Here is a 72,089-nt window from a genome sequence, read left to right on the forward strand (position 1 = left end):
AGAGAAGTTTAGCCTGAGTTCAAGAGAAGAATAAGCAGAATGTGCAAAAAACGGTTCAAATCTGGAAAAGATCATGAGATAGAATCCAAACGTTGTTTTATGATGACGACGTGCAAAATGAAAACAATATAATATGAGAAGTACGTCTTTCTAAAAGCGACAGCTATTGAATGCCTTTGCACTTTTACTTGTTTACATTGCTATTTACCAGCTCAAAGTTGCGATAAAGATAGAATATTTGCTTTTTTTGTGAGTTTTCAAAAATAGAGGTTCCGTAACGGAAGCTCTTCAACCATTGGTTGAGACCACTCTCTCCCTACACACTAAAAGGCACAAAAATGACCTCAAAATTCCCCTAATGATTGTATGGGCAACTGGTTTTGGCGTTTGGGCACCATGAACTTTGGGTGATGCTTTTCCACCCCGGACTATGAATAAGAAAGGGTTCCGTTTTTCACCCATGTATAGGTGTGCTTGAGACAAGTTGAGTATGGGTCAGGTTTTTCATGGAATATTCTAAGTGATCGTATCTTGTCTTAAGTTTAATTAGAGATGCTAATATTGATTTCAATATTTGTTTTAATGAATCACTGTGCCGAAAATTTAAAATGAACTATTATTTTAAATGTTGAAAGAAGGTGGTAGTAAATAACGAAGAAGCATGTATGAGTGTGGGGTGGTAAGTGGGGATCAACTAAGGTTGTCGATCATGGATGGGTAGACCTGATTAGTCAGGTAACTATCCATTCCCAAAAAAATTCAGATGTATTTTCGGAGATCTTTCGGATGTATTTTTAGAGGATCTTGCAAATTTGCCTCCCCCAAGGGTTATAGATCACGAAATAGAAACCTTTCTAGGTAGTGAACACGTTTCCAAAAGGCCCTACAAAATGTCCCTGCTTGATGCCATATAACTTAAGAAACAACTTCAACAGCTTATCGAGCAGAGGTTCATCCGACCAAGTATTTCTCCATGGGGAGTACTTGTTTTGTTCTAACAAAAAAGGATGGATCCTTATGACTCTGCATAGATTACCGAGGCGTTAATCAGGTATTTGTGAAGAACAAATACCCTATCCCTCACATCAATGAACTATTGGATAGATTACATGGAGCTGAAGTGTTTACAGAAATTTATCTCAGATTAGGATACCATCAAATACGGATCAAGGAAGCAAACATTTACAAAACTATATTCAACACTCCGATACGGGCACCATGAGTTCATAGTCATGCCCTGGAAATTGTTAATTGGCTCATGCACGATATATATTTGGAAATAATTGGATGATTTTGTAATGGTATTCTTTTATGATATATTGGTCTATTCTAAAGATGCAAAGGAGCATGAGGCACATGTATGCAAAGTATTGAGTCTCCTTCGACAACATCAGCTATATGCAAAGATGAACGAATGTGTTTATTGCACCCTCAAAGTCAGTTATCTTGGATTTATCATATCTTCTAAAGGGATCTCAATGGATCGTGCAAAGATTAAAGACATAATAAAATGGCCACAACCCAAAACTATCAGCGAAAATTAAGGCTTTGTAGGTATTACAGGATGTTACAAAATATTCATAACTTGGAACTTTTGACTATTATTCATGCTCTCAAACTATGGAGACATTATCTTTTTGGACGTCAATTTTAGCTAATCACCGATCATCAAAGTCTAAAATGGATCTTTTCCCAAGGTAAAAGTATGTATTGGTGGTACCACTTTTTGACTTTTGGGTGGTATCCTTTAAAAAAAGTGGGGACTGGTATATTTTATTTAAAAGAATTCAAAATTTTTTGGACTTTATAGTTTTAGATTCTTCATGAAAAAATCTATCCATTGATATATAACATGCTAGTTAATATTACTTGTAACACATCAAGATGAGGTGTGTAAAGTGCTACCAAAGGACTGTCCAAGACACCCCTTTTTGGTACCACCAATACATGATTTGACCCCCAATCAAACACTCAACATGAGGCAAAGACATTGGATAGAGCTTTTGTAGGAGTACAACTTTCAAATAAAGTACAAACTAGGTAAGGGAAATGTGGTTGCTACTGCCCTCATCAGGGCCATCTCCATGGCCGACAATCCTATATTAGATAAGGTGAGGGAATGTTCACAAGAAGATAAAGCTTATCTTCAAATTTTACAAATCCTCGGCCAAGAGGACGCAACAAAAAAGGAAAGAGCACTAGTTAAGGACCATTCCATAGAGGTTGGACTTCTATAATGTAAGCATCGACTTTACATTCCTAAGGATGCCACACCGAAGAAATTAATTCTTCATGAAGGACATGAAACCCCAGTAGGAGGACACCCTGAATATGCAAAAACTCTTCGATCCTTAAGAAAAAGCTACTTCTAGACTGGATTGAAAGGTGATGTACTTCATTACATTAGACAATGTCTTTCTTGTCAAAGAAACAAGGTTGAACGAGTAATGATGCCAGGAAAGCTACAACCTTTAGACATACCTCAAATGAAGTGGGAATCAAGAATTTTAAGGACAATATGGAATTGATCCCAAAACAAATTGAAGGGTGTCATATCCAATGTCGTTTTGTATGCTACTCTATATGCCCATACAGTCGAGTGTAATTTCTGGTCCAAATCAACTCTTGATTTGTTTATAATTTTTGTGAGCACAATGCATATAAATTTTTTAGTGCTCTCAGCTTGCCCATTTTCTTGAGGTTGATATGATGCTGACTTTGAATGAACCACCATAAATTCTTGCAATAGATAGTCGACCATATCATCTATGAAAAGAGTCCCTTGATCACTCACTATCTCTATTGAAAGCCCATATCGAGTGAAAATATTATTAAATAAGAATTGCTTTGTCATTTTGGCATCAATATTTTGCGTTGCTTTGGCCTCTACCCATTTGGTCAAATAATCTACGACTACTATGATGTATTGAGCATACGTTTGATAGGTTGGTGGCGAGATAGGTCCAACAAAGTCTATTTCCTATTTGGCAAAAGCCCTTACACCCATCATTGGTCTTAATGGCATTTCATTGCATCACATAGGTACTTTTGTATATTGGAAATCATCACATCATTTTGGCCACCAGATCCCTACAAGAAGTATTGCTTTTGTTGTTCTGTCTACCAAAAAGTGACCTCCTACTACCCTAGCATGTGCTTGCTCAAGTATTGGAATGTATTCATTTTTTGTGGCACAGATTCACAAGTTGTCATTGATCCCCCTCTAATAAAGGTGATTTTAAATGATAACGCATTTTTCCGCTTCTCTCTGGATTGAATGAAGTTTGGACCTGCTCATATCTACTGGCAAGACTCCTTTTTCTAGGTAATCAACAATGTACTTACCTCACTTGGGGTGCTTCTATTACTCCAAACACTATAGCATTTTTTAATTATTGGCTTCTGAATTATACAAGTAGCACATGAACTAACATAGTCATGGATACTTCGCTACATATGAGACCAATACACCCTAAGTCACATCAATATATGTAATTTCTATGCTTTTGCAATATGAATTTCCTTTGTTTGTATGTGTGCTTTTCCTAAGTACAAATCCTTCTCTGAAAGCTCTATACATAGCCTAATTAAGTAATCCATCCTTTCCTTGCTTATATAGCTGATCTTCTATTAGCATAAGCGAGCGTGTTTGCTTACTGACTAGTGGTGGCTGTGTTTCAATTTGTAGAGAACCAATGATGAGAAATGGTATTACATGTTTCATCCACCTTCGTACCGTTTATAAATTGAGATGATATGAGTCTACCAGGTCATCCTCAACTTCGAGAGGCAGGCCCGAAAATTGAAGGGTGCCCCTATCCTTCCTAGGGAAGGGAAATTTTCTTAGCTTCCCTTCTTCAAGGAAGGGGTATTATAGGATTTTTTATTCATCATGCAATGCAAGAAAGTATGAACCCTTCACTCACAACAAAGTTTTGACACAATATTGCATATGGGGGATGTAGATGGTAACGTTTGGGACAATAGTGGATTTATTGACATATTATACACAAAATGACAAAGCAATTAAGGTTTGTTATATCTCCATCCACAAACTTGCCAGTATTTTAACGTAGATTGAAGCTTATAATGAAGATTAGAATGGCATGATTACAAAACAAGACAAAATTATTGCTTAAAAAAGGTAAATTGGGCTCTCCAATATAATTCATAATGCTTGTGACTTTGGAAAAAGGACAAATTGCTTACTTAAATATAAGAGTGAGTGAATTTCAAATCTAAATCTCATTACTCCAAGCTTCAAAATTGATATCTTGTTTGGGTGCTCATGATTTATTGGCAGATTTGTTTGTGTGCTTGGGTTTTACTAGGTATATTTATGCGCAAAAGACCTTGCTACTATTCTAGATGCACCATTTACATGCTGCTTATTAGAATTGATCAGCCTAACCCTGATGCACATGATAAAAATGTTAAGTATGGAGCCTGACTTACCTCTTGTAATTTTTTGTATAAAAAACGCACGTTTGTAAGGCCCCCGTTATGAGGACAATCCATTGTGCGTGATGAAAAAATCACTCGTTAGAATATTCCTTTTCACTGGAATATCATGGCCGGATGGCATCCAGAAAAGTGGTCAAAAAACGTCAATTGGTTGGCCGGTGGCCGGTGGACGAAAGTCAATGGCCGGTGAGCGGTGGCCGAATTCAATGGGCGGTGGCCAATTTCAAGATGGACTTGTCTTCTTAAGGGCGGCCACACATGGGCGCATTGGAAAGTCCAAGTCAGACTTGTCAACACAAGGGTGGCTACACACGACTGCCTCTCATGAGAGAGGGCAACCCTTTTGGCCTATAAAAGGAGGCCTCTTCTACACGCAAAAATGGATTGTGAAGCATTGTGGTGCATTGTGAAGTTGATGTGAGGTGGTACGAGTGAAGCAAGTACGAAGCTCCAAAAGGGTATAATCCCTTTGTAATCTACTTCTTGTTTTGAAGTACTAAAGCCATTGAGTGGCTGCTCTCCCGTGGACGTAGCCCACATTGGGTGAACCACGTATATCATGTGCTCTCTCTCTCTCTCTCTACTCTGTAATCTCTCATGTGTGAAAATTATCTCTCTCCATCAAGTAAATTATCTACTTAGTTATGTCCTATTTTGTAACAAAAAAAGAATGCCCCCATTTGTGAAGCACTCAAAAAGCAAGGACCAGGGTACAAGAGCTCGTGTGCAAACCGCACTGACTAGAAGGACCTCACACAACTTGTCATTATTTTTTTATTCAAGTTAAAGTTTTAGATTACATTCTTCATAGAAATATAAGGAAAGACATTTTTAACGCACATGGACTTTTAATTTTTAATGCTTTTTCTTTTGAAACTTTTTATACCAAAGTAGACACGATTATGGAGTACACATAATAGTCTACATAATGTTGCATACATATTTATCTTAGTAGGGCAATATCAAGATTTTCCCTTCATAGTGAAGTCCTATTTTTATTGTACCTATCCAATGGGAAGGGACCTTTGTAGGGCTAGACCCCTAAGGAAGGGCGGGAAGGGTTGCAATTTCTAGCACTATCGAGAGGTGCTTCCCAAAGGAAGGATCAATCAAGATAAATGGTCCGGCCTCTAATGAGTAGTCCCTTTTTTGACTATTACTATGAAATCAAACTATAGAAATATAATGAACCATCGAACTATATGGCAAGTATTGCATGGTTTTTTCACTAAGTACAATAGTGCTTTGTGATTCACAAATAATTGATGGCATAGATCATTCCCAATTCCTCTCTTTCTATGGTCATGTAATTTTGTGTAATTTTTTCCGCACAGTTGAGTTGTCTACTGGAGTAACAAATTGAAAAATCCATATTGTTCTCTCCAAGTTGTGGTAAGATGCATTCGATTGCACAAGCTGACGTATCTACGTGACAATGACATGCAGGCCACTGCCAACCTTCATGCAGAGGCATTCAGAAGATTTCTTGACTACATGGCGCAACACATGGAGGAATATGCCATAATCTTTGAGGAATCCAACACGGCGTGGTTGCCAATGGATTTCTTGAAGCATCTCTATGCGGCTGACAAAAACTTTTGGTTTCGCTTGTTGAGGTTTATTAAAGGCCTCACAGAATGGGACTTCAAGACAGAGGATGAGGATGATCTCATGGATTTGGGCATGGGGTGCATAGGCACCTAATTTATTTCATGGGACATGGTTCTAGCATTACTTGTGCTTGAGGGCATGGACAAGGGAAAATCAAAGGAAAAGGTCAATCAAAGACCTCTTGTGACCATTGTGGAGGAATCAAATGAAGTTATCGAAGAGATAGATGAGCAGGCCGAAGCATCTATGGCACTCGTACTCATGCAAGATCCCAGCACCACTGAGGAGGAAGATCAAATGATAGAGGGAGATGAGGTGTTGGAAGAGATCCCGGACCTCCAAATTCTCACTTTGCATCTAGTGGTAGTGGATGATCGTCAGTTTCTGTTCGTTGACGACATTGCCAAAACGTCAGGACTCAGAGAAGATGAGTCACTTGCAGTGCTTGCTATCTATGCGGGCATGAAGGATCCCAGTGGGAAGGAAGAGAAAGTCAATTTTCAAATTGATTTCAAAGACCAAGATCTCTCAGCAAGCCTCTCCTTCCTCTCTAGTGAAAATGAACAACAGTTGGTGCAAGCAGTAGCAAGTACACTAGTAGAAATAAAATCATGTGCCTCTTTCTATGAAAGCGTACAAGAGAGCGCATTTCATCCACACAAACCACTGATTGCAGTTGGTAGAGATGATCGATCTAGCATCGATCTTACAAAGAAAAATCTTGAAGAGAGGGATGAAGAAACTGAGGCAAATAAATCTAAGCCTGGTAGAATTTCTAGTATTCCTTACTACAGGTGTTAATATCAATTAAAATGCTTTGCAGATGGCTTATCATGTTGATAAGTTTGCATTAATGCGTACTGAAGGCTCGCACAATGTCTCCACGGGTAGAGATAGTTCTCTTTGGCACTACCTGAGCCATCTGGGGCCATCGATTCTTAGAGTTGCTCACATAGAGTTCTCCAAAAATGGTTCTGTAGAGCTGCTAAAGTGTAAAGCATTAAGTGGCATACTCGCTGAAGATTCTCTCACTTTAAATGATCATAAATGTATATTGGTGGATTGAGAGGCAGCATTGTATGCCTTAACAGGAAAACACCCAGGCTCGGTCCTCTCCCACTGCGCCTTGAGCATAGGTCAAGGGTTGACAAACCCGGAGGAAATTGTAAAATCCCTTGGTGTCAAGTCAGCCATTCGCCCATTACCCAAAGATGTAATTCGTAGAAACACCAATCGACCATGATGTAATATTCGAATCAATAAAGAATAAATGTTTTTGTCAATGATTTTTGTTACCATTCAGTACTTGTTTTTTTATTCATATTGTCCAATAATTTCCATTTTCGCCCGCCGAGGCACACACGTGCACAGATACTCGAACATGCAGGCATCGGGCGGCCGGGAGGAGCGTCTCAGAGATAATTTTGCGAAACGGGGTGACGGGGGGGGGGGGGGGGGGTACGGGCTCAAGAAGGGCATGTGATGCATCGGTGGCACCGAGCGGGGTCGGAGGGTGCAAAAAAGCCCCTGTGTGCCACGGCGTGTAGGGAGAAATTCTGCCAGTGCTGGAATTGCACCCTGCACGTCGTGGCGCACAGGGGCTTTTTTTGCACCCTTCGACCCCGCCCGCCGCCGTCGATGCGTCACATGCCCTTATTGAGCCCGTACGCCCCCCCCGTCGCCCCATTTCACAAAATTATCTCCGAGACGCTTCTCCCGGTCGCCCGATGCCTGCATGTTCGAGGTTCTGTGCACGTGTGTGCCTCGAGGGACGAAAATGGAGCCATGGTTGTGTTGAGATGTCGAGCTCTACACCTTGAGCTGGCATCCACTACGGGTCTTGGCCGCTTACGGCATTTACTCACTGGCGCATTAGGTGACTGACACGGAGGATCTCTGCCAGTGATTCTACAGCTCGACTACACTTATAGTGCCAGCCTAGTACGCTTCTAACGAGTTCACACTTAGTGACCGCATGTACATATGTGCTACTTTTCAGGTTTATCATTTAGTCATTTTGTACTCTCTTTTCTGTGAAGAAGAAGAAGAAGCTTTCCATCTCTGTGTGCTTTGTGCTTGTCTTGTGTAGCTCTCTTGCATCCTCATTCTTTACATGGTATCAGAGCCTGGTGCAGGCAAGAGAGGCTAAGAGAGAAAGAGCATCACAATCCCTTTGTTCGCAATCCACGACCAGATGCGAACAAGTTTCTGAACAGGTTTCCAAAGTGCAGTACACAGAGATTTACTGTACAAGTACAGTGGTTGTATGTACGCTTGATTGTGGACACTCGTTGAGTGTAGGAAGCGTTACAGGTACCACGATAGCAGGTTCAACAGATTTGCAGGTTTTTACAGATTGCAGCTATTTTGTCTTAGTGCTTCAAGATGTCTGACGGTTTCAGTCAGATTGTCACTGAGAAGCTTGAGAAAAATAACTACCCTGCATGGAAGTTCAGAATAACAAATTTCCTAAAAGGAAAAGGTTATTGGGACTATGTAGAAGGAGACAATGAAAAGGAACCAGAGATTCCCGAGGCAAATGCTACAGCAGAACAAAGGAAAGCTTTGAGGGACTGGCAACAAGGCCAGAGCAAAGTGATGTATTGGCTGTCTATGAGAATCACATATGGCATGATGGGCTATCTACAGGATGCTGAAACCCCTGCCATTGCATGGAAAAACTTAGGCAGAGTGTTCGAGGTGAACACCAAGGCCAGGAAGCTTCAACTAAAGTCGGAGCTAAATCAGGTTAAGAGGAACAACCTCTCCATCAATGATTATGCTTTGAAGATCAAGAGTATCATTGAGGCTCTTGGATCTATTAAAGTCTCAGTGGAAGATGATGACATTGTCCGTGCATGCTTGGATGGTCTAGGAGATGAGTATGTACATTTCAGGTCTTCCATGAATACAAGAGACGACATCCCCGTGTTCCAAGATTTGATTTCTATGCTTATTCTTGAGGAGAAGAACCTTGACACATCTTCTTCTCATGGCAGAAATAATTCTGAACACGCCTTCTATTCTAACTCCAACAGAGGTAGAGGTAGAGGTCGTGGTCGAGGCCCAAGAGGTTGCAGGAGCCAATTTCAAGAAGTTCAATCAAATCAAAACAATACAGGTGGCAGGGGAAACCAGTCTCAAGGCAGGGGGAGTCAAAGAGGTCGTGGTGCAGGATCAAGCAGGCAACAACATACTACAGATAGCAGAGAATGTTGGACTTGTGGTGAAAGAGGTCACATGTCACGTGACTGTCCAAAGGGAAAAGCAAGTGGAAAGAGAGAACATGGAAACTATGCGTCTACTAGCAGAGATGCAGATGACAACAGAAACGAGCACATGTTTGATATGCAGCATGTAATGAATACAATGACTGCAGAGAATTCCACCCAAGATGATGTTTGGTATGTGGATTCAGGTGCCTCTAATCACATGACGTCTCGTGGAGAGTGGTTTAGAGATATGCGTAAACCAGATGTGTCAGGCTATGTGCAAACAGGAGATGACACAACTCACCCAATTGCTCATGTAGGGGACATACCTCTAAATACGAAGAGTGGGAAATCAAAGTACTTAGCAGATGTACTTCATGTCCCAAACATTATGAAGAATCTTGTTTCTATTGGACAAATGGTTGAGCAGGGTTTGCAGGTTCGTTTCAATCCAATGGCTGTTATGTAGAAGATTTCCAGAATGGCTGTAAGCTGATCATAGAGGGCAAATGTGTGGGCAAAATGTTTACGCTGAATGTAGACATGCCTGAGGTAAAAGCTGCATTATTTGCACAGGGTATAGGTGTTGTGGCTGATGTTGACATTTGGCACAAATGCATTGGCCATGTCAATGAGTAGAGATTGCGCAGCATGCAATCAAAACAGATTGTAAAAGGTTTGCCCAAATTCAAAGTGGATGGTATGCATAAAGTGTGTGCAGCATGCCAGTTTGGAAAACAGTCAAAGGGCTCATTTCCACATGAGCGCAATGTATGTAAAAAGCCACTTGAGGTGGTGCACACAGATGTTTGGGGTCCAACCGATACTGCAAGTATACATGGTTGTAGGTATTATGTCTCTTTCATTGATGACCATACAAGGAAAGTATGGGTCTACTTCATGCGTAACAAAAGTGAAGTGTTTGGTCACTTTCAAGACTTCAAAGTCATGATTGAGAAGGAAATAGATATGGAAATCAAGACATTGAGGTCAGATGGAGGGGGAGAGTACTTCTCCAATGATTTTTCAGATTTTCTGCGAATGCATGGTATACGCAGGCAGTTTACATGCAGATATACTCCACAATAGAATGGGGTCGCAGAAAGGAAAAACAGGCACATTGCAGAGGTTGCACGTGCATCGATGAATGATAAGAACATGCCTCATCATTTCTGGGCTGAAGCTGTAAATACAGCTGTGTACATTATGAACAGGACACCTACAGCTGCGGTGCATGATGTAACACCTGAGGAAAAGTTTACAGGTACAAAGCTTGATTTGGCATACTTGAAAGTGTTTGGCTGCATAGCTTACGTGCACGTACCAGATGAGTTGCGTAGGAAATTGGATCCTAAAGCAGAGAAATGTATTCTTGTGGGATATTCCCTTGAACAAAAGGGGTACATGTGCTACAATCCTACTACACGAGAATTACGAGTGAGCAGAGATGTAGTCTTTGATGAGATGAGCAGATGGTACAGTAATGCACATGGCACTATTGGGGCTGATGTAAAAGATGATGTGGTTGTACAAAATGTGAGGCCACAGTCACAGGTTTTGAGTGGACCACAAGAGTCCTCTTCTCGTGGCTCTATTGAGAAGCCATGGAATGGTAGACTACGTACGCAGGTTACTCCACCAGTAGGTACAGGGAATGTATCACGAAAAGGAAAGGAAAAGGTTGATGAACCTCCCTTTATGGCTGATGCATCATCAGGTTTTTCACATGTAGACATGGATTCAGATGGTTCAGAACAAAGTCTTGATGAGGAATTTGGAATTCCGGCTGTCAGGACACCTGGTGTAAGGAAAGTACAAGAAGATGTTAGAGGAAAAAGGAGTGACCCAGGACCGCACAGATCTAATAGAGTCAGAAATCCAGTTCAGAAATTGACTTATGATGGGTATCTAGCTCATCACCAAGCCTACATGGCTAAGGTGATACAGGATGTGGAGCCCACATGTTTTGAGGATGCAGTTGGAAATGTGCATTGGGATGATGCAATGAATGAAGAGATGGCTGCATTGGAAGCAAACGACACATGGGAGTTGGTGCCATTGCCAAGCGGCAAGAAAGCTATTGGCTGTAAATGGGTGTATAAAACCAAGCATAAGGCTGATGGTAACATTGAGCGTCACAAGGCAAGGCTGGTCGCAAAGGGTTATGCACAGACGTATGGCATAGACTATGAGGAGACCTTTGCTCCAGTGGCAAAGATGACAACTGTGAGAGCTGTCATAGCAGTGGCTGCATCTAGAGGATGGATTATGCATCAAATGGATGTAAAGAATGCCTTCTTGAATGGTGAGTTGCAAGAGGAAGTGTATATGGATCATCCACCTGGTTATGTCGATCCAGGTTACCCAGATTATGTATGCAGACTTCTCAAAGCTTTGTATGGTTTGAAGCAGGGCTCTAGAGCATGGTATGACAGGATTGCCAAGTATCTTGTCAGTATTGGTTTTAGGAGAGCTCATGCTGATCATTCACTCTATGTACGTAAGAGTGATGTGAGGATTGTGGTCATTACCATATATGTAGATGACCTTATTATTGTGGGTGACAATGCTATGGAGATTGACCATGTGAAGGGTCTTCTCAAACAGGAGTTTGAAATGAAAGATTTGGGTGAGTTACGCTACTTTCTTGGCATTGAGGTGATCAGGACTCCAGAGGGTGTATGGCTGTCATAGAGACAATATGCTTTGGACATGTTGTCAAAGTATGGTATGGCTGATTGTAAGCCAATTTCTATTCCCTTGGATGTGAATGCAAAGCTGAGTGCAGAGAAGGGTGATGTTGTTGAGGATGTCAAGATGTACAGGAAGATTGTGGGTAGTCTAATCTACTTGACTATCACGAGGCCAGACTTGAGCTACACAGTAGGCTTGGAGAGTCAGTTTATGCAGCTTCCAAGGAAGCCACATTTGGATGGAGTATGATGCACACTTCGGTATGTGCAACGAACTCTTGACTACGCTTTGTTCTATGCAGCAGATGCTCCATTAGCATTGTATGGGTATACAGATGCAGATTGGGCATGTAGCATTGTTGATAGGAGATCTACGAGTGGCTTCATGTTCTCTTTTGGGAGTGCTGCTGTTACTTGGAGCAGCAAAAAGCAGCCTACAGTTGCTTTATCGAGCACAGAGGCCGAGTACAGAGGTGCAGCAGTTGCGGCGTGCGAGGAAGCTTGGCTACGCATATTACTTGAGGACTTGGGAGTGCAGGTGGACCAGCAGATTGTCATCCATTGTGACAATCTCAGCAGCATGCAGTTGGCTAGGAACCCAGTGTTCCATGCCAGGACCAAACACATAGAGGTCCATTACCACTACGTTCGAGAGCGAGTGTTGGCGGGCGACATCGACTTGGTCTACGTTAGCACAGAGGAGCAGATAGCGGATATCTTTACCAAGGCCCTCGGAGCTGAGAAGCTTCGACGTTTCCGGACTATGCTTGGACTCTGCGACATGCAGAGCTCGAGGGGGAGTGTTGAGATGTCGAGCTCTACACCTTGAGCTGGCATCCACTACAGGTCTTGGCTGCTTACGGCATTTACTCACTTGCGCGTTAGGTGACTGACACGGAGGATCTCTGCCAGTGATTCTACAACTGGACTACACTTAAAGTGCCAGCCTAGTACGCTTCTAGCGAGTTCACACTTAGTGACCGCATGTACATATGTGCTACTTTTCAGGTTTAGCATTTAGTCATTTTGTACTCTCTTTTCTGTGAAGAAGAAGAAGAAGCTTTCCATCTCTGTGTGCTTTGTGCTTGTCTTGTGTAGCTCTCTTGCATCCTCATTCTTTACAGGTTGTTAACTTTAATTAAACATATCCAACAATTCAAATACATATAAAAAACAATGTACAAATTAAAATTGAACAATTGCTCGGAATGGTAGAAATTCGCCAGTTGATATTATAGAGAAAGATTACAAATCTCATGAAGAGAGAATATATGGGATAAACTAAATCTTATGAAGGCATCCTTCATTTCTTAAATTTAGTGCTAAGGCTAAATCCATATTTTTTAAAGTTACACGCTTTGCATGCGCCATATAGGAGACGCCATCTTGAAAAAGATGCACCAAAATGTCTTCAGCGGCATCGTCTAAGGCCAGTAAAGCTGCACGTTGTATTCTTGTAACGGAATCACTGTATTCATCTATCATCTCTCTCACCACCTGAGAGAAGGCCGCTTTGGGTATGATTGGCTCAGTGCTCTTTTGGTATTTCCTGATCTCATGTAGAGCCACTGTGCTTGGCCTACATCTCCGCTTTTTCTGTGTTGTTGGTGGTGGTGGAGGAGCCGCCTGCCTAGCCCATTGAGGAGGATCATCTTTGTATTTTCTCCTCTCCTCTTGGGTTTGCCGCTCTTCTGGTGTCACCTTGTCCCTTTTTCTTTTTGCACATTGCTTGGCTCTCTGAGGGATTTTTGAAGGCTTTGAGCTCCCAGCCTTTGCTTGTTGGGTGGCTTGAGCTCTATCTTCTGACGTCTTCTTATCTGCCTCTGCTCGTGCTTGTAAGTTGGCCAAATGAGCTCTCTCGGCCTCAGCTCTCTGCCTTTCCTCTTGCCCTCTCTGTCTTCTCTGTTCTTCTTGTGCTGCCAGGGCTTTCTTTTCAGCTGCCTCTTTCTTTTCCCTCTCCCTTTGTCTTTTCCTCCTCTTGGCCTCTTTTTCTTTCGATACCGGATCGCCTGGTATTACCTTGATTACTCTCTCTTTGATTCGCGGTGGAAAATTTCACGGCGTAGTATGTGGGGAGGCCTGAGCACAAGTGGTTGTGGCAGGAGGCGATGGCGGTGGATTTTGAAGCGGACCTAGATATACCTGTTCTATTTCTTGTGTTCCTCTGCGAATAGGTGAAATCGGTGGGGGATCTGGAAGAGGTGTGCAAGTGGCATGGGTTAAATCATCAAGACCTCCAAATATGTGTCGCATGTTGCTTTGATCATCTGGATTTGATGGTTGGGGAGGCTCTTGGGTGTTTGGAGCAGGCTGGGGCACTGGGTTGTCCACTTGTGGTCGAGGATGTAGATTTGAAGCCGTGGATTTTGCATGGATTTTTGGTTGCGGATTTTTCGCAGTGTGAGTGGTTGTGGTGGTATTGTGCGTAGTGCCAGCCTGCTCGTGTGAATCGTCCATGTGGTGCAAGATGTGAGTGCGTGAGTTTGTGCTCGAGTGGATCTTCTAGAATGTGCAAACAAGAAATGAACTTCAAGTTGTGAGTTTTGACTTATATAGTACTATTTTAAAAAAAAAAAACTTTAAAACTCAATAATACCATTAAAAATCCAAAATAACTCAAAAATTGTCGAAATTTATTACATGAAACCACTGATTGGGCATCAAAAAATCACGTGGCATTACAATTAAGCTTCATATGGGAATGGTTAGTGTCAAAAATTTATTGATTTTCCACCCAACGTCTGCCATTTCGTCGCCTTATCGCCGCCCACCGTCAAAATCGATCTTTTGCACTAGAAGCATGATATGATTGCGATCTCCTCACGCTAACCACTTTCTCTATTCTGCATTTCAAGCTTCTTTGCACTCTAATCTTCTTCCTTTCTCTTCCCGCTAAAACTTTGTAGAACCAATTGAACATTTCGTGCAGGGCATTTCTCTTTTTCCTCCCACCTCCATGCCTTGTATTTTTAAAATACACTGCTTTTTCTTGATAGTGTGTGCGCTCCATTTCTTGGCTACTCCAGATGCCCAATGAGCAGAATGTGTCGAGAAAAAATGAGCTATGAGCAAAAAGAATATGCTGCAAAAATATAAACCTTTAGTTCAAACACTGATGTTTTTTTAAAATCAAAGACAAAGTGTTCAACCCACCATGTAATGTGTTATGTGTGTCTCCCCCCAGGCATCCACCATTTGCGTTGTGAAACTATTGATTACAAACTTTAAAGTGGATATCTCAGCAGAAGTTAGATTTGCATTTTCGAGCAAACGAAAAATATCATCTACAGACTGCCACACACGAGCACGCTTAATTCCTAGGGCTGCTTCGTTACCTCTGTAGGTGGTAATGTCACACACCTTTTTCCACAATTGAAACTCATTGGGACTTTGAGAGTTAGAATAGTCTGAAAGCATATGCCTAGCTTTACTACCACCCATACATATTTTATTAGGACGATCATGTGTACTTCCAGATGCCTTCCTATCCTTTGATAGCTCTACTGCACCGCCATGAAGGCCAACGCTTGATAGAATAGATTCAAGTTCTCTGATACACTCTTCCCTTCTTTCTGCAGGCTCCATATTCCAAGCATAGTTAATATGGAGCATCAACAACTAGTCAAGAATTTGTAGACGGGCATGAAGAGTGCACATTTATTAGAGGAATCGGTAGAATAGGATCCCAATTTGGATCATCCATGTCTAGATTAGGGGGTACACCCTGGTTACAACTGAGGATACCTTGAAACCATTGTTGGAGTGCTTTACCCACTATTTGTGTAGTGGTCACACCTTTCGCAGAATTGACCGCAGCTTTTCCACCCTTACCCTTACCCTTACCTTTCACAGAGTTGACTGTAGCTTTGCCACCCTTACCCTTACCCTAGCCCTCAGTTCCTAATGAGACTTTACTGTGGCAGCAATAAATGCATGGAAAGAGGGTCATTGCACCTTGCTTGCATCCTAACATACATTTGAGAGTTTTCAAGTCTCCTACCAAATGTCACTCCACTTGGAACGTACCCAGACCTGAAACCTGCAATCATTTTCCTTCTTGTTGTTTTCGAATGACATCAACAATTGGGGTGTGATTAAAATACCATTTGAGAGACTCATGTTTCTCATGTGGGAGATGAAAAGCTGCCAACCACCAAATGTTCTTCTTGGATTGAACACCTAAACAGGTGTTTCCCTTCTCGCTGGCATTTAGCTCAACATCAATGCCCGCCAAGGCTCTGTTCATAAGCATAACGCTTACCCTTTTGAGCCGTTGACCTTTGACAATCTGGCACTCATCAAGTTTCATGACAAATATAACTTTGCCATCACACTCTTCCCTGTGTCAACCCATAAAATCTGATCATTGACTCCTGGAGCTTCAACAAGTCTACATAGACATTATTGAACTCGTTGTAACAAAAATATTTGTTCTCTTCTAGTGGCAGGACATCCTCCACATATTGAAATCCACCCAACAAGCTTGCAAGATCATTATTGGCGCACCTTTTTGCGACGGTAACACTGTAAGGCGTTGGAAGCAACCTAAACAAACCTTTTTCTCTGTGACCTAGTGTGACAAGCCTATACAAAGCTCCGTAGGCCTTGAAACTTATTCCTGCGCTGTCACACACCTCCATCATCTCCTGAGGTGAAACAATGTTCTTCAACTCACTGAAATACTTGTGGTGCAAAACTTTAGCGATGCCAGCATTGGATGGCTCATCCAATAGCTCCACCAACTCCTTTGGTTTGATGATATGCTGCAGCAGAGTATGTCCGATCGTTTCAGCATTGGACTCAATTCCCATCATCGTCCGAGCCAAGTTCTTACATATTGAAATAATATTACAGCAACCTACAAAAAATGTATGAAATTAGAAGCTTGCATTTGTATTCCTACCGAGTTTGACGGATACGTTTCTTTCTGTTAAGTATGGAGCCTGATTTACCCTTGTAATTTTCTGCGGTAAAAGCGCACATTTGTAAGGCCCCCATTATGAGGAGAAGCCATCGTGCGTGAAGGAAAATCACTCACCGGAAACCAAAATTTTCACGGACAAGAATCAGGGGCAACTTTAAAGGCCTCGGGGGCGGAGGCCCCCGAGACTTTTTTTCGCCGGAATATTATGGCCGGACGGCGGTCGGAAAGTGGTCGGAAAACAACCGGTCGGTTGGCCGGTGGCCGGTAGTCAATGGCCAATGGCCGGTGGTCGGAAGTCAATGGCCGGTGGCCGGTGGTCGAAAGTCAATGGCCGGTGGCCGGTGGCCGAATTCAATGGCCGGTGGCCGAATTCAAAAGCGGACTTGTCTTCTCAAGGGCGGCCACACATGGGCGGATTGGAGGGTCCGATTTGGACTTATTCGCACAAGGGCGGCTACACATGGCTGTCTCTCATAAGAGAGGGCAGCCCTTTTGGCCTATAAAAGGAGGCCATTTCTACACACATTTCATAGTGTGAAGTTGATGCAACAAGGTGACTGTGAGGTGGTGAGAGTGAAGCAAGGCGGGAGCTCCATTAAGGGTATAATCCCTTTGTAAACTACTTCTTGTTTTGAAGTACCAAAGCCATTGAGTGGCTGCTTTCCCGTGGACGTAGCCCACATTGGGTGAACCACGTATATCGTGTGTACTCTCTCTCTCTCTCTCTCTACACTATAATCTCGTGTATATAAATTTGTCTCTCTCCATTAAGTAATCTACTCAATTATCTATTTAGCTACGTCTTATTTCCTAACAACTGGTATCAGAGCAAGGTTTGCTCGTAGCTAAATTATCTCAAGGAAAGGATTCCTTGAATTGAGTGGGAGTTATGGCGGAGGAGGGGAAGCTCAAGATTGAGAAGTTCAACGGCAAAAACTACCAACATTGGAAGATGCAGATTGAAGACTATCTCTACCAGAAGGACCTCTATTTGCCACTAGGCGGTCTTGCGAAGAAGCCCGCAACAATGGCAGATGAAGCATGGATTGTCCTTGATCGAAAGGCACTGGGAACAATCCGGTTAAGCTTGGCGTCAACGGTGGCCTTCAATGTTTCGGAGATGAAGACCACGGAGGACTTGATGAAGTCACTTGACGACTTCTACGAGAAACCATCGGCATCCAATAAGGTATTTCTTATGAAGCGCTTGTTCAATCTAAAGATGGCAGAGAATGGTTCAGTTGCAGAACACCTAAATGACTTTAACACAAACATAAGTCAACTTCGATCAGTGAAAATCAATTTCGATGACGAAGTGCGAGCTCTCCTTATACTATCATCTCTACCGGATAGTTGGGACAGCCTTGTGATGGCTGTAAGTAATTCTATCTCTGGCACAAATACTCTTAAGTTTGATGATGTTGTGGGTGTTCTTCTAAGCGAGGAAATGCGAAGGAGAAGCACAGGAAAATCATCAAGTGCTGCACTATCAGTGGAAGCAAGAGGAAGGCCTAAGGAGAGGTTCAAAAACCAAAAGGGTCGTGATCGCTCAAGACGGAGCAAATCACGAACAAAGTCAGTTCTTGAATGTTGGAACTGCGGCAAGAAGGGCCACGTCAAGAAGGATTGCTGGTCCAAGAAGAAGAAGGAGACAGAGTCTCAAGACAACAAGCCAACATCGGAGGCCAATGTGGCAGGTAAAGTAGAGCAAGATGCTCTAATTCTCTCATTAGACAATGTGTCTAATTCCTGGATAGTAGATTCCGGGGCTTCATTCCATGCGACACCACACAAGCAACATTTCCAAGACTACACCAAAGGTAATTTTGGGTATGTATACTTGGGAGATGATGAAGCTTGTGAGATTGTCGGCAAAGGTACAGTTTCTATCAAAACTGCTAACGGAAATGAATGGAAGCTTAAAGATGTTAGGCATGTTCCTTCTCTTCGCAAAAATTTGATCTCTACAGGACAATTGGACGATGAAGGTCACAACATTGCATTCGGAAACAAACGGTGGAAGATCTCAAAGGGATCTTTGGTGGTTGCCAAGGGTGAAAAAGTCAGTACACTTTACTTGTGTGTTGTTAGCACGCAACCTTCAGCTTGTGCAGCAACTACAGAAGTTGACAGTGCGGTGTGGCACTACCGACTTGGGCATATGAGTGCCAAAGGAATGCAAATCCTTCAAACAAAGAAGCTTCTACCAGGTTTGAAAGAAGTGGACTTAGAGTTCTGTGAAGATTGTGTTTATGGTAAACAAAAGAGGGTAAAATTTCAAAAATCAGGAAATGAAAGAAAAAATAAAAAACTTGAGTTGGTTCATTCTGATGTTTGGGGTCCTGCAAGTACACCATCACTTGGTGGCTCATTGTACTATGTAACATTCATAGACGATGCGACTAGAAAAACATGGGTTTATGTCATGAAGAATAAATCCGATGTATTTTCCATATTTCAAAGGTGGAAAGCCTTTGTGGAGAATGAAACAGGTACCAAGGTTAAATGCCTCAGATCCGACAATGGAGGTGAATATTGCAGCCAAGCTTTTGAAAGCTTTTGTGCTAGCAATGGAATTTGGAGGCAAAGGACAACCCCAAGGACACCTCAACAAAATGGGATTTCGGAAAGGATGAACAGGACAATTATGGAACGAGCACGAAGCATGAGGCTACATGCAGGCCTACCGCTTGAACTTTGGGCGGAAGCTGTAAGTACGTCTGTGTACTTAATCAATCGCTCACCCTCAACGGCATTGGATGGGGGAGTTCCAGAAGAGGCATGGACAGGTAAACCAATGAATTATGCATTTCTCAAAGTGTTTGGGTGTGAGGCTTTCATGCACATAGATAGAAGCCTAAGATCAAAGTTAGATGCAAAGTCCAAAAAAGTGTTTCTTCATTGGCTATGGAGAAGGAGACTTTGGGTATCGCCTATGGAATCCTGAAGATGGTAAAATCTTAAGGAGTAGGGATGTAATTTTTAATGAACAAAATATGTACAAAGATTACTTGGAAAGAAAACAAACAAAAGAAACAGGTGATGAGTACATGGAGCTTGAGGACGGTGAAGACTCAAGGACTGCAAACGGTGACAATGTGCAACAACATCAACCAAATGAGGAGCCTCAACCTATTCCCCGAAGATCTACAAGAGCAAGTAGACCTCCAGAAAGGTTTGTTCCTTCCTTCAACCATCTCTTGATCTCAGATTCTGGAGAGCCGGAATCATATGAAGAAGCTATGCAACATGAATCCAAAGAAGAATGGACGAAGAGCATGCAAGTGGAGATGGACTCACTACATCAGAACCAAACATGGGAGTTGGTTGAGTTGCCTAAAGGTAAGCGGGCACTTCAAAACAAATGGGTGTACAAGATAAAGGAAGAAGAAGGTGGGAAGAAAAGGTACAAATCTAGGCTTGTGGTAAAAGGTTTTTCTCAAAAGAAAGGTATTGACTTCAATAAAATATTTTCTCCTGTTGTAAAAATGAACTCAATTAGGCTTGTCTTAAGCCTTGTGGCTGCTCATGATCTAAATCTCGAGCAAATGGATGTAAATACGGCATTCCCTCACGGTGACTTAGAGGAGGAAATCTACATGCTTCAACCAAAGGGGTATGAAGTAAAAGGTAAGGAGAAAATGGTTTGCAGATTAAAGAAGAGCTTGTATGGTTTAAAGCAAGCATCAAGACAATGGTACTTGAAGTTTGATCGATGGATGTTGGATCATGGATTCACAAGATGCAACTCGGATCACTGCGTCTATACGAAGAATTTGGGAGATGGGAAATTCATCATCCTAATGTTGTATGTTGATGACATGTTGATTGCAAGTGCTAACATGCAGGACATCAAAGACCTAAAAGAGGAGCTGTCCAAATCTTTTTCAATGAAAGATTTAGGTGCTGCAAAGAGGATACTTGGTATGAAAATATCAAGGGACAGGACGAAGAAGACAATAAAGCTATCTCAAGAAGATTACATCAAGAAGGTACTAGAAAGGTTTGCAATGCAAAATGCAAAACCAGTTTCTACACCTTTGGCTGGTCATTTTAAACTAACGAAGGATATGTGTCCAAAGACACAAGAGGAGATAGCCTATATGTCTAAAGTTCCATATGCTGCAGCGGTAGGTTCTCTAATGTATGCTATGGTCTGGACAAGGCCAGACATTGCACATGCAGTGGGAGTTGTGAGTAGGTTCATGGACAACCCAGGTAAAGAGCATTGGCAAGCTGTGAAGTGGATACTTAGGTATCTAAAAGGGACAACAACAAATGCTTTGTATTTTGGAGGAACTGATATTTTTCTAGAAGGGTATGCTGATGCAGATATGGCAGGTGACAAAGATACTCGAAGGAGCACTACTGGCTATGTGTTCACGGTTGGAGGCACAGCAGTAAGCTGGGCTTCAAAGCTGCAGAAAGTGGTTTCACTTTCTACCACGGAAGCAGAGTATGTAGCAATGACGGAGGCAAGCAAAGAAATTCTGTGGCTTCACAGATTCTTAGAAGAGCTTGGATTCAAACAAGACAATTGTGTCTTGTACAGTGATAGCCAAAGCGCTATCCATCTTGCGAAGAACTCAGCCTTTCATTCAAGGACAAAGCACATTGAGGTGAGATATCACTTCATACGCACTCTTTTGGAAGAGGGACAACTAAAGCTAGGAAAGGTGCATACAAGGGAAAATCCTGCAGACATGTTTACAAAGGTGGTCAACAAGGAGAAGTTGAGCTTTTGCTCATCTTCAATCGGCATTCAAGGATAAAAAGCCAGAATGGAAAGCAGTCACAGGTTTGGTTTGGAGATCAGTCTCCAAGTGGGAGATTGTTAAGTATGGAGCCTGATTTACCCTTGTAATTTTCTGCGGTAAAAGCGCACATTTGTAAGGCCCCCATTATGAGGAGAAGCCATCGTGCGTGAAGGAAAATCACTCACCGGAAACCAAAATTTTCACGGACAAGAATCAGGGGCAACTTTAAAGGCCTCGGGGGCGGAGGCCCCCGAGACTTTTTTTCGCCGGAATATTATGGCCGGACGGCGGTCGGAAAGTGGTCGGAAAACAACCGGTCGGTTGGCCGGTGGCCGGTAGTCAATGGCCAATGGCCGGTGGTCGGAAGTCAATGGCCGGTGGCCGGTGGTCGGAAGTCAATGGCCGGTGGCCGGTGGCCGAATTCAATGGCCGGTGGCCGAATTCAAAAGCGGACTTGTCTTCTCAAGGGCGGCCACACATGGGCGGATTGGAGGGTCCGATTTGGACTTATTCGCACAAGGGCGGCTACACATGGCTGTCTCTCATAAGAGAGGGCAGCCCTTTTGGCCTATAAAAGGAGGCCATTTCTACACACATTTCATAGTGTGAAGTTGATGCAACAAGGTGAGTGTGAGGTGGTGAGAGTGAAGCAAGGCGGGAGCTCCATTAAGGGTATAATCCCTTTGTAAACTACTTCTTGTTTTGAAGTACCAAAGCCATTGAGTGGCTGCTTTCCCGTGGACGTAGCCCACATTGGGTGAACCACGTATATCATGTGTACTCTCTCTCTCTCTCTCTCTCACTACACTATAATCTCGTGTATATAAATTTGTCTCTCTCCATTAAGTAATCTACTCAATTATCTATTTAGCTACGTCTTATTTCCTAACACTTTCGAACTCTACCGCTTGAAGATAGCATAGATATCGCATGTCTCTTGCGCTTGGGAATGTGATAGCCCAACAGAATGTGTGTGAGATGATCGATTCGCCGGCACATATTACGTGCAGTGTGTTGTAGCTGAACATAATTGTCTAGACGACACTCTTGCTCCATTTTTTGATGCTCTTCCTTTGTAATAAGCTTTGACATCTCGCCATGTTTTTTTGCTTCTCTTTCATTGAAAAAAGCTGAATGTAATCTCCAGCAGTAGCCAAACAGTCCGTCTCTCCCATCTCCAATAAATTGCAGTAGCTGAGTGACATTACGGAAAGGCGGTGATGCATTGGTCATTGGATCACAAAGGTAAATATGGCCATCAACCCATAAGTTGATTGCCTTGCATCCATGGTTCCGTAGCTGGTCTCCAACATTGGGATTAGATGTGCCAAGTTGCACAGTTGCATACTCCTGCTCTAAATCAGAGTTTAATCGATATCGTTTTGATTTGTTAGTAATGTCTTGCAGTGGTGGGGGATTGAAGGACATTATGTTAGTTAATCAAGCAAATTAGTGAGAATGTGTAATGGTGACTGCTACGAGCAGGTGAAGGTGGCTATGGAGGAAAGAAGTGGAGAGTACTCATAGTTAAGAGAAAAAGATTATTTTGTGGAGGGAAGAAAGAGAGGGAGTGCAACTCAATCTCTTTTGAATTCGAATTGTTGATCATGACTGTAGAGAGAGAAATGCTGCAGCACATAGAGGTAATGGAGTATTCCATTGCATTCAGCTGGAGTTGGAGTGGGAGAAGCATGAGGGGGGAGAGAGAGAGAGAGAGAGAGAGAGAGAGAGAGAGAGAGAGAGAGAGAGAGAGAGAGAGAGAGAGAGAGAGAGAGAGAGACAATAAAGGAAGAGAGAGTGGGAGAGAGGACAGATCTGCAACCTTGGAGGATCTGCACTTTTTCAGAAAGAGACAGCCAAGAATGTTCCTTAATGATTGGAAGAGGAAGTGACATGAGAGAGAGAGAGAGAGAGAGAGAGAGAGAGAGAGAGAGAGAGAGAGAGAGAGGGAGAGAGAGAGAGAGAGAGAGAGAGAGAGAGAGAGAGAGAGTTGGCTCACGTTTTAGAGAGAGAATGTAATAAATTTACTTTTTCTGGCAGGGGGGCTAAAAAGTGCCTCCTTTAATGAGTTCTAAGTGAGAGAGAGTGTTTTATATGCTAAAGAGAGAAGAGGGTTGGGAAAAATACATTTGAAAATTAATTTACGCCCCTCTCTTTTGGGGTACTAAATAAACTATTTTCAAATTCAAAATATGAAAATGGCTTTTTTAAAAATCTCAGCATTAGCCTTTTTGCCCTTTCTTTTAGGCTTGGTCAAACTTGGCTTAAGATTTAAGCATTCCCTTAAACTGCCAAATAAAGAGGCCCTCCTATACCCCATTCACTTCCTAATGCACCAACAACTCTTGGCTTTGTGATGCAAATCCAACCAAGAGCCAAGCTTCAATGCATGCTCATGTCCTATACCATGCTAATTACTAAGCTAAGCTATGATAATACGAGTGATTATGTGAGGAGATGTCCATCTTTCTCGTAAGACTACTCCTTATTCCTCTCAATCTGCTCTCATACCCCGCTAGCTCTCACCATCTGTGAAGGTGTGTGAGGTCTTGGGTCTGAGACCGTGAGGGAATTGATGTTATGTTTGATAAGTGTTTTGCTTAGTGCTTGAAGTTTTCATCTTCATTGCACTAGCTAGTATTGAAGGAACACAAAGAATTGTATTGTAAAATGTCTCTCTTGATGGGAGAAACCATAATACAAAGCCTTTTGGAGGGGAGACCGGCTCCATGCAAATCCGGTCCTCAATTGTTGTCAATTGCTTAATTTATCTCTCTTTTGAAGTATTGTTCATGCTATCTAACTAGGTGTTATACTTTTTGTTGCTCTCTCCATCCAAGCACCCTTGTTATTCTCATTAGGAATCTATTCTAATGAAATGCTCACTATTTTCATGATATTTTCTGCTACACACAAGTTACTAGACCATTAAATGTTACATTGAATTGGTATCAGAGCACACTGGGTTTCTCTTTTCTGGCTCAAGAAGGGAGGTCCTCAAGCTAGCTATAAATGGTTAGTATTATTATTTACATGTGAGTAAGTGGAATAGTGATTTTTCAGGCTTGCAGTGCGTCTGCCTTTGTGCAGTTGACGGGGCATCACCGTCGAGAGCTATGGTCTTAATAGTGGAGTCCTACGGGGCTTGCCTACAGCTTAACCACTATTGAGCTATTAGAAGCTTGATAGGAGCCAGTGCTGTTTTGGTGTTGAACGACCCTCTCTTCTATTCCTTGCAATAATGGTATTCGAGCCAGGAGTACAGTAGCTTGAGTGCTTTTTCTAAAGGGGTAAAGAGGAGTAGAAACTAGGGCTTGAAGTGCCAAAGTACACCTAAAATGTTTACACCTAAAAGTTGTTAGAATGGCTGAAAATAGTAAAGAGAGTGAAATTAATGCTGATAACTTTGATTTTGCTAATGAGTAGGCTACTAATGATGCCCCTATGCTTGTTAACTATCTTGTTTCTAGGCTTCAACAAGCCATGGGCAATCCATCCCTCCAAAGTGAAGTGCAACGGCAGCTTCGTGCTCATGGGATTCTTGAAGCTCCCCACCATGACGAGAGAACACCTAGGAAGCCTCCTTGTGAGACTTCCAAAAGAGGCCTCTCTCCGATTTGGGAAGAAGAAGGGGATTTATATGAAGGGCTCAGAAATTTGCTCCTTGATGACGCATCTCCTTCTCAAAGGAGAATTCAAGAGCCTCCACCGAAGGAATGAGAAAGAAGTGAGTCTCTTGCCACCTCGATGGAGATGGCTCCACGAAGACGGCGGGCTAAACACTCTCCATAACCTCCAAAATGGAGAAGACCATCGCATGCTTCTCCACACCATAATTTAAAGAGGGACGACAAAAAGCAAGAGAAGAAAAAGGCAAGAAAGAGGACACCCTCTTCTCCATCTTCTTCACCCTCTTCCTCTTATGAAAGTGATGGTGCAGACAAAGAACATCAAGGCAAGAAAAAGGAGAGAAAGAGGTCACCCTCTTCTCCATCTTCCTCAAATTCTTCATCTTGTGAAGAAAGTGATGGTGCAACCTTTGAACCATAAAAAATAAGAGGCCATAGGAAATCCTATGCCACATGGAAGAGGTCGTCCAAGCTCAAGAAATTCAAAGAGGGAGGGAAGAGCATCTTTTTCCTTACCTATGATGGCACCTTTGGTGCTACAGACAAAATCTTGGCCTTTATCCAACAATTTGATGTGGCGTTTGGAGATGAGGGCTTCACGGAGTCTCTAAGCTACGCCATGTAGCTATGCACTTTCAAAAGTCCGCCAGACAATGGTGGTCTAGCCTATAGGCCAATGGTGAAGCTCCACGAACATGGAAAGCTTTAAGAGATTCCATTATGAAGAAGTTTTTGGCCACCAATGCCAAAGACAAAGTACTCACCGAATGGCTAAGCTTGAAGCTCTCTCCCTACGAATCCATTCACAAATATGTAGACAAGTTTTGGGACTTACAAGTCAAAGACACTGTCTTCAAGAAGATGGATTTTGGAGAGAAAAAGCAACAATTTTGTGCGGGCTTAACTGAAGAAATGGTGAAGTATGTCACCTCCCAAAGGCCATGCACCATATCGACGGTTATACACCATACTATGGTGGCTTCTTGAATCAACTTCCAAACAGGGGATAAAAGAAATTTTAAGCCCACAGAAAACAAGGGTTCCAATGAGCCTAAGGGGAAGGACAATGTCCAAAATTCTCCTAAGGGCAACTCCAACAAAGCTAAGGAGAAGGGAGTTTACAAAGGTAAAAACAAACTCTCTCTCAAAGAGCTTGAGCGTTATCGCAAGGATAACCGTTGTTTCAAGTGCGGCGAGCAAGGGCATGCGTACCGCGCTTGTCCCCAAAAGAACACCCGCCATGAACCTCCTAGAGCTACCTTGGTCGAAATCCAAGAGGAGGAAACTCACCACAAAGGATATTCTCTATGCCATGCTTGGGGAAAGGTAAGAGAACATGATGCTTTTATTCTCTTTGGCCCTGGTTCTACTCACAATTTCATATCCACAGAGTTGGCCACCAAGCTAGGCATACAAGCTTACGAGATGGGAGATGTCCTACCTGCAGACGATGCTTTCAAGGGGCAAGAATCTTCAGTCACTCCCTTAATCGGGAAATTGAGGCTCCATGTCCCAAAGAGGACTTCTTTATCTCTCCTCTCAAGCATCATGATGTAATCCTAGGGGAACCATGGTTTGATTGCATGGCTGCCAATGTTAAATTCCCTAAAAGGAGAATCTCCTTTAGGTTCAGGGAAAAAGATATGTACATAGATGCTAAGGAAATGGGTAACACCATACCCATTGTACATACGCAAGCTTTCAATAAGTCAATAAAGAGCTCTATTTCCATGTACATGATTTTTGTTAAAGACTCTCAAAATGAACCTAATGTTTTAGCAAAAGAAAATATACACAATCAAAAGGAATTAGAGTTATTCAATTTTCTCAAGGGGTTTCAAGATGTCTTTATTGACGACATCCCTCGTGAGTTACTTCCTAAATGAGGCAATGATGACCATGCAATTGAACTTCTTCCAGGAAGTTCACCGCCTAACAAACCTCCTTATAGAGTTTCTCAAGCTCAACAAGAGGAGATTATGCAGCAAGTGATGAGTTAGTTGAGAAGGGCATGGTTAGGCCTAGCTCATCTCCATTTTGTTCTCCTGTGCTTTTAGTGCAAATGAAAGACGACACATATCGTATGTGTGTCGACTATAGAGCACTAAATAGGATCACTATCAAGAATAGGTTTCCCGTTCCACGGGTAGAAGACCTATTTGATAAGCTACAAGGGTCCACCTACTTTAGTAGGATTGGGCCTAAAAAGTGGCTATCATCAAATACGGATAGTTGATCAAGACATTGTGAAGACCACAATTCGCGCTACGTTTCGTCTTTATGAATACATTGCCATGCCTTTTGGCTTGACCAATGTACTAGCCACATTCAACCTTTACTAGAGTGTTCTTTGATGATATCGTCATCTACTCTAATTCATTAGATGAACACAAGCAACACCTCCAGGTAATATTTCAAGTTTTAAGAGAGAATAAACTTTATGTTCATCGAAAGAAAAGTGAATTTTTCTTACAAGAGATTCAATATTTAGGTCACATTATCTCTCAAGATGGCATTTAAATGGATCCATCAAAGTTAGAGGTAATAAAAGGATGGCCTAACCCAAGGAATCTTCATGAGCTAAGAAGCTTTATAGGTATGTGTGCATACTATAGATGCTTCATAGAAAAGTTCTCACTAATAGCAGGACCATTACATGACCTAACAAAGAAAAACATTAGGTACACATGGTCTGCCAAGGAGAACAATGCTTTCAAAAAGCTTAAAGAAAAGCTTATCTCTCAACATGTGCTTACACTACCGGATCTCTCAAAGCCATTTGAGGTCCAATGTGATGCTTGTGGTGATTGCCTTGGAGCTGTTTTGCTCCAAGAAGGGCATGCCATAGGCTATGAAAGTCGAAGCCTCGACCCTGTTGAGCAAGCTCTAGGCATATATGAAAAGGAACTCCTCGCAGTTCTACATGCCTTAGACTCATGGAAGCACTATTTATTGGGGACTCCTTTCATTCTGCGAACGGATCACCAAAGTCTTAAGTACTTCATGACGCAGACCAAGATCTCCGACAAACAAATGAGGTGGGCAAACTTTCTTTCGTAATTTCATTTTCATATTGCTCACATTGCTGGCAAGAATAATCAAGTAGCTGATGCATTATCAAGACGGACGAGAGTGAATGCGGTTTCCATAGCAACTGATCACAATGATCTATCTTCTATGATAGATGAGTATGCTATTGATCCCGATTTTAGAGATGTGATTTCAGCCCTTGCATTAGGGAAGAAAGAGGAACCATTTACTTTACAAGATGGTTATCTTTTCTATGGCAATAGACTATGCGTTATTAGCTCACTACGTGAGAAAGTAATGTATGAATCTCATGCTCCTCCTTATGCAAGGCATAGAGGGATTTAGTCTACCCTAAAAGGGATTGAAACATATTTCTATTGGCCTACCATGAAAGAAAACATACAAGAGTATGTTTCTAAATGTGTGGTATGCCAAAAGAAAAAGTTTGATAGACGGAAGCAACTTGGATTGCTTCAACCTTTTCCAATCCATAATTTAGCATGGGAGAGCATATCCATGGATTTTATCTTTGGATTGCCTAAGTCTATCCAAGGGAAAAAGGGAATATGGACGATAGTGGACAGGTTTAGTAAACAAGTACATTTTATACCTATCAAAAAGACTATCAAAGCCCATCAAATGGCAACCCTCTTCATTTCACAAATCTTCAAGTACCATGGCTTGCCAATGTCCATAGTGTCGGATAGAGATCCTAGAATGACCAGTAATTTCTGGAAGGGTCTCTTTGAGAATTTAGGGACAAGGCTAAATTTCTCTTCGGCCTATCACCCGCAAACGGATGGCCAAAGTAAAATAGCTAACATAACAATTCTTGATCTACTAAAAGCCTATGTAACGGAAGTAGATCAAAGGTCCCTATGGGAGAAGTACTTACCCTTAGTGGACTATGTCTACAATAACACCGTACATACTTCCATGGGAAAAGCACCTTTCGAGGTAATTGAGGGAAGATCAAAAAGTCCCCTGCTACTTAAGGTACACGGGAAGATCTTCGCTTCAGATGAGTATAGCCGAGACCTACAAGAATCTTTCCAAAAGATTAAGGATGCTATATCTATCTCATAGCAAAGGCAAAAGGCTGCTGCTGATAAGCATAGAAGAGCCCAAGCCTTTAAAGAAAATGATTGGGTCTTACTTAAATTTCCCAAGGCTCGATTAAGGCACATGACGGGCAAAAATCCCACGGGACACCAAAAGTACTATGCTAAGCTAGCAAAAAGGTACTATGGTCCCTTCCAAATTCTTAGGCCAATCAATGAGATGGCCTATCAACTCAAGTTGCCCAGCCATTGGCTCATACACAATGCTTTTTATGTGAGCCTATTAAAGCCTTACAAAGGAGAGCCACGTCAAGCACCAACTATTGAAGACCCATCGGAGATTGAGGACCAAGAAGAGGTGTTGCATCCCGAGTCCATCCTCCAACATGAAGACAAGGTACTAAGAGGCGGTAAGACTATCCGACGATATCTTATTAAGTTTAAGAATTATCCTTTTGAAGATGCTAGATGGATGCAAGGCATACAATTAAAGGATAACCTAAAACTTGTCAATGCTTACAATGCTTCCCTAGAGTAAGCAAATGTACAAATGTTAAAAATGAGCAAATTTTTTGTCTTATAAGACTCTCTTTTTCTTTATTGTGCACAAAAATGAAGTAGTATGCATGCTTAGATCAAGTTTACGGAGACAACGTCTCCCAAACACCAAGTAGAGATTGTCACTATACTATGGAAGATTGATAGGACTAATGTGCAGACATGCTTGCGGCAGCTTAGGCTCTTAGGTGCCAAATGGACTAGTCATCCATTCTGGAACGATGTCGTAGGGTAACATAGGGATCCTCTACCCGCTAGGAAAAGGACTAATGAATATGCTTTATCTTCTCTACCACATAGTTGAGGACGACTATGATTTCAAGAGATAGGTAATGTCATAATAACTAATATCTAATTCTCCTAAATGGTTTTCTCATGTTAAACTGATCATTTAATATGGGGAAGTGCCAAGAAAGAAAATGCAAGAATATTGGTTAAGCTGGCAGACCGGCCACAATAGGGATTCAAAGGAGGGAAAATAGGAATTCGAAGGGGGGTCATCTGCAAAAGAGCAATGAGCAACAATGGGCTAAAAAGACCCTAAGGTTTAGCCCATTAAGACTTCCAAAATGCTAAGGTTCCAAAATTCAAAGGTTGTGTCCAATGGTCAAAAGCTTAGGAAATTGGATGCTTTGTGTGTGTCCCAAAAAGTCTTCACAAACTCTTACATAGGAGGGGGCGAGCCCAACAAGTAGGGGATGAGAGAGAAACACATACACACACTCACAAGCTTCCTTTGTACACAAAGGGAAAGAGGGACACATGTCAACTCCCTAGGCCAGATGCCCACAAGGTGTACTCAAATCCTATTGGATGGCCTTGGAGGTGGACCAATGAGAAATAGGCTAGAGTAAATCTAGTTTCATTAATTTAAAAACAATTAATAAAATAACCAACAGGAATTAAGATCTCTAGAAGACTATTGGACAGCCTCCCAAGGGTCCAATGAGCATTCAGCAGCCCAATGGCTTGCCTGATTCCTATTGGCTAGGAGGCAAAGGGGTCCAATGAGAGTTTAGTTGAATTAATTAATTACCTAAAGCTCTCACAAAAGGAGAAAGGGGGACAAATTTTAGAAGACCATCACTTATGCTACTTAACTTTCATTAGCCAAGCTGGGAGAGGTCCAATGAGGTGCTAGCAAGAGCAAACTCTCTAGAAGACTATTGGACAGCCTCCCAAGGGTCCAATGAGCATTCAACAGCCCAATGGCTTGCCTGATTCCTATTGGCCAGGAGTCAAAGGGGTCCAATGAGAGTTTAGTTGAATTAATTAATTACCTAAAGCTCTCACAAAAGGAGAAAGGGGGACACATGTTAGAAGACTATCACTTATGCTACTTACCTTTCATTAGCCAAGCTGGGAGAGGTCCAATGAGGTGCTAGCAAGAGCAAATTGCAAGAGGGGTCGACCAAGAGAGAGAGAAGGGGCTGATTTTTCAAAGGCAGTTATCCCACACACTCACACAAGCTCATGTGTAGAGTAAGAAGACCCTCTCTCTCTCTCTCTCTCTCTCTCTCTCTCTCTCTCTCTCTCTCTCTCTCTCTCTCTCTCTCTCTCTCTCTCTCTCAAGCTTTAATGGAAAGCTTATCACCTACTCCAAGCTTGTGAGAAGGGAGGCCTACACCAACAACTCTTGGCTTTGTATGCAAATCCAACCAAGAGCCAAGCTTCAATGCATGCTCATCTCCTCTACCATGCTAATTACTAAGCTAAGCTATGCTAATATGAGTGATTATGTGAGGAGATGTACATCTTTCTGGTAAGACTACTCCTTCCTCTCAATTTACTCTCATACTCCATCTTCGAAGGTGTGTGAGGTCTTGGGACCGAGACCGTGAGGGAATTGATATTGTGTTTGATAAGTGTTTTTCTTAGTGCTTGAAGTTTCCATCTTCATTGCACTAGCTAGTATTGAAGGAACACAAAGAATTGTATTGTAAAATGTATCTCTTGATGGGAGAAACCATAATACAAAGCCTTTTGGAGGGGGGACCGGCTCCATGCAAATCCGGTCCTCAACTATTGTCAATTGCTTAATTTCTCTCTCTTTTGAAGTATTGTCCATGCTATCTAACTAGGTGTTATACTTTTTGTTGCTCTCTCCATTCAAGCACTCTTGTTATTATCATAAGGAATCTATTCTAATGAAATGCTCACTATGTTCATGCTATTTTCCGCTACACACAAGGTACTAGACCAATAAATGTTACAAGAAATTTTTAAGCTTCCTTGCATGCTACTCTCTCAATCACATGATGTGTGATGGGAAAGGGATAGTTATCTCTTATCATGGAAACGTTTATCTGCTTGAGAATCACAAACACTTATAATTTACAGTTCTTTTTGGGCACTACCATGATTGGCAACACCCATTTTGTGTGCTCAATCTTGTAGATAAAATCTACTTCCTTAAGCTTGTCTATCTCCTTTTTTATTTTCTTTGCAGATGTCTCATTGTAAGTATAGGGACATTATCTACATTGCTTAGCATCACTGTTAAGGGGTATTATATGTTGACATATGCTCGGGTCTACTCCCTTAAGATATTTGTATGACCAAGCAAACAGATCTCTATAATGTTTGAGAGTAGCTATCAAAAGCTGCTCTTCCTCTTCCGTGAGATGTGTGGCTATGTAATCCGGTTTAGGTTCTTCACTCGGTTTAGCTAGGTCAACTTTCTTGGCGTTTTTAGGCCCATCATACGATGTTATTGGTTCTTTAAGTTCCCTCGTTGGTTTTTGAACCACGATCCGAACCACGATCCGTCTGTCTTGGATGGTGTACTTTTTATAGTGAGAGGATGTGTCAAATTTCTTAGTGTTGTATTTCTCTTCGCTTTCCATCTCTGTTGTCCAAACTTCTTTCAATATGTATTTTAACTTTTGGTATTCATATTTTGGTTCAGTTTTGGACATTTTGGTTGATGTTTTGGCTTTGTTCTTAGGTTTTTTTTTTTTTGCTTTGCTTCTTTGGATTTTCCCAAAAAGACATTGATTTCAATGGGGTTTTGGTGATTTTGTCTCGAACATAGTCATTCGCTCCCACGAGCATGAGATACTGCGTGTTGCTCATCAATTGAGGCATGGGTTCCTCAAATCAATTTTATTGTTTTCTCGTTTGTCTCATTTGATATGTCCTTTGTCTCCTCAATATTTGGTTGGGAAACTCGTAGAAGACTGGCTCATCACATTTTGGTGCATTTTTGTTTTCTAAGCTACTTGAGAGTTCATCTTCAGTATCGTTTCCTAACTCATCACTCCGTGAATTGTGGAAATCCTTGTCATTATCATCACTCACATCATGAACACATGCAAACTTTGTCTACCATTCGTTTGCAATCAACCATTTCAAGAGTTTTTGTTGTCTCAGTTTCCTCTTTTGGTTCCACAATGGCATTTACCATATATCTAGAAGGGAATTATGTCATAACCATCTTTATCGCAAAATATTATGGGGATTCTCTTATTTATGCAAACATCTAGAGGGGCCAATATTTTCTCCCATCTAAAGGGCTCAAATAATTCCTCTGGAAATGGTTCTTTTACATAGTATTTATCCTTTACCAATCACTCTAGGATATAATCTTCATTTCTCATGCTACCACATTCAGATGCTCTGCATATCCAAACATGTGTTTCTTTCATTAACCAAGCAGGCAATTATGTTCCCAATTTTGTAGCTACATCGAAGTCTTATACTGGGGTTCAATTTACTTCTTTTTAACCATGGACCTTTGTGCCGATTCTTATTGTTACACCCTTGTGTCTCAAATAGAGATGGTTATAGCCCCAATCCTGAACCATTTTGAGCTGACACATAATTGGTCGTTCCAAAATAAGCTCAGGTCTCTCTAAAAATCTGTCTGCTAGTTACAACTTCATTCTGTTTTCTTGAGAGCTGGTTTGCCCCACTTCTCCCAAATTTTCTTTGTAGCAATGGCTATTTGTGCCACAATATCAAGTATAGCGATCGTTTTTTTACCCTTTGTTTCCTTCTTCTCCTTCACAATAATCACCCACCTTATTCACTGGTATCGACTTTGTTTTTTATTTCTTGGACTGAGTTTTATCCATGTTTTTGTCTGCAAGCATGGCAACCCCATCTTTTTCAGGTTTTTTCTCATTTGTCTCCACAAATGTGGCCTGATCTTCAAAAGTTTTGCGAGAGTAATGGTGCATCTTATAGGGGATGACATCAATTCGTGCATGCTTTTTGTGTCAGTCATTTGTGGAATTAGATTTCATTGAGAAGGCACAACCATCACCTAGGATTTTGTGTCATGTTCCCCTATAAAAGAAGGTAAATTCCTTAAAGTTTTTGGTCTACTCTTTGCAGATACTTTTGTCCTTGCATCTCCGTACAATGACTATATATCCCCAAGATAAATATCATGGTCCATGTTAATCTTCAAGATTGGTGCTAACTGCAGTGTGGCACTACCATCTTTCCTATTTCTGATTGTCTCCCAGAAGGATTGTGGCCATGGTTTGTCCAGTTCAAGAATTGGCTGCATATCATGAGACTTGGCCTCCTCCACTACCCTAATGGATTTTTATTTCCCGATATGGTTGGTTTGCATGTGTTGTTTTCTTTTAATGTGCTTGCATTATCCTTTTCTCGCACATGTACTACTTGCTCATGGATTTTCAATGTTTTTAGATGCATTAGAGCTTGAGATATCTCTATGAGCCTTCTGCACATTTCCATTTGTTTGGCTTCAATTTCAAAATGCACATAGGTCAACAATACTTGTTCTAGTGTTTGGTTATATTTTAGCCTCACCTTGTAGGCTTGCAGCATGGCATCTAAGTGCTCCTTCACTTTCTCAACCAATGTCGGTCGACTACTAAGCTTCACCATATCAATGCTAGCAAAGTGAGAACCACATACATAAAATGTCAACCCGTGGGACCTACCTGAACCAACTAGTGCACGGAGGCTAAAAGAGATAGCTAATCTCTCAAAAAACCCACGTCTAGTGTGCTCTCACCTAGATTGGTCTCAGGTGTGTGTCAAACAGCAAAAGCTAACCTTCTTATCGCAAGCTTAATACGATGATTTTGTGCATCTACAGTGCTCCAAATGCGATGAAAGTTGCTACCTAGAATGTGGAGAGTATCCTCACCATCCTCATGTGCCCAAAGGTCATTTCTAACACTAGGGAAAAATCACTCCAAAGATAAACAACATGTTTTGGGTAGGTTGGTTTTGGCCTCCAACATTAGGAGAAATATGAACCTTGCATGGGCCTTGTAAGGAATCCTAATTTTTAGGGATTAAGGCTAATGTTGTGTAGGGTTAAGGGGCAAGGGCATTCAAGAAGCTAGTTTTGAGTAGACTTTTCTAGCCTTTTTTTAGACACATGTAGGATGTGGACCTAAGAGGTCACTTTCTCTCTCTAGCTTTTGAAAAGTGAAGGGAGTAAAGGGGTGTGGCCACATCAGCAAAAACGTGGGTCACTAAGAGCCAAAATTTGACTTTTTTTCAAAAAAATTATTTTTTCTTATTTTTGACTTAAAATTCCCTCCCAACATATATACACATCAAAAATCATTTTTTGACATTTTTTTAAACCTACAAACACTAAAAGTCCACTTTTTCAAAAAGAAAAATCCCCCCCCCAAAAAAAAACTTTGTTCTCTCCTCCTCCTTCCTCCTCTCTCCCTCTCCTCTCCCTCCCTACCCCCTTCTCTCCTCCTCCTCCCCTCTCTCTCCCTCTCCCCCCTCTGCCCCCTTCTCTCCTCCCATGTTCCTCTCCTCTCCCTCCCTACCCCCTTCTCTCCTCCTCCTCCTCCCCTCTCTCTCCCTCTCCCCCTCTGCCCCCTTCTCTCCTCCCATGTTCCTCCCTCTCCCTCCCCCCTCTTTCTTTTCATTCTTTTCTTCCTCACGCAATTGGACATCACAAATTGTATCCCTCCACCACCATGTACTCCGCACAACAAAAGTGTACATATTTCTTGTCTGCGGTGTTTGCACCGAAGGCCGCACGTGAGGGTGAGCAGAGGTCATCCCAAGATCGTCATACTGTCGGTGAGACGAATGTGTATGGTTTTTCAATATCTTGGGAGGGGAGAAGTAGGCTTGTTAGGCTATTGCAATTGGTTGTGTATGGGTGCATGTGCTTCTTTGCATTTGTGGATGCACGAATGTCAAGCTCTTCAGCTCAAAACAGTGGTATTACAAGAAACAGTGGATGCAGGTTAGAGAGGTCAAGTGTCACCACTTTTCCTCTAAAACAGCCTTCTTTGTTACATCTTGCAGGTAGGTGCTTCAAATCCATCCTTATTAGAGGTGGGTAATCTCATCCTAATGCAAGAATGGCTCAAGGAACTAGCATAACATGAAGCTTTTACGGTGGCACAAAGCTCTCCTCAAGCAATGTGGCTCCCACTACACCAAAAATCACTATGCTAACATGGAGAGATCCCTAGTAGGACAATACAACAACTTTTCATCAACAGCACACCCTTTCCTAACATGAGGGCACCCCCACCAGAGATATTTTTATATGATAGGTCACCCCATGAGCATACCATGTCATGGAATGGATGTAATAACTATGACAACACTACCCCTTGGAAGTTGTTCACGAATGTATGTTTATCAAAGTTAATGAGAAGAAGTTTGGACTTTTTTGTTTGTTGATGTGTAAGAGCACTCTTGGTCTACCATATTTTAGATTGTTTGATAAGTTAAATAAGATTTGTAGTCATTTAAAGTATCATTTTTTTTCTGTAAGATTGTACATGAGAAGACATGATAAAGTACAAGAGATCTTGACGGAATAAACCTCGATGAGATTCCCACCATGCACTTGTGACACCATACCTCTCCTTGAACCCTTTGACTTCTATCGTTGTGGGGAGTCCAATGGGGGGCTATTTTCAAATTTTTAGCATAACTTTTTTTTGAAGGAAATTTTGGTTATTCTAAAGTTTATACACAGTCTAGGAGTTCATTCTGATTGTTTTTCTTCAGTTTCAAATTTTGACCGAGTATACTCCTTGGAAGCCACTTTTGAAGGTGTTAGGGCGAGATTTTGGGAAAGTTTTGTATGTAGGAAATACAGTCCTTAACACAATAAAAAACAATGGTTCTTTGAGTATTTTCAGATTCCATGGTTTTAATGCTCGTTGGAGCCCGTAGATTAAGAAAAAAGTAAAAAATGTATGTTTTACATCATTTTTAAATAAATTGTCAACTTGCACATTGATTTTTGGAGAATGCGAGCAAGATATGATTTTTTCTCATCACATGATGGTCGAAGAACGCGATGAGATGAACAAATTCATGTGAGACAAGCCCAGACAGATTCGGAGCCGATTGAAATCTAGAAGCTGTTGAAAACAACCGAAAAGTTCAACACTTAAAAAAAAAAAAAAAAAAACCTAACACTTGAATCATGGCCATGCATCAAAAATATGCTCACACGGTGAAGGAGGTGCTTCAAAGCTATGGAAATCAGTATAAAATGCAAGCAATAGCGTTGGAGGCTATTCAAGAAGTTGTAGAGACTCACATCATTTCAGATGACTTTGCAATGACAAAATGATTAAGAGTTGTGTCTACTGTCTCCATAGTGATTTGGCTTTTCGGTTTATCCATGTGTTTTAAGTTAAGTGGTTTTGGCCATGAAGAGTTAAATTTAAATCAAATATTAACATTTTTGCCATCCTAAGGGGCAAACAAAGCTAGAAAATGCAAAAAAAGGGTGGCCACAAGGACGCGCAGATGGCCCATCCAGCAGTTTTGGATGGCTCATCTGCGCGCCCTTGTGGCCACCCTTTTTTTTGCATTTTCTAGCTTTGTTTGCCCCTTAGGATAGAAAAAATGTTAATAGCTGATGAAACCAGATGTTTATGTAGCATGAGACTAGATTTTTATATTGTCCAATGTGATTTGGCCTTTTGGTGCAGGGAACTAGTAAGTTGAGTTGAAGGAAGGCATAATGTGCTTGAAAAGTTAAATTTTACATTCATCTCACCTTTTCCAAGGTCCTGGAGTGCAACAATAGCCTAATTATGCAAAAAAAAGGGTGGCCACAAGGGCGCGCAGATGGCCCATCCAACAGTTTTGGATGGCTCACTTGCGCGCCCTTGTGGCCACCCTTTTTTTGCATTATATGGCCTTGTCTGCCCCTTATAATAGCAAGAATGTTAATATTTGATGAAACCAGATGTTTATGCAGCATGAGACTAGATTTTTATACTGTCCAATGTGATTTTCCCTTTTGGTGCAGGGAACTAGTAAGTTGAGTTGAAGGAAGGCATAATGTGCTTGAAAAGTTCAATTTTAGGTTCATCTCATCTTTTCCAGGGTTCTGGAGTGCAGCAATAGCCTAATTATGCAAAAAAAGGGTGGCCACAAGGGCCCACATATGGCCCATCCAGCAGTTTTGGATGGCTCACTACGCGCGCTTGTGGCCACCCCTTTTTTTGCATTATATAGCCTTGTCTGCACCCCAGGATACCAATTTTTTTTTAGATTAAGTGAAAGCAAATCTTTATGCAACATGACAGTACAAATTCCACTTCTTTTCACTCAGATGTAATTAGAGCTCCCCCCCCTCCCCCCCCTTTCTTTGTGTTCAAAGGTCCGGAGCATTCACTATGTAAAATTTTCCTATATCACGTGCGTTCACTAGAATGGATTAAAAGTACCCCTTATAGGCCTTATCTACACATGTTTCTGCAACTTTACAAGAATATAAAATCCCTTCTGTTGAACACATGTGCTATGTTACATATACTTTAGTGAACTCCCCATGTCAACAGCCTCACAAATCCTGTGCACTAAACATTAAACACTAGAAATCGACCAAACAAGGAGTCAATTTTTACTTCCTTGTGTCCACCTAGTGTTCTTGTGAAACATTGCTAATGATATATATTCAACATCCCCAAATGAGGACATCTTGACAAAGTTTATGATCCACTTTAATAAGAATAACCATTAATGATTAAACTGAAATCAAAATATTGCTTGAATTTCTTCAAGGTGGAGTGATTAAGACTTGCGACTTGAATCATCGTACAGGCAAATCAAAATATCCATAAAAGTAAACAATATTTCTCAGATCTGTATGAAACTTCAGTAATCTAAATTAAATACTCTCACTCAATGCGACACCATTTAACAAAAAAACATATTTATATTGCATTTATAGAGGAATCCAGCCTCATGAAAAATAATTTCAAATGGAGACAATGTTGTTGTTGTTAGGCTTATCTTACAAGTATTTGTCTTCCTTATCTAGAGATTCATATACACTTGAGTATTTGTGTGTCTATGACACTAGGGAAGATAGTAGTACTATATGGATGGCTTCTATTGAGCTCCTAGAGAGTCCCTATTGGTTCAAGATTCTAAAAAACACCTACTATTCTTATCAAAATCTTTTAACATGGTAGTGAAAGGTTCCTCAAGGAACAAAAATAGAGTGATTTCCATCTTTGCACATGGTTGCTTGCTCATGTCCTCTTAAAACAAGTTGAATCTGTAAGTAAACAAAAGATTATGTGAGCACAAAGTTATAAAGTACAAAATGATATCATTCCAATTATCTAATGACAATTATACGAAGAATAAATTACAAGAAAAATCTTTGACGACTCTCCATAGATAACACAACTTACTTACATTGTGAGACTCAAATCACATGCTACACAACTATAGATGGCGCACCAAAGTCATCAACAAAATAGCACCACCCAGTGTTATGAGGTGTGAAGCCTAAACACTGAAATCCATAAAGAGGTTAATTCTCTCCAACATGATAAACTTAAAGATGGAGATGATGTTAAGCTCTGAATGTAAGCTACAAGGGTAGTTTTCTTACCATTCTATCTTTATGTTGGAGATGAACCCTTGCAATGCCCACGCGATATTCACACCTCCTATAGCTATTGTTGTGGTATGCAACTCATGTGAGCTCATACTTTTGCCACCTTCGGGAGTAGAGGTTTCCATGTAGTGTGAGTGAATGAAAGTAGAAGGAGTAGAATCTTGTTTCATGTTGTAATGGAGATGAGAGAAGGGAGAGGAGCTAACTTGGTGTGAAACTATGTGGTGGGTAAGGGGAAGAGATGGAGGAGGAGCTTGCTTGGTGCTACAATGGAGGTGGGAGAAAGCTAGCAGAGAGATAATGATGGACTATAGGGGGTGCATGTGGTTGTTGCAGCAATGGAGAGCTTGGAAAAAGGTTTGTAGAGAGAGAAAAACACTTTTTAGCTATAGAATAGGTTTGGAAAGACTTTGGAGAGTGAAAATGATGTTTTGATTTGTTTTTTTTTTTTAAATCAATTTTTTGGATTTTTAGTGCACGTTTTTAACTTTTGAAGGTCAAAAATACTTTTTTGACCATGAAATAGGTTTGGGGACCTTTTAAGGAGGGAAAACTTGAAATTTGAAATTTTTTGAAAATTTGAAATTTTTAGTGTATTTTTAAATCCGGGCCAAAAAGTGGGGGAAAAGAGGTCAAAGTGGTTCCCCCCCTCTTTCCCCTAGCCACCTCCCTTACCTTCTCACTACTAGGTAAGAGACAATTAAGAGGTGTAAGGCTACCTTGTCCCCCTACTTTTTTGAGGGTATAGAGTGTGTCCACCACCCTCTTCCTATTGGCTGACCTCTAATTAACCTTAATCCCAAAGGGCCCCTAGAGGGTTCATATTTTTCCTAATGAAGCACTCTATAGATTCCTTAGGACTTGCTCTATCTATTGCTATGATTGAAAACCAATTTTAATGTATGTATGGTGCATAAGGAAAAAAACTCGTAGACAGACACAACAAATTCAGTGCGAGAAAATTACATAGAATGGAAGAGCTTTCACCTATGAGCGCGTTGGTATGCTCGGAATCACAATGCAACACCACACAAGGGACACATGAAGAGATGAAATAGTAGAGATCTCACATAATAGTACAATTCAACGTACGCTCACTTTCATTATCCAAACTTAGGTCAAAAGTTTAAAAATTGGCTTCTATACCTTGATCAAGGTTTAAGAAATGAAACCCTAACTAAAATGTCTCAGTGATAAGGCTAGGAACTACAAATAATTACAAATTTGGAATCCCCTGGCCCCTCAACACTCTTTGGCAATCAATTGTGATACAACAAGTTTGGACTTCTACATGATTTCAAATTAATGAATGAAGTTTTGATACAATAAATGCGGATAAAAAACGATAATGATGTTCATGTTAGATAAGCAACTAACATTCCCCCCCTCCTTGCCTCTGATGTCCACACTACTTAGGATGCCAAGTACTGGTTTGGATTGTGGGCTGCAGTCCTCTCAAATGGTGCTCTAATCCCTGTTGATCCTTGAGCCTAAGTTATTTATCTTCTTTAAACATAAATTGCATGGTAGTCTTGTTTTTGTGCTCAATAGCTGAGTATCCCACAAATTGAGCTCTTAAGTTGGTGATGATTGGGCCGAATATCTTACTTTTGTAAGTGAAGAATATTTTATAGAATGCCTCTTTGAATGTCTACATGTAATATGAGGGTAAGAACATTACCCTAACATAAAAGCCGTAAAGAACCTCCTTTGATGGTTGCTCTGAAAAGTCATAGCACATGCCTTGATTTCACTCAAGGAATGACATCCATACGCCATCTGTCTGCTTAGCATGATGGAATATGTGTAAATAGGTAAAAAGAATCTTGGAAATCTTGACCAACATAATGCAAGCCAAGTCTGGTATCCTGCGGAAAAGCTGTATCGTGGAAGAGAGATTCTCCACCATATAATCTTCGGTTGGCTTGACATTTGGTGGTGGTTTGAATCATGGGTAATTGAGCCAGGTGGGCTGCTTATGCTTTATGATGGAGTTCTACTGCTAATTGTGGACCCTCAAGATAGGGCATGCATCAAAATTTTCTTGATTTCTATTGGTGCATTGGTGTAGAGAATGGGATATCTTGGGTGCCGGTTCAACCAGATTTTATGCCACTTAGGATATACCATATTTGGGTTGGCGGCATGCTCCTTGAGTAGTCTTTCTTTAATTTGCAGCACTTCAAACTTGAGTAGCGGGTAGGGGATATCCTATTGATGCCACTCTTCATTGATATTTTCCGGTGTTAGAAGGTTGACATTGATCGAATCAAGAATCCTCTCCTCCCACTATATGGCCTCCTTCCAGACTATGCAAAGTTTGAGAAAGTAGTGCCCATGCCTCGACAGAAGATGTCGTCCATGTTTTGCTTCTCATCTCTGACGATGTTTGCTTTACATGTTGAGGCACATGCATAACTCTGGGATGGGGCTTCCTCTTTGTATTTTCATGTTTATCCATCTACATAGCTATTGTTTCATGTTTCTATGTCTTTTTTCTTTCATTTTTCAAAAAATTCAAATAAGGTTCTCTAATTTTTTTGCATAAACAAATTAGAGGGAAATACAAACATTTGAATGTTCAAGCGCTAAAGTGGGGTCGATAATTAGCGTGGCAAATGTGTGCATGGTAATATCTGCAACAATACTTGAAATGAAAAAAAATGTACTCCAGTCTCCCTCTCTCTTCTTTGGCCAGCCCATTTTGGACTCTCTTTCTACAAAACACGGTAAAAGGTTGTGGTAAACGTGTTGAATGTGCTCTTGTCTCCCTCTCTCTTCTTTGGCCAGCCTATTTTGGACTCTCTCTCTATGAAACACGGTAAAAGGTTGCGGTAAACGTGTTGAAATTTTCATATATATATAAAATTCTTGCATAGATCTCTGAGGAGGGGGATCTCTCACGAGTCACCTAGTATCAAAGGCAAAGATTTATTGGAATAACCTAAAATTGATATTTGTTGGGTTAATTATGCATCATACACACATTCATGAATGTTGTTTGGAAAAAAATAATGTATTCATGAAAGATGGTGATTGACATTAATTGGTGATGATACTTGTTTGAGTATGAATAATAATTACATCGACTACTCTGTGTAAAATTATGAATGAAATTGGTTACAATAACTTTGCTTGGGTTATTAGACAAAGTGTATTAAGGAAGTTTGATTGTTTGTTTGTAGTAGCAATGACCCTAAGGTGGCTGTTGATTCCTTCGACAAGATGGTATAAGGGTTTGATGATAGTGTACTAACTAACTTCTAATGTCTCATAAATAGATCATGTGTTCTAAGCATAGTGCAACATATTGTTGACTATTTACTTTTGTATATAGTTAATTGTATAGGGTTTTGAACTTGACATGATGCAGTAATCAATCATGTCTCCTAGAGAAAATGGAGTGGCTACTAATGTGAATGTACCAATCACATCTCAATCGACTATCATTGATCATGATATCGATGCTATGAATCTCAACCTGGTCATTTAAGTGGTGATAGCAAAGATATGAGCAAAGTTCTTGAGGATTGGATTGAGGGTATGGTTGATTACATTGATCTGGCTCATTTTTCCACTAAGAACAAGGCAATAATTGCTAAGTTCAAACTTGAAAATATGGCCAAGCGTTGGTGGAACGATTATCGAGATGAGAACAATATCAATCCAAAGACAGTAACTTGGGCTTTTCTTAAAGCTTAGTTAAAGAAGAATTATCAAAATAAGTTATATCATTCCGAACATGAACAAATTTCTTGATTGTACTTAGAGAACTACAGACTTAGAGTTATATTATCAGCATTTCTTGATCCTTGTCAAGTACCCAACAGAAATGACTTAGGAAGTGAAAGTGGGATATTTTGTGTCAGGTTTACACAATCCTTTAGAGACAAGACTCCAAAGCCTACAAATTATAAATTTTGTGTTTTGGATGTTGATAAGTCCATTGGCTTAAAATCTTGAATGGTAGTATAAGCAAGTCAGATACTACCCCAAATCGTGAATGTAATATCTACTTTTTGAGCGCTTTTTTGTGCTTTTTAGTTTTTTTCGATAAAAAGATTCATTAATTTCCAGATTAGGTAGTCTAGATGAAGTTGAGGTTCAATTGTAGAAAAAAACCCTTTTTTAAAAAAGCTTTTTTCTTTTCATGCTTTGTGATGATTTTGAAAAGCAATGTGCTTTTTAATATTGCCTAAACCTATAAAAAGTGGCATTGGAAATACGCCAGGTATGATGATGAGTGTTGTGATTATGCTAAGCATCAAGGTGCGGTCTATTTCACTTACAACCACATTAGTCGTCTAGATCCCCCTTTATTGAGTGGGTTTCAGGAGGGAAAATTGAACGGTATGACAAAGAATTAACGTCTAAAAACAAGATATGTTTTAGCAAAAGGGGAATCTTTACGAAAATCTTGGATCTATTCTTGGTAAGATCGGGGGACACCCCTTTTTTGCTTGAGGCCTACTCCAACTTGTAGAAGTAGTATATAAGGAGCAGTGGTGCTCAGTTTCGAGAGCGGAATATGGAAGCATAGAATACAGTTAAACTCTTCGTACATATTATACAAAGGTGGAGCAAACACTCCATCACTATATCCATAAGAATATCTCTCCCCATATCCATCACCATCACCATTACCATAAGAATCTCTCTCCCCATATCCATCATCATCATCACCATCTCCGGCCCATAAGAATCTCTCTCATTCGTAGAAAGAAGAAGAACCTGAAGAAGGGCTATCCCTCTCTACTCTCTTACTATATTCTCTTCTCTTTTCATCGTGAACGTGATGCACTCTACATGAACTTCATGGTAGAATCCTCTACATAGCTCTCATCACCTCTTTCTTCTGGAAAATGAAGAAACCTTTTGATCACCAAAACTCACTTCTTGCTCATGGTAAGAAGCTCTAAATCCATAGCCATCATCTATTTCTCTCTCTACTTCCGTTTCCATTACGTGAAGTTTCTGTGTACGTGATGAGGAAGATGGAGCTCGAGATGGAGCTTGAGAAGAAGATAAAACTTGATAAATGGGGAACATATAGAGCTTTTAATTATGGATATGGAATTTAAAATAGAATGACACAAAGGAGTTTTTCACATCATATCCTGAAATTATTCTTTTTCAATTTCTAAAGAATTACCATGTATATAACCACATATATTACCATGCATATATTAGTGGTGCCATGTACATGTGAAAAGACCCACCTTTCTCTCTAGTTTTTTTCACCTCTCTCTAGTAATCTTTGTTGTAAACCTCCATAACTAAAGGACTCAACCTCTCAAAATGACAATAAAGCGTGGCTTCTTTATGTCTTAAAAATAGGTTGGTAATGGGACACTATTATATCCTCTTAAATGGGAAACTTATAAGGATTATTAAGAGAGGTGAAAAGTGAGCCTATATTCACAAAGTTGGTTTATGAGTTGAAAACAACTTGGCATTTATTTGGGATATAAATTGCACCTTTAATCTTGTGCTAAAAGAGATTTTCCAACGTAGGCTGTGCCCATAAATTATTGGTAGGGAGATGGAGAGAATGGTTGCTTGCTTCCAATTCCCAATTTTAATTTGCACCTTTACTTGTCAACCTTTCACCATCCCTTTCAATTATCAAGTACTCACACACACCTAGAATATGATAGCACACACACACACACATACACACAAGATAATAATTGACAAGGGTAGAAGAGTGTAAGAGGGGTGTAAGAGATGTAGACATAATCATAGAGTAATAATACAACATAGCATAAGAGAGAGGGAAGGAAAAACTTTGAGCATCTACACAAGAAAGGCTTAAAAGATTGCAGCCCCAAACTCCACGACACCTCTTGTGGAGTTTGGCATTTGATATTTGATATTATTGTTGGTGCCAAAAATTGGAGGCCCCTCTTTTACACTTTAGTCCCACTTTAGTTATGAGTGGTACACATTACTTATTGCATGACCCTCTTAGGATGAGTTCTCACTGTCTTATTTATAAGCAATCATAGTGGTTTATTGATAAAACATCTAAAATGCTGTGACAGAGAGGATTATTATTTGCCAATGCCTCCTCGTCAACTCCCAGAATTCCAATCTACAAATCATCATGGACTCACTGTTAGTAAAATCAAATACACAATACATAATTAATCATTAAGCCAGCTATCCCAATTGCAGTTAACCACATGCAACAGGAGGGCGCCCAGTCTCATAACATAAATGTGTGCTATTCTTAAATCACTGTTTCTCATAGTATTTGAAATACACCATCCTAAAATTCATCTTCATGAGTGCAACATACTGGTATGATCTAGAGAATAGGGATTATCCGTACTTCAAGTACTGTCATATTTATGATAATTTGACCGAGTTGGTTTATCGACAAAAGTTGTAGTATTGAAAGATTTTCTCACATGGGTTTCATATCATATAGCTATTCTTCCTTGAGTTTTGAGACACGTGTTGGGAGTTTTTTTGGGATTGGGCAAGAGAATGACCCCATGAGCATTACACTTGAAAAGAGTTCTTTTATATGCTATTTGTTAGCAATACTTGCACTTGATCGGCTAGTTGGAGCTATTTTGCAGCTAAACAAAGGAAAAAGTCAAGGACCAATAGCTAGAGACCAAGCTAGCAATGGACTTGATGCAATTCAAAATCATGAAGGAAAATGAAGTATCAAAATTGGAGATTGATTGTTATGAAGTGTTTGGAGCTGCTATAAAGATGATTATGTTCTGCTTGTTTTCTCACTAACTGCACCTCACTTTTAACATTGTTTCCTCTACACTATATAGCACATGCTTTGGTTTGCATGTATGCCACGTCTAGAGATCCATTAAAAGCTTATAGAGTGCTAGTATGTTTGCTATGTTAGATATTCAAATAATGCATTACCATGGGACACCATGCACTCAGACCTGCATGGGCCACCACCCTTTCAAGGGAAGAGGAGAGCGTCTGAAGACTACCAACAAGGATAGATGATGAGGACGATGCATGCCATTTGAGAATGGATGATGGGAAGTTTGATCGAGAGTTGGAGGTGTGAACCCACACTTGAGGCAATTTCTAAAGCAAAGTAATACTCATAGTTTAAATGTTTTAAGAGGGTGGCAAGTGAGAAGTGATGTCGATAGGCCATGAGGGGGGCGCCGTTTTGTCACCATGTTGAGGGAGGAGGTGAGAGCTTAAGGGGGTCACTAGAGAGATGGGAGAGAGATACTATGTCGAAGGCCCAATGAAGGAGAGCCGCAATTTGCAGGAAATCGGAGCATGAGGGGCTGCCCGACGACGAAATGAGATCGAGAGGAAGAGAGCTGGTGTCTGTAGCATCGTTGAGAGAGGACTTAAAGAGAGATTGAGCCTTTGAGGGCAAGAGCATGAGAGGATGATGCTTGGTCTCAAGCCAAGTGGGGAGGAGAGAGAATTTCTCTGCAGAAAAGGGAGAGCTGCTACAACTAGAGAGAGAGACCCCTTTTGTGGAATCCATTTGAGAGAGAGAGTCGAAATCGAAGTGTGAGAGAGAAAGGTTTTATAACTTTTCTTGTAGCCGATTCAACACATAGGGCCGAGGAGGGCCGTTAGTGAGAGAGAGTCCCTATGTGGTGTTGATGTAGAGAGAGGGCTTGAGTGTAGAGCGACGTCACAGGTGAGAGGGCCGCCAAGAGCATAAGTGAGAGGGAACCTTTGCAATGTATGAAGGAGAAAAGAGGATTCCTTTCCTGCTGCAGTTTGAGAGGGAGAGATTTGAAATTTTTTTTTATGAGTCTTTGCCAACTTACTAAGAAACATTCCCATGCTTGAGAAACCAAGGCCGAGAGAGAGCGAGAGAGCTTTGCTACGAACTCACTGTAGCAAACTAAGGAAGAGAGAGAGATTGGAGAGAGCCTAAAGGGCGTCCCCCGACCATATTGAGAGAGAAAGGAAGATAGAGAGAGGGGTCTTATGGGCCATGTTTGATAGAGAGAGAAGATAGCTTATCTTGAGAGAGAGAAAATGTCTGATGATGCTATCGAATATGACGAGTGCGCTGCCCTATATGGATGCATTTTTCTATTCTCTTCATAATTTCTATGGTTATGCATGTATGAATGCAAAGGACTAAATTGTATCAAGGAAACATATATTTAATGGCCATAATGAGCACAACTATAGAAACATTGATGAAAATTTTGTGGAGTGACAAAATGATGTGATTGTTTCGGTCTTTAATTAATTCTTTTTTGTCTCAAATAAGCAAAGTGTGGCTTCAGAACAACGATATACCTTAATCAAAAACCCGTTTTAGTTTGTAAGAACTATAGGTTCATGATATAGAAAATTCTCTAAACCTTGTAATATAAGATTGACCTAGAGAACCTGCTGTCTTTAGTAAAATGCAATAGCACGACAATTCTGTAAGCTTAACATGGCCAAATAGTGAGTACTTTTTAAGGTTACTTATTTTTTTGGTAAGTAGTGATCTTTTCTCTTCAAAATCACATAATCATTTAGTGAGTAATTCTCATTAAGGTTACATATTGTTCTGTAAGTAGTGATGTTTTTTGAAGGTTACTTACCAATATGGCCAAATAGTGAGTAATTTTGAAGGTTAATATAATCCACAATTATGCATGAGTTTTGTAAAACAAAAAAAATAACTTATCCTCACTACATTTTTTTTCTTGTTTTGCTTGTTTTAAGAACGGGCATGGGTAACAAATGTAAATACATAAGAAAAAGACATGACAAAGACTTCATTGCACCCACACTCCTAGGGTAGATGCTTTTGTCACTAATTTCCCTTGGACTACGTGAGGACTCGTCTCCCTAAGAGGCCAGGCTTATCTACCCTCTTAGAGCAAAGCTCTTGAGAGAGCCACACCACTAAAAATTTATGGACGTGATAGTGACCAAGTACCTCAAATCAGAGGCCCATAGGTGCTAATGGACTTGCTTTGGTCTTTCCATTGGAGTTTTCTCCTCAAGGTAGCTTAATGCTCACCAAGCTAAAATGCCCTTGAAACCCGACGATTTTTCCAAGAGAAATGCAATACCTGCTTGGAAGCCTCAACACTTTGGTATATCTCATTATCTTTGCAACCAAATTACTGTGGGGACACTTGAAAACACAGTAGTCCAATGTTCCCAAATATTGAGCCATTAAGAGTCTATTTTAATATCATTCCTAAAGTTTCTATGTGCATCTTTACAGATGCAACAAGCCTTATGCCTAATCTTTCTAAATCCAACAAGCTCAAGTCGTTTTGTACTCAAACCACTTCTAGAAGAGCATTCGGACTGTGATGGGTTTCTTGCCAACAATCAGAAGAAGATTTAGATATTTTTTCATGTAGGAAAATGGAGTCTTTTTCAGTGTTTTTCATACACTGCATAACATCATGAGCTTCTGCTCGAGAGGCACCATATACCTAGCTAGGTGCGATTGGGCGCAAGGGACCACTGGCCCCCCCATCGGGCCAGCGGTCCCCTGCCCCCAATCGTACCCAACTAGGTATGCGGTGCCTCCCTTGCCGAAGCTCATGATGTTGAGGTAAGTCACAATGTGAGAATTATTGTGAGAATCTATCCAAAACTTCTTGTGAATAGTGGAGCTCAAGAAATTTGAAGCATGTGCTCTCTCCTCCCCTCCCCCGCCCCTCTCTCTCTCTCTTTCTCTCTCTCTCTCTCACTCTCTCATGTTGTAGCAGTCTTTTTCTCTTCAAAAGAAGATTTATATGTGTATTATCGTGCAAGGCTTTTCTACGATTTATGAATCGTGTCTACTTCAACGAAATAATGAGAGTTATGTACAAAGGATATTGAACGGGGAGGCGAAGGCTCACGTGTCACGTGAATGTGCAAATCGACGTAACAAATGTGTGATATAAGGCACTTCAATTATTAAAATGCTGAGGCATACAAGCATGAATTATTAGAAAATTGCGAAGCATGAAGGGGACGGTTTCATGCCATGGGCACCTTCTTATTATATCCACCTACTCCTTATGTTTAGGACTCTTAATCACAAGAAAAAGGGGGGGAGGGGGGGGCCGGGGGGGTCGCGACTCGCAGCTGGCAAAATCAGCTCATAAGGAAGTGAGAATTGCATGTGGGATTAAATTAAGTATTATCAAGGATTTCAAATGTTCCAAAAGGGCGGGGATTGAAATTGAATGGATTTTAAGGGAGGCGATACGTATCCATGCATGGCACTAATTATAGCTGATTGATTATGTGCATGTATCTCAACACTTTGGAAAAGTGATTCCATGCAAAAGTACAAATTTTATTGAAAGGCTCGAGAATATTATTCCCCATTCTAATGGAAATTATGGAACGATGAAAGAGTAGTAAAGTAGTATGCTAGGACATTTTTGGATGGCCGCCTCATCAATTATTAGCAGTGTAGGCTGCCCTTGATCGAAGCCCCATCAAATTAAAAGTGCGGAAGCGGCATAAAATCATTCTTTATTATTTCTCTGCACTTCCTCGACCTTCCGCCTAATCATGAAAAAGTACGCAGCGATCATTGTTCGAAACGTACTAGAAAATAACACCATGTTTCAAATGTGTCAGCTCGACCTAATAACTACCTGCTGTGGAAGCCCTATAATCTGACACAAGAAGAACATTCGATAAAACCCATCAACCTATAATAGACATCGCTGACAGATCAAACTCAGAAATGTATTGATTAGAAACAACACTATCTGTACAATGTACTAAGCAAGATCAGACATGCAGATCAAAGACTGGGCAGGGCATAATTGTTTTACAGCATGGCCTTGAAGAAGCCGATTGAACAATTGCTGCACAGAAACCGCTGCGGAATGGCGTCGGAGTCGGCAATGTTCCCGCAGCGCGTGTGCTGCCACACCTCGCAGACATCGCAGGCGATCATGCGCTCGCCATCATCGTCCTTGGTTCCGCAGGGGCAGTCCACCACCCAGTTGTCGCTTCCACCTTCATACCGCAAGTCGCTCCCCACATCCACACCACTTCCCTGCACCACAATGTGCGATCCCGACTCTATGTTCCCAAAGAGCAGATCATCATCATCCACACCTTCCAGCGATGGCACTCCCTCCAGCTTAAACTCCCTCATTATGAAGTAGGTATCCCGGAACGCTCTCTCAGCTTCTCTCTTCAGCTCGCTCACGCTCGCATGCGGCGGTAATACTATCAGCTCTGCAGGTGGAGGTGACCTCTTGCTGCTGTTTGTGCCGCTTCCCACGCTGCTTGCAGTGCTTGCGCTGCTGCCGCTGCTTAGAAGCACATCTAGAACATCATCAAGCAGGCCATCGTCTGCCTGGTGTAGCATGAGCTGTATGTCCTCCTCCTTCACTTCAACCGTGCACATTACTCTTAGCATCTCATCGTCATCCATCCCCCATTCGGTGTTTGCGCATTTTCTCGTAAGCTCTCCTCGGTAATCTTTCATCATCTGTTTAGTATCCAGTATGATTCTTGCTGCTGTTGGGATGGCCGTGAGCACATTCTTCAACCCTCTTCTTGCCGGCTTGTAGCACTCTAAGACATGCCTGTAGATGTAAGCTATGTCTCGCAAAACCTCCGCTCTTCCAACTTCACACACAGTGCTGCTATCTAGGTCTCCCTTCGAGTCACCTCGATTGCCAACCCCGTGAGACGGAATGGCACCACCATTCACATCTTCCAGGCTGTATTCAAGCACTTTGGTTATGGGATTGACTGCTCGACGTACCACGTGCCCTCCAACCACTCTGTTTCCCAGGGATTTCAATACGAAATCTAACAAGCCAGTGTCACCAATGTAGACCCTTGCTGCATCACGGACATCCTGCCTAGGCATCCACTTCTTCTCGCAGTTCTTCAGGGCCTCTACAATCACCTGCGTTGCTAGCTCCAGTCGCTTCACCGACCACCTGCACGGCATCTCACTCCCGGACGAGTTGTTATTTCCACTGCCGCTGCCATTGCTGTTGGCTCCTTTCCTATCGTGATCCCTGCTAAAGCTAATCCTAGGAAAGCTCGTATTTGTTGTTGGGTGCAGAGGAAGTCTAGCTTTCAACTCCATCATGAAGCGCACAAGGTCCCCCACTGTCTGCAGTGCCTGCCCGCTTATTCTCTGATACATAGACACTACCGAAATAACGTCTTGATCAACCCCTTCAAAATGCTGCACCATTACATTTAGTGGCATTCCGCGGATGGCTTCTATCGCCTTGGCATACATTTGCTGTGTTATTCCGAAGCTGCCATGGCCAAATTTGTATCCCCATCGTCCAAACCAGGAATCTCCATAGGCTACGCAATGCAGAAGCCTGAACTCCAGCGTTCTCTTCTTGGCAAGGTCCTCAACACTGACTTTCCTGCATGGAAAAGAACATACGTACGTGAGCATTTGATTCTCCTGTGTGTCGCAGACAGTCATTTAGATTAACCCTGGAAATACCTTGCACGGAGCATAGCACAAAGTCGATCCCAGAGGTCGACTATCTCTCTGCCAGACGCAAGACGGGACCCCTTCTCTCGCCCGTTGACGCAGAGAAGATGACCAAAACCGTTACAATGCAGAACACCATGGAGAAGGTGACTTTGCAGGTCCAGAATACTTCCTTGCACTGCCTCGACGTTGCAGGTCAAGCAGGTGTAGGCGGACAGCGCAATTGGATCATGACAGTTAGGGCAGACTTTGCCACTTGCAGCTCCGGCCACAACGCCTAGTGGCCGATCGCCTATCTCTGGGGCTGGTATGATAAAGTGGTAACGACGGTTCGACACCAAATGGTGGCTCCAGCCTGTGTGAATCACATAAAATTGCAATCGTGGTTAGATTAAGGGTTTTCAGTATCTTGCCGTTACGGTGTGTGCTTGTGTGTATGTGACTGTGTCTGTAAGTATGTGAGTTGGGTGTTGGCGACAGTGAAAATTGTAACAGTGTCCTAGCTTCATATTTGTAACAGAATGGAAGGATCGGAAGATTGGGCAAGAAGGTCAATCTCATCATTGGTAGGTCTGCTAAACCTTCAACTTCAAAACTGTATCAAGCTGCTTATAGCCTGCAGAATGCAGACACCTCAAAAGCCATGGTGCGACAATAGAAAATAGGCGAAACAGAGGCTAGCCGGAAGCAGAAACTGATGTTCGGTAAAGCTTGTATTTTTAGAGGTGCGATTGAAGAAGTGATGGAGGCCGGGTAATGTCTAACTAGCTATGGAGAACAATAGGCTATGCCCAACATGCAGGCGCAGACGTATGAGGGCAAGCATTTTACTGAGCTAGGAGGTTTGAATCTCACCAATGCAGCGGCAGTGATCGCAATGAGGATGCCGAGAGTTCTGGATGTCCTCCTCAACGACGACGAGCGTAATTTGAGTGGTATGAGAGTCGTCTACCTGCAGAACAATGCTCCAAGCGGGGCGTCCTTCCACATCGTAGAGCTCGCGCTCGGCAGTGTTTTGCAGGAATGCCCGCACGTTATCTCGGAATGGACCGTCATAGTCGCTGGGGCATCCCGGGTCGCCGAAGGTGTGGAAGCTGAACGCGCGCTCATTTCGTCTGCGCTTGCGGGAAGCAGGGTTTTCCATGGACTTGAACATGGCGCACGGAGAGGAGGCGCAGAGCCAGAGGGCGAAAGGAGGAGGTCAGAGAATCGTTAAGCGTTGCGGGTACAAGGATTTGTGGAGTCGCCGACAGTCGCAGAGCAGGCAGGCAGGCAGAGAGAGAGAGAGAGTGAAAGAGAGAGAGAGAGAGAGAGAGAGAGAGAGAGAGAGAGAGAGAGAGAGAGAGGGAGGTTTGCGAGAGCGAGCCCGTGCAGGGGAGGTTTTAGACGCTGCTACTACTACTTCTAGTGGGAAGGAGGATGATCATAATAAACGTTCTTATGAAGAGATCATGAAGCATGAGAGACGGCTGCCTCTGCATGAGAGAGCGTGGCCGTGTGTGCGCTCAGGGTGTTTGTGTGTGATTAAAACGAAAAGTGACACCACCTGACCTAAATTCGTATAAATATCGCCCCTCCTAACTATGGATAAAAGCTAGCACCAAAAAATTGAAGGAATTGCGAGTCAGAAAATACAAAGGAAATAGGGAGAAAAAAGGGGGGGAAAAAACTGTGATTGTGAAAATGGAAGGAGAAGGGCCGGTAGCGAGGGAATGATAGCTAGAAGTGGGGCCCGCGGGGTTTTGTTAGAGACCTTCTGGATGACTACCCCATACATACATGCCTACATTCAGACAGGGTATTTACACTATGCAATGCACATAGCGATGTAGCATTATATGCATATGGGCTTGTGTTTTAGTTGTTGGGAGCCCGAGAGTTTTGAACGGCAATACCAATGGATGTGCATTGTCGGATGATGATTGTGGATGGGTGTGAGAGATCGACCCCTAAGAGAGAGAGAGAGTGTGTGTGTGTGTGTGTGAGAGATTGATGTGGCTGGCATGTATGCGCGCGTGGTTGTGTGTGTGGGAGGAGAGCAAAACCGTTTTGGTTGAGAACTGCTCACGTGCGAAGAGACCGTCAACTGCTTCCAAGTTCCCCCTATGATGACTCTCTCTCTCTCTCTCCCCCCACATACAATTCCCCTCTCTCCCCTCCACACCAGCTTCGCCGATCCATCGCCTAGGACTCTCATTGCGCAGCGGACCCTCTCACCCTCTCTCTCTCTCCCCCCCCCCCCGGCCCGCAGCCAGTCGTTTTACTTAGGTTGGAATTTTGAAATACAAACGTTAATACCTTCACCTCTCTCTCTCTCTCTCTCTAGAGTACGTGTGTGTGTGTGTTTTGCGTAGAAGCGCACTGGTAGGCCAACTCGTGGAGGTTGTTGTGGAGAGGAGGGAAGGACGGTGCCCGGATCCTCTTCTTGAAACAACCCCTCTCTCTCTCTCTCTCTCTCTCTCTCTCTCTCTCTCTCATAGGCTCCTCTCTCCTCCTTTCCCTAATAACTAACCTTCTTCCGACCCACCAATCACAGCCCCCCCTGTGGGCCCTTTCCTTCTAAAAATTGGAAACAAGCCTAGCCCCCCCCCCCCCCCCCCCCCCTCCCTTTGCTCGGAAAAAAACTTTGGTCCAAAAGCTACATATGAGAAACAATAGAGTTAAATCTCAAATTTTGTACGTGGGATAATGGATTACACTAAACCTAGGTTTTTTTTCTAGCACTGCAAGTTGGCCCCCTTCCTTTCTATCCGTGCTACTCTACAAACTAAAGCATGCATGACTTGTCACATTGTAAGAATTTGGGCGCATTGTGATGCAAAGATAGACATAGCTCTTGTGACGCAAAAGAATTTGACATGCATCTCATGACTTTCTTCAGGCAATTTTTTTTTTTTTCTAGGTGTGAATGTCAAATTTTTCATGAATTTGTCAATAGAAGGGAAGTTGCACTTCTATTGGAAAGGAAAGTAAAATAGATACAAACCAAATGGAATGGCAGTACACTAAATTGCCCATCTAATTTGAAGAACAAGCAAATGTATGCTATAGCATTAAAATGGGAAAGAAGTATGCAAAATATAAGTATCTTCACTTAGGAGGGCAAAATGAAAATATGATTTTCCATGGTTGGGAAGGGTATTACCTCACAATGCGTGTCATTTTGAATGGGGAGCCCTTCAAATACTAACACCGAGCTGCTATACTATGGTTAAGGACCAAGACGGTTGTGCAAGGACCTAAACACCGAGGGTTTTTTTAAAGAGTTTTGCTATAGAGCCGCTTATTTCAAAAATTCATTTGTATTTAAAAACAAGATAATCATTATGGAGGCATAAGAGGATGAGAAACAACGTTTTTTACCCACTAATCAATTCTTCTCTTTATATAAATAGGATAAGAAAGAAATTTCAATTCCTAGTTAATGCCTCTCTTACAAGAAAAATAGGCTCGCCATCATTAACTTGCCATGTGGCAGTAATTGACAAGCATCGTCCAACAATGCAAAGCTGGTCTCCAAGAGTCCAAGTCTTTACTAAGGCCTTGTGTAAGAAAAGAAAAGAGACAAGCCCACAATTGCTCCCTCGGGGGTTACTATGTGTAAAACCTATATATCACATGAGTTCAAGGACTATTTATAAAACCTCTTAGTCGTGAATTTTCCACCAATAAAAGGGATCATTTTTTTTATTCTTTTTGTAAATAGTCTTTCAAGATCATTTTTTTTGACACACTTTTGTATGTGAAAATGTGAGAAAGCATGAGATAAAATAATCCCTATTGTTGAACCCACGTGATAGACATTTTTTTATTGTCATGACCCCCCTCCGAAATTGCTTCCAAGAAATAAAATCTTTACTAATGCCTTATGTAGGCCAAAAATTGAGAGACATAGTTCTAATCATGAACAAGGTAGTAGGTCCGATATTGCATATCTAATTGTCATGAACATTTTCTAATGGGAATGAAAAATCTTTGTAATTCTTTTTTTTTTTTATAGAAATAAGTAAGCTAGATTAAATGAAAAGGAAAGAAGATACAATTACTCCCGAGGAAGGACAGGGTCCATCCTGGCCAACAGAGGAATGACCTTGGGACAAGGGATACATCAAAGGGGGTAAGAAAGGGAGAAATAGTTAGCAATGGCATACAACCTCAATGGATCATATTAAGACAAAATGATCTATCTCCACCTTTGCCATCTCAAGTTCTGATGAAAATCTTTAACACCAAGTTCGAACTTGGACTGCCTTAGAGACGTGTCTTATTTGGATCCTCTTTCTCATCTTCTTCTCCATTTTGGTAAATGATTGGATTCTTATTCTCAAGATAAAAAGTGGCCACAACATCATGAATTGTGGTACTAGATATCTCAAAATTATAAGAGTTTTTTTAAATTTTTGAAATATTTGAAATACCATTAAGAAACAAAAGATATGGCTCTAATGAAGTAAGGACTATTAAACTTATCTGATTTTATTAAATACAAAAGAAATTCTAACACTAGATTGAGAAAACCTTGCACTAATGCTAAATAATACGGGCACTTGGTAAAGCTAACGAAGAGGGTTCAAATTATAAAGGGGCGGCCAAAGTATATTTAGTAATTTCATTGCTTAATGTAATAACTAACCCATTCATGCAATTTTGTCTCTTTCTTATATTTTAATGATAAATTTTTAGGAACAAGAACTTGCTGCAACTATGAACATACATGGAACTTGGAAATCTCCAAGGTTATTTCTCAATTAGTCTCACTTTTGGGACAAACAGTCAATGAGATATTTACAAAACCCCCTATTTTACATTGTTTAATGTATGTAGAGATCCCTTATATTGTACCACTTTTTTCAATAAAAAGACCCCTTATATACTAACATTTTCACCTTTTCAATTTAAAACACCCTTATGTATGTATATTTTTTGTAAGTTCATAAGAGAAATTAACCCCATCTATTGAAGTCTCGTGCTAATGTACATATTTTTGAGTGAACCTTCCGAGTAATAATTTAACTCTTCTGTGGTTGGGAATAGCAAACTAATGTTGAAATAGTGTGGTAGACACATAGGAACTTGCTTTCATTGTGGGGGGATCAAAGATCATCTCATCGAGGAAGCTTGAGCAAAAAAAACTTGCTCCATGGTGGGCACCTAGTGCTAATGGTATCCTTCATAAGAGGAAGGGGCTACATAATCGCCCCCCCCCCCCCTTCCCAAAAAAAGAAAAAAAGAAAAAAAAAGAAAAAGAAAAAGTGGGATAGATAGCTTTAACTAATCAACTGGCAATTCCCTATTTCAATTAAGTCAACCGTTACCTTAAGTAGGAGAATGGTTACCATGAGAAAAATCCTTCCACGAGGAGCATGCTACATAGCTTAGAGGCATCCCCAAATAATTAAGCGAGGCTAGGTAGCCCTATAGAAATCGGCTCACGATCGATCTCACAACTTCAAAAATAAAAAAGCCAAAAAGAAAAAAACTAAAAGCCTCAAAAACTTGGCACATGTTATAACATAAATCCATGAAAGCATGCATGCTAGTATTCAGTCCCAAATGTCCCACCTTATTGGAAATAGGTAGCCCTAGAGAAATTGGATAGCGGCGATCGAGCTCACAACTTCAAATATAAGAAAGTCAAATGCTCTTCCAAAAAAATTATATTTTTCTATAAAAAGCCTCAAAATCCTGGCATATATTGTCATAAGTACATAAATCCATGAAAGCATGCATGCTAGTATTCAATCTCAGATATCCCACCTTATTAGAAATAAATTTTATCACCGTAAACACATTGAGACATCCATATGGTGGTTTGATGATGTACCTTCTATAGAAAGCATAAATGCTTGATAGGTGAAGTGCAAGAGGAAAAAGGAAAAATCTATGAGGATAGACTTAGGTCCAAGGGTATTAACTAATGATTAGTGTATGGTATCACATGAGTGTACAATAGGGGGGTTAATAAGGCAAAAAAGATAAATTTTACAAAGGAGGTTCCCATTTATAAATAAGGGTCAAAAAGGAATTTTTGATGGCCATAAGAGATGTCTCCCTAATACTATTAGTGAATCCCATTGGAATTAGGTTAAGGTACCTTTGTATATAGAAGTTTTTATTTTACATCACCTTCAATGTAATCTGAGAGAGAGCATTGCTTAATTAAGCAATGCATAACCAACCACATTCATTAATGCCTCAGAGTACATCAATTCTCAACTTACCAAAATTTCTTTTTACTATGCAATACAATGCAACCAATTAATATGATACAGTGCTTGTCAGCACATGAGTGATCAACTTACCAAAATTCCTTTTTACTGTGTGATACAGTGCAACCAATCAATGCAAAGACCTATGTCTGCAAAAAAACTGAGTGACTTATTTGTGTCTCTAATTGGATTGACCTAATACTTGTGTTTTGGTTATTTTTACCTACTCATTTGTATCTAACCCTCAATAGAAGAGACAATGGAAGTCTTGATACAACACATAACAAGACGTATAGGAGGATTTGTATGTCAAGCATGAAAAATGTAAGGCCTTTCTTCTGAATATATGTGAGTAGTATGCTATAGTATAGTCCGATCTAGTAGGTGGGAACAGGGCAGGGTACCCTACCATGCTTTGGGTCCCCTATTGCCTTAAGTTTTCTTATTATCCAAGGTGTAATTTCTAGCTTATGAATGTATACTAAGAGCGGCTCAATTCTTCGAAAGATGCTTGAATTCATTCTTGTTTATCCTTTTCAAGTACAATTTATCTTAATTCATAGGTTTGACATGTTGCATGCTACTCCATAACTTATAGCTCGGAAGGCTTACAATGAAAACATTGTAGGCATGTCCCTATCCCTTTGGAGATACAACTTTCTTTCTATGTTTGAAGTGATAAAAGGTTACCCACATCAAGACTTTATAGACGCTATCCATTAAAAGAGCATTGCTCCAACTACCCCTTGCCATCAACTAATTCATGAAAATTATAAGATTGATTGGTTCTTCATGCACTTTACATAACAAAGCTAAAGTGTACAAATGCATAAACCTTCATATACATGTAGCAAAGTGAAAAAATTGGTTTGAAATGTATATCATGAGAAAGTGCTCAAAAAAGAAAATGACCAAACACCAGAGGTAGTAGATGGAAACTTTCAAGCAATAAATAATAATGAGGCCAATGGAGATGGACTCTTGAAGACACATTGATAGCTGGATAGTATGTTGTCACAATTGTCATTATTACATTCCAACAACCCAAAACCAAAATCGTTTCTTTTTCCTAAAATACTGATTTGAGCCTGCATTGCAATGAGTCAAAAAAGTACAACAAACCCTAGCATAGCCCTTGCACACGGGTCATCCAATGTCTACAAAGAGGTCCGTTCAATGGCCGCAAAACCCCTCAAGGGATTTGAGACCATTGAGCCTAAACTTACGCTTAATCCATGTTACAAAAATTTCTATAGCCACCCTAGATAGTCATCAAGGTCATATCTTTTTCTTCTTGATTTGCAAGCTGCTTTCTCTTCCTTGAAAGAAGCCATCTGCAAGTTTCAAGCACTAGGTCTGCATGTAGTACTCCGTTCTTTTTTTGGAATAGTTGTTCATTCGTGAAAACCCATATGGATTTTAGGACAACAACTCTAATTATCAAATTTCTATCAACAAATCTTCATCGACCATGATAGTGGGAGGAAAATGTACGAGAGTGCATCCAAGAGCCTACCGATAAGGACCTCTTCCTATAGGGAAAGGTTATTGACCTCTTTTAATCTTTCTAAAGGCTTCCATCCTTCTTCATGATGATTCCATAAGGAGGCCAGGGTGTTGAATCCTTTGTTGTTGAGGTGTCTTGCAATCTCGGTCCAACAATTATCAAGAACCAAACCTTGTAAAAAGAGACCCCAAGGAGACAAGTGGAGAGCTATCTTTTTTGAGTATCTGGTCACTTCATTCCACATGAGAGTAGGGCCGGCTTTGCAACATTTTCCTATGAATTTACCAGTGAAACCGCCTCTCCAACTGCACTCCTTTGGGGGGCAAAAGTTTGTTTTGTAAACTAAGATTCAACCACTTGTCCCCCTTAGATTTCATGTTAGCATTTACCAAAACGAAAATCTTAAATAACTAACATGTTTCCAAATTTTTAGAATTAAATATGCTTTATACTTGTGGCTACATTAATGGAAATAGTGAAGTGTAAGTCAAAAAAATTTAATTCTACCACCATCAAAATGTTGTTGGAGGAAGATTCTATCTAAAGCATGGACTTGATCATGTATCCTTCTCTAATCTTTGTATAATATTTTTAGTCAATTGATACCCAATGATAGTTACGCTGAGTAAAAAAGACAAATCATTCTCACTTGACTTTATTGTATTTGATGTGTGTGTGTGTGTGTGTGTGTGTGTGTGTGTGTGTGTGAGAGAGAGAGAGAGAGAGAGAGAGAGAGAGAGAGAGAGAGAGAATCATGTCATTTTTTTTTTTTGGTTAATATTTACAACATGGACATGATTTCGATCAATGCGAGCCCCCTAAGATTCTTAAAGGGATTAAGACTAGTCTTGTAGAGACAAAGAAACTTTTGTAAAAAAAATTGCCAATAATTCTAAAGAGACCTTAAAATATTTGAAAAAAATTTCAGGGATATATATATATCACCAATAAGCTCAAGAATACACTATAAGAGAAAAACTCAAGAACTGTCGATATTGTCGTGGTTTAACAAAGGAAAATGGAGAGAGAATTTTTTGTGTTTGCAGATATAAAAGCGAGAACTGTCATGGTAATGGATTTACAGTAATAAGCACACTAATAACTATGGTAATATATTCGTGACTATTATCAGACCTATTATCGTTGTTGTTATTATGCTTATTTGTCATGCCAAGGGTAGGACCGAGAAGGGTCAAGGGCCAGGACAGACATGTAGTCAAGGGGGTCCCTATGTTTAGCAAGCTAAGGGCCTATATAGCGCATGGCTGGGTGGTGATGAGCATGCTCCAGTCCCTCTATCTCACATTGGTATCATAGCTCAGAGGAGGGGAAGCTATGAAGGGGGGAAGGAGAAGGGTGTGAGTCTTTGCATGGATGCATGCTCTCTCTCTCTCTCTCTCTCTCTCTCTCTCTCTCTCTCTCTCTCTCTCTCTCTCTCTCTCTCTCTCGATCCTCGGATCCTCGGATCCCAACATGGTCGCATGATATCTCTTGTTCTCTCTCTCACTCTCGTAAAGCATGTAAGAACCTCAATCTTGTCGAGCACTTCAAGGTAGCATAGGCGGGAAACACCTCTAAGACGGGATGAGTCTACTTGTTGATGAGCTAAAGGACGTGGGAAGCGCCTCTCTGTTGGGCTGAGTCGGCTTGGTGACCTGCACCAAATTAGTGGCGGCGGATAGCACCAAAATGGATCGCCTAGGCAGTGAGAGCAAAGTTCGTCTCTGCATGTTAGGTCGAAACAGCTTCTATGAAGTAGCGCAAGCCCATAGCCATTGTTTCATGTTTTAATCTCATTTCTTTCACTACTTGAAACTTTACATAATTATCTTTAATTTTTGTTTACAAGCAAAACAGAGGGAAATACCAAAATTTGAATGTTTAAGCACTTATCATTTAGTAATAAGCGCAATAATTTTAGCAAAAATAAATGCGGTAATATACGTGGTAATAAGAGCGGTAATATGCCTGGTAATATTTGAAATGCAAAAAATGTCCTCCCACCCCCCCTCTCTCTTCTTTGGCTAGCCCATTTTGGACTCTCTCTCTACAAAACGTGGTAAAATAGTGTGGTAAATGTTTTGAGAATTTTTATAATGAATAGAGGCTAATAATAAGCCATTTTACTTGAGAGGCCTCAATGCCATCCAAAATCCCAGTCCCTTCAATTTTGGTTGAAGGAGAACTAATATTCAAATAAAGAGGTGCAAAAAGGAAAATGTTTGGAGATGTTTGCAAGAATAAGGGGTATTTTGCGAATTCTCAAAAATCTTAAGGTCATCTTGGGAATTTTTGGCAAAATATGAGGAGTACTTTTAGAATGTATGAAATTTGATGGATATTTGGGAATTTAACCAAATTTTAGGGGTACTTTGGTAATTTTCCTTTCTTCATATCATATATAGAGGTTATGGTCAAACTACCAAAATTTGGTATGTGCCACATTTATGGCCTAGATACAAGACTAGTGAAAAACATTTTTTTAAAAAAAGGCACCAAATGGTCCTCTTTTGAGTTTTACACTTTGTTTGCTAGCTTTGATAATAAAGATTTTTGTTTTCTGATAGAAATACCCACTCTCTTCTTTTTCTTACGCCATGCAAAAGAAGAGCATACATTAAGTACAGGATGCATAGGAGCTAGTGAAGATCTCCCGCACATGGTCAAAGATTACCTCACTATAAGCAATTTGGTAGGCAAGGTCTGCAAATGGATACAAAAGACAAAAGAAGTCTTGAGATCTAGGAGATTATGCATCTTTGAGAACAACCTATCGACTATTGACTTCAAGGAGATTGTTCAATAAAGTAGGGAAGTTGGGGTAATCATTGGGAAAAGGAGGAGCTCATGTGAGTGGGTTCAAGTGTTACAAGTTATTTCAATCCATTCAAGATGACGCTAAGAGTGGTAGTGGTACAAGATAGCTCGGGGGTGCTACCCCACTCCATATCTATCGCAAGTAACTTTGTAGTACTGCTGGCATGAGTTTCGGTTGAGATATTTTGTACATTCTTCTGCTAAGTTAATATAACTTTTCTACTCGATCATAATTGTGAGTATAGCCAAAGAAAAAAAAGAAGGTCATACAAGTAATTTGAGAAAATTTGGATTGCACATACTACTTAACTATAGAAATCATATGTAATTTGGCCAAGTGGGATACCATTGAGTGAAAAATGCCTTAGCTTTGAGTACACATAAGTAGCATGGAGGATAGTTGAGCTCAACTGAAGTATAGTCAAGTATAACTATCTCAATTACATTTATAGAACCCAAAGTAAGTAGCAAAGGTGAAATCAAGCTCAATTGAATACTTTCATGCAATGCAGATGTCACAAGGTGACATTTTATGTAATTGAAACCAATTGACTTTGATGGGAATATAAACAAAATTAATAGGGTTCTAAATGCATTCAAGTCAACCCAATGGGATCCAATTTCACTCAAGTGTACCCATCAAAGTCAATATAAACCAATTGACTTTGATGGGAATATAAACAAAATCAATAGGGTTCTAAATACATTCAAGTCAACCCAATGGGATCCAATTTTATGCAAGTGTAGCCAAGAAGATTGATTTGGATCCAAGTGCATTGAATGAGACTTAGCTAGGCTTCTTTAGAGACTAAATAGGATACCATGGCATTACTTGGGTAAGTTATGGTGCAAGTATCATGTACACGTACAATTTTACTACTTTATAATTAAAGAGACAAGCTATAATTTTTTCTCACAATCAATTTGACGGAATCATATTTGATAATGCACCCAAAAAAATCTAGAAAAATAACATGCAAACATGCAACTAAATTAAGCATGCTGGCTGTCATATCCTTGCCCTTAAACAAATGCTTACATGCACCTTCATATATGCATATACCCACATATAACAAATGTACACAAAACACATGCATTCATGGACATAAAGCATGCATACATACAACAATGAAGAAACACTACAAGTCATTGTGAAAATATCGACCTCTGTACAAGTGTAGGCAGACAACTTAAAATATTATCAAGCATTGATATAGAGATTGTATTGATGATGATGTCACATCAATGGTATGCTTGTTGGTATAATTAGCTTAGTTCTTGGGGGTCATAGTCATGCTCATATCAATGGGAATGCTCTCATAGAATCATCACATATATGATATTTAGAACGATAGCTATTTTTATAATACTTACTAAATCAACACACGAGTAATGGACTAGATTGGAGATATATAAAGAATTCTCTTCATGCTAATTTTGTTTTATTCAGTCATTGCACCCTGTATGTCGATACATAAACAAAAGATATAGTTTTTTAGGGTTTAGGGTAACTAATTTTCAAAACAAGGTTTTGCATGTGTCCTAGTATAAGATGCGCGTTTGAGATTTGCACTACACATGCCAATTTTCATATTACAAGATTTGATAATATATGTATGTTGTAAAAAAAAGCATTCTAACTACTGGAATATGTGAAGTGACTTGATCTTTGTACGGAAAGATAGAATGGAACATTACCCCATGCTCACAAAATTCTATCATACAACAGAGGAGCTACACGAAGAGTATGGGCTAATCCTACTAGGGGTGCTTCCAAAGAATCTAAATGAAGTTATTCTCTAGAGGATCACTGGTTAACAGTGTTCAAGTTTAAGCACAACAAAGGTGCCAAGATTTATCTTAATCACGTGCACCCTCTCTTCATAGAGAGACGACTGCAGGCTACTCTTCTACAAGGTGTATCAAGCACCACCATCTTGTGAAGAGATTACAACAAAGTTCTCGAAGGTACGCTTTTGAGAGGTGCCATGCTATGGAATGAAAGACCCTACAGGCCACACCATGGCCTGGGCTAGGTCTGGTGAGAATGTTATTCAGACGTGCAGAGCAAGAGGAGGGGGGTTAGAGTGGAAGATTGAGGGTTGGATAAAGGAAAATGGTGCCTCTGAGGCTACCCATCACAATAGGAAAAATCCTCACATTACATAGTCTGGTAACAACTTGTGCACGAAGACCGGGTTGACTGCAACTTATTGACATAATTTGCTAGTTTGTGATTGTTACTGATTTGGAGTTATTGGTGGAGAGGATTCTGGCCAAGAGAAAGCACACTATGGATAGGCTCTTTGAGATGAGGACCTCGATCCATCTAAAAAAGGAGTCACTTCTTAGGTGTGAGGGGCCCAATGTTGTGGCCAAGTAGATAAAGGCGGACATTGAACTGTATACAACACGACTACAAGAGCTCCAAAACCAAATTCCAATTAATGATGAAGAGGTGAAGGAGGTGGAAGCTAATCTTGCAACAAACCAATGGATGCTACAATGCCTAGGGGTCACTCAGGACATTAAAAAATCTCTAAATGGAGGTTGAGCAAGAGCAAGTATGGTAAATTCTCCCTTGGTCCTAGTTTGTCTATCTGACTAGTGACTCCTATGTTTTACATTAGGGCATTTAGGTACTTTTGATACTTCAGTGGTAGTTGTGTAATGCAGTTTGTTAATATATCTTGCAATTTTGGATTGTGCATATAGTCAAAGGTTTCCCTTGTACATCAACATCCTTGGTCTTTGGTGCATACACTACTCTTTGGAACTATTGAATATTGTAGGATTGACTTTGGTACCTTTCCATGGTCTCTTTGGTATTTATAAACACTACCCTAGCTAGTTTTGGTATGACTTCTACCTAACTCTGGTAGATTTCTTTGTCTTGGTACTGCCTTGAGGCTTCCTTGATATACCACCAATCAAAATTGCATTTCCATATCCCTGGTCTTTGGTGCATACAATTATGTTTGGTACTTTTAATGATTGTAGGGATGTCTTGGGTACTTTTTGATGGTCTCTTTGGTATTTATAGGCACTACCTCCCACTGTATGTGGTATTGCTTATAAATTGCGTTGGTATGTCTAATTTGTCTTAAAAGTGCCTGGGTACTTAGACATCTAGGATGGTCTTGCCTTGGTGCTTCCTTGTTATAGTACCAAATTTAGCTTTGACTAGAAGATGCCTTGGTATGTTCTTGATCTCTTACCCTTGGACTCTTTGGTACTCTTTTTGGTAGTTTTTATAGGTAGTTTTGGTCCTTTGCATTGTTTTGGTAGATCCTTGGACCTTATCATTGTAGGATGGGACCGCTTTGGTAACTCCTTGGCATAGTGCCAATCATTTGTTCTAGTTACCTTTCCATAATTTATTTGGTAGTTTTAATTACTACCTTCCAATATGTTTGGTACTCTCTTAGATGCATTGGTGATCCCTTGATATACCACCAATCAAAAATTTCTCTAGGACTTCTTTGGCATCTCCTTGGTCTTTGGTGCATACAGTACTGTTTGGTACTTTTAGTAATTGTAGGGCTATCTTGGGTACTTTTCCATGGTCTCTTTTGTATTTATAGGTATTTCCTCCCATTGTTTTTCGTATTGCTTCTAGCTAGCTTTGGCATGTTTACTTTGTCTGTGAAGTGCTTGGATACTTAGACATCTAGGATGGTACTGCCTTGGTGCCTCCTTGTTATAGTACCAAATCTAGCTTTGACTAGAAGATGCCTTGGTATGTTCTTGATCTCTTTGGTGCATAAGTACCCTTGAACTCTTTGGTACTCTTTTTGGTAGTTTTTGTAGGTAGTTTTGGTCCTTTGCATTGTTGTGGTAGAGCCTTGGACCTTATCATTGTAGGATGGGACCGCTTTGCTACCTCCTTGGCATAGTGCCAATCGTTTAGTGTTGGCACCTTTCGATAGTCTCTTTTGTAGTTTTTAATTCTTGCCTTCTAGTTTTTTTGGTACTGTCTCTACTACCTTGGTGCTCCCTTGATATACCACCAATCATAGGTTTCTCTAGGACTGCCTTGGCATCTACTTGGTCTTACTGTCCATAGACTGTAAAGATCCTTTGTCTCCCCAATATGATTCCACTTATGGATTTATTTGAGATCCAATGTCAAATTCCTCTATTGGTGGAAGAGACACTCCTCTTCCATTACCCGTTTGGTTTACTTGTCTACTTATCTCACTTGCTTCATTGGCCTCTCTGACTTGTTTCCACAATTCGTCAAGACCATCTATTTCTTTACAACTCTCAGGTATAGTTATGTGAAATTCCTTGAAAAATTTATTCGTGGTATTCAACACTATCCTTAATTCTAATGTGGGGTTCTTGAGCTTTTGTCCATGCTTGTGACTGGAATCTAGCTCTTTTTGTCCTTGGTTTAGTGGGATTATGGGTGTACGCATTAGGAAATTTCGGAGGTCATTTGGAGGGCCATATGAAAGAGAGAGAAAATAGAGCGCGTCCAATGAGCTTGAGGGCTACGTTACGTAGAAAAATACGTGGAAATACTCAAGAAATAGGAAAATATTTTAAAAACTTTCACGAATCTAGGATTGTGGCATCGTAACTTCTTTGCTTTTACCGAGCTGTTAGATGCATGTGTGGTCCCACTGCTGATATTCTCTTATGGCCATTTTAACGTTATGGAGTGTGGCCATTAAGCCCGCACAAGATATTGGAATTGTAAAACACTTTCGCTCCATTAGGATGCTCTCAAAGTGAATCTCCCTCCACTAAAGCTTTTCTCTCAGAGCTATGGCTTCCACGTCTTCCCACCCAAGAAGCTCCAGGTGTTTATGGTCTCTCACACCAACTAGCAACACCTGCACTTTGCCTAGAAGGCCAAGTACACTACAAGAGGCTATTCATATTAGCGACGCTCAAAAAAAAAATCCCGGCGTCGCTATGAGCGTCGCAAATTTACAAAGAAATTTGCGACGCTCATAGCGACGCCGGCTGGGCTAAAAAAATAACCGAGCATGCCCAAAAACTCAGATCTCAGATCTGAGTTTTTCGACGCCCTCAAGCAAGAAGCAGGTAACGCTCTCCCTCACTCTCTCTCTCTCTCTCTCTCTCTCTCTTTCTTCTCCACACACACACACACACACACGAGGAGAGGAAGGAGAGCCAGGTATGCTCCTTCCCTCTCCTCATTCTCATGTTCCCTTCCCCTCTTTCTCTCTCCCTCTCTCTCTCTCTCTCTTTTTCTTCTCCACACACACACACACACACACACACGAGGAGAGGAAGGAGAGCCAGGTATGCTCCTTCCCTCTCCTCATTCTCATGTTCCCTTCCCCTCTTTCTCTCTCCCTCTCTCTCTCTCTCTCACACACACATACACACACATAGTGTTTTTGAGAGAGAGAGAGAGAGAGAGAGAGAGAGAGAGAGAGAGAGAGAGAGTACAAACAAAAACAAAAACGCACACACACATACATAAACAAAGAATGCACACACACATTGAGAGAGAAAAAGAGAGAGAGAGCATGCATAAACAAAAAACGCACGCATTGAGAGAGGAAAAGAGAGAGAGAACATGCATAAACAAAAAACGCACACATTGAGAGAGGAAAAGAGAGAGAAAACATGCATACGATCCAAAAAAATGCACACACATCGAGAGAGAAAGAGAGAGAAACTAATTTAACGTCGTAGGAAACTAATTAAAATTAAAAGAACTAAAGATCTAGCCGACGAGGAGTTGAACTCAAGACCTATTATTCAAGAGGGAAATGGCATAATCAAGCTATCATACTTGGCATGGGTGATAGAAAGGTTATACCATTTATCTCTTTTTATTGGCACACACATCCACACACGCGCACACACACAAGAAGAAGAGAGTTATAACGTCGTAGAAAACTATCTTAAAAGACGTTAAGATTAGGTTATATGTAGACTTACATTAAATTAGATTTAGGTTTATTTTTAACTAGATTTACATTTATTTACGCTAGATTTAGATTTACGTTATATTAGATTAGATTTAGGTCTCCATAGACTGCGATGCCTGCATGAAGCGGGTGAAGAAAGCCCTCAATGGAATATAGGGTATTGCTGCCTTCACTCATGGTGGGCTCCGTCGATCCAAAAGTACTGGTGAAATGTCTTCAGCAGATAGGGAAGAAGGTGGATCTTCAGGGCGGAAAGAGTCACTACATCCCCGACACAATGACCATCTAGACAACCTCTAGTCATTCAACAGCAACTTCAAAGTTAGTAACAAGAGCACGAACGGTCTAAAGGGCCAATTGCTGTCGTCAGATGTGGATGGAGATGAGGCAGCGTCACCGTCGGAAGTTAACTCTCACATCTTTAGTGATGAGAATGCCAACTCTTGCCGAGTTATGTGAAAAATTATGTGTTAAATCAGTTTTAAGGTTCTTATAATCCCTGTTAGTTTAGTTCTTTGTTTTTAATATAACATAATTTACGTTAGATTTAGATTTATGTTATATTAGATTAGACTTAGTTTTATTTAGGTTTACCCACACACACACACACACACAAGAAGAAGAGAGTTTTAACGTCGTAGGAAACTATCCCAAAAGACGTTAAAGATTAGGTTAGATGTAGACTTACGTTAAATTAGATTTAGGTTTATTTTTAGTTAGATTTACGTTTATTTAGATTTACGCTTATTTACGTTAGATCGAGTCCACGCAAGAATTACTTACGGTTTAGGGTTTAGAGTTAGACGAACAGTGAAAAGATCTACTGTGAAAAGATGTTAAGATGCTGTGAAGTGCTACAGCTACAGAAGAGGCAAAGGGGTTTTGTCCACTACATGCAGTATCATGTAGACGTGGGTGTGTAGATTTCTTGTACCCACAAATATAGGTATTGACCAATAAAGACGAGATTATAACCCGGTGGTTCTGATCTCCGTGCACCTCTAGACCGAGGTGTGCGGGGATTGGATATGACTAGAGAATGTGAGGTAAAGAGAGAGAGAGAGAGAGAGAGAGAGAGAGAGAGAGAGAGAGAGAGAGAGAGAGAGAGAGAGAGAGAGAGAGAGAGAGATAAGACGAAGAATACCAATAGAATATTAAATTTGTTGTCCAGGTTATAAGTTTTTTATCCTCATTATGAGTAGCGACGAGGATGTGGGACCGTCCAACCGAAACACCTATCTCTCAACGAGGGTCTTATGTCCTTGTAATCAATGCAAGCATGCTGTGCGACGGACAAGACGTGTTTCTTTGCAGCACGTTCGTGAATTTGGCGAGTTCGATCCATCTATTATAGATCGAGTTGTTGCCAATTATAACTCGTCGGACTCTGACGCTGGCCAACAAGCAGCAATCTTGCAACCCAATAGACGTGTTCGCAGGCGCTTTGGTCAAGCAGCATATGTGAGGCCACAAGATGTAGCCTCTGACAGCTCGGGGGATGATCATGCAGAGCACATTCCCAACGAGGCAATGTTTGAGCCCGAGATTGATGAAATGATCGAGACGATCATGGATTCAGAAAGGCTTATCTATGATGATATGAAAAGTGAAACCGATACGCCATTGTATAATGGAGCACGTATGTCTAGATTGAAAGCACTCCTGGTTCTTCTCAACATGCAGGCAAAGTTTGGATGGAGTGACACTAGCGTCACAGCGCTTTTCAGGTGATCTATTACAATTAGTTTACTTTAATAAAACTCTAAATGTATAATGATCTGATAGATTTTTACACGACTGTATCATATTTTTATGTTGTGTAGATTGCTGAAAGAGCACATACTACCAGCTGACAATGTGATGCCAGATTCCCGAGATGAAGCAAGAAAGATTTTGCGAAACTTGGGGATGGATTACAATTCTATCCACGCTTGTCCTAATGACTGGATTCTTTTCATAGGGGAATACATAGACATGGAGAAGTGTCCGAAATGTGATTCCGAAATATATCGAGTAGATCTCCACGGGACAAAAATTCCACAAAAGGTTTTGCGACATTTCCCTCTGCTTCCTCGCATCAAGCATTTCTTCGAATGTAAGTCCATGGCCGCCCTAGCATCATGGCATGAGGAGAATAAATCTTCGGATGGTGTGCTACGAATTCCTGCAGATTGCGTAGCGTGGAAACATATAGATGGAACATGGTCGGATTTTGCCAGGGAAGCTCGAAATTTGCGCTTAGGCCTGGCTATGGATGGCGTAAATCCATTTGGTCAAAGATCAACATCTTACAGTGTATGGCCCGTTGTCATCGTCAACTACAACATTCCCCCGTGGTTGACTACGAAGAAGGGGCACCTATGGCTAAGCTTGATTGTGCCAGGGCGATATAAAGTGGGGAATATGGATGTGTATCTTCGTCCACTATTGGAAGAGCTACAACAATTGTGGATTGGCATAGAGGTGGTGGATATGAGCCGACACACAGGACGACGTAATGCTTTGATCAGAGGCATTCTAATGTGGACCATGCATGACTATCCCGGGCTAACAGAATGCTCAGGTGATCTATTGACACTCCTCACTCAGACACTGTAAATCTTGTTTTTTCCTATAGTTGATCTATTATCATGTGTATACATGCAGGGCTTCAAACAAGCGGATACAGAGCATGTGTCACATGTGGACCTAGACTGAATGCACGTAGGGCACCCTCACTGAAGAAGCAAATCTACGAAGGTCATCAAGCGTATCTTTCAGAGAATCATGTGTTACGCGGCGGCTTTTTGGGAAGAGAGCCACCAAGGATGTCTGCACAAGCATGGTTAGAGCAGAAGGAGATGTGCGATGACGGATTGCCTCCAGGGATGAAGAGACTATCTCTATGGTACGAGTTACCATACTGGCCCCGACTCATGATCAATCACTTGCTCGATCCAATGCACATATTCAAGAATGTGGGTAATCTACTATGGGACCATCTGACCGGCAAGAAAGATACTTTGGGAGCCAGAGTTGACCTTAGAAATGTGGATCGTATGGAGCAATATTGGCCGCAAACAGCGTCTGATGGATCGATAAAACTCCCTAAAGCACCATGGATTTTCACAAGAGCCCAAGAACGCAAAGTAAAAGAGACCATTCGATCTTTGCGGACCCCCACTGGCGTAATGCAGTCGCTCCGAACGTGTTTTACTAAAGAAGGAAAGCTTACCGGTTTGAAGTCACACGATTGGCATAAAATGTGTCAGGTACGTTCATAGTGGAATTTAATATCATTGCATAAAATGTGGACTTTAATATCATTGCTGCACATACTTTACAGTTTATTTTTCTGGTTGCCATTGAGGGATGTTTGTCTCTCGACATCCGTAACACAATCTACAAACTTGCAAAGCTAGTGCAATGGATCTCACAAAAGGAGATCAACGTAGACTCCATACCAT

General features: G+C 40.9%; 1 protein-coding gene across 1 annotated transcript; it reads right to left on the reverse strand.

Annotated features, from left to right (window-relative positions):
• Positions 1–50,375: 50,375 nt before the first annotated feature.
• On the reverse strand, positions 50,376–53,714 carry LOC147460214 (PHD finger protein PERSISTENT TAPETAL CELL 1-like). The gene is made up of 3 exons (XM_086509986.1): positions 53,051–53,714; positions 52,205–52,550; positions 50,376–52,121 (listed from the first exon to the last, which is right to left on the reverse strand). Exons 1-3 carry the CDS (start codon positions 53,349–53,351, stop codon positions 50,543–50,545), a joined length of 2,226 nt encoding a protein of 741 aa, XP_086366112.1. The 5' UTR covers positions 53,352–53,714; the 3' UTR covers positions 50,376–50,542.
• Positions 53,715–72,089: the final 18,375 nt, after the last annotated feature.

The sequence above is a fragment of the Adiantum capillus-veneris genome, chromosome 4 (assembly GCF_014529385.1).
Source record: "Adiantum capillus-veneris isolate H3 chromosome 4, ASM1452938v2, whole genome shotgun sequence".
In the NCBI taxonomy this organism is placed as follows: domain Eukaryota; kingdom Viridiplantae; phylum Streptophyta; class Polypodiopsida; order Polypodiales; family Pteridaceae; genus Adiantum; species Adiantum capillus-veneris.

What these genes read in the sequence shown, in the direction of transcription:
- LOC147460214 (XM_086509986.1), bottom strand. Translation starts at nt 53,351, where the DNA reads ATGTTCAAGTCCATGGAAAACCCTGCTTCCCGCAAGCGCAGACGAAAT. An exon ending in CGATCACTGCCGCTGCATTG is followed by an intron (nt 52,551 to 53,050) that starts GTGAGATTCAAA and finishes TGATTCACACAG; the next exon opens with GCTGGAGCCACCATTTGGTG. An exon ending in TGTGCTATGCTCCGTGCAAG is followed by an intron (nt 52,122 to 52,204) that starts GTATTTCCAGGG and finishes TTTTCCATGCAG; the next exon opens with GAAAGTCAGTGTTGAGGACC.